The sequence below is a fragment of the Pleurodeles waltl genome, chromosome 9 (assembly GCF_031143425.1).
Source record: "Pleurodeles waltl isolate 20211129_DDA chromosome 9, aPleWal1.hap1.20221129, whole genome shotgun sequence".
NCBI lineage: Eukaryota > Metazoa > Chordata > Amphibia > Caudata > Salamandridae > Pleurodeles > Pleurodeles waltl.
In genome coordinates, this window is record NC_090448.1 from 591,965,042 (window position 1) to 592,037,130 (window position 72,089).

The following is a 72,089-nucleotide window of genomic DNA, read 5'->3' on the forward strand; positions in this document are numbered from 1 at the left end:
GGGTGTTCCCCCGTTAGGGGAGCTGAAAAAATGGCAGAAGGAAATCTACGAGATTTTCTTGGGCCATTTTGTTTCAGCACTTTTAATGCCCACTCATAGCAGGCGTTAAAAGGGGGCATACCATTATTTAGAATGTGCCCCTATGTACTCTGCAGGAGTAGTGCCAACATTTTTGTGCAACTCCTGCAGAGTACATCAATAGCCTCACAAAAAATTATGCTATTGTCCCCTACCCTGTGTCATAGTGTGCCGTATTTTAAATATGGTGCACACACGGCGGCGGGAGGGAGGGCGCTAAGGGGTGCAAGGCCTTAAATATGCCCCTAAATGCTTTACACACTGGTCTCCAAAGTTAAACCTGTCTGCTTGTGGGCCAACCTACCAAGAGTTGAGTAAGAGTTATTTTATTGAGACCTTGACTGGACCTTATTTGTGATTGTGGTGTCATTACTAAGTGCAGGTACCTACCTGCCATTACTAATAAACCACTTTCCAACAGTTGCTATGTATGCATGCTTATGGTGAGCATTTTACAACTCGCAGTTTTTCCAATCAGTATTAATTTGTAAATGAGTCACAAAATATATGATGTTGATGTTCTGATGTTTTCACATTGTAGTCCACCAGTACACTCAATTAGTTTACTCATTAGTCTTACTCATCATTTGAAAGTGTGGTATGTGATATTTATGTCTTGATGTTTTCAAATTAGAGCCCACTAGCTTATGATAAGACTCTTTCTATGTTTCCACACTTTGTGATTTTAGCATTAATCTATGATTTAATTATGCCCTGTGTGGTACTATAATGTTTCATTTTACCCCTACGTCGTTTGCATGGATTCTATCCATCTTATCCATCTTCTTATTTTATAATGCTTTGAATCTCTTTTTTGCAAATCTTCTTATAAAAGATGTATATACAATTCTTCATTCTGATTTAATCCCTTTGGGACTAAAGTATGGAGTATCACGATATATAATCATTCTTTTAGACACAAGATCTGGTTCCTATTTTCACCTCTTTCCAGTTTTTCCACTTGATCAATTGTGCAGAATAATATTTGTTCAAATCACTTTGATGTAGCTTCTTGATATGTTTGGCCACAGCATTACTTCTGTCTATATATGTTGTTGCTCTTATGTATTCAGGAATTTGTTTACTAATTTGACAAGTTGTACTTCCAACATATTTTAATTTGAGTGGGCATTCCACTACATATGTTACAAATGTACTCTAACATGTAATGTGTTGTTTGATGCTTCGCTTCTGGACCTTACCTGTAAGAAATTCTTGCCTATTTTTAGCACTTTTACAGACTTTGCATTTTTTACATTTCCAATTCTCTTTCTTCAAACTAACATTATGGTTTACCAATTAATCATTTTAGTTTTATGCCCTTCTGAATGTTATGCATGGATGGTCTCCTATTTCACTGGCAGTCATTGGATCCAATTTCAAGAAGCCCAATGTTTTTTAAGTATTTCTTGAAGCTTATTCGTCTCTGCTGAGAATGTAGACATCAGTCCGATTCGTCTTAGTTCAGATTACTTGTCTTCCCCTAGTAATATTTGATTTCTGTTTTTAGATTTTACTTTTTGAAGATTGGCTTTGAAAACTCTTTTGTGGTATTTCCGTAATTGAAAATGTTTACTCCAGACCGTAGTTCTCAAATTCATCTTCTTGCGAAAAATGTCTCTTGATTCTCAGGAAGACCCCATAAGGGAAACTCCACTTTAAATAGGTTTGATGTAAACTGTATGCATGTAGAAATTAATTGACGGCCATCAATTTCCTGTGTAGCATTGTGTGAATCATGTTGCCACATATGTAGATTTCTGTGTCTAGGAATGTAACCCTGGAATCACTTGTTTCCTATGTGAATTTCTATTTTGCTGACTTTTTATTGAGAATAGTGGAGTACATTGCAAATTCCTCTCCAGTCCCATCCCAGATGAGAAAGAGATCATCTATGAACCTCATCCACATTATGATATTTTAATTGCAAATTCATAATTTTTCAGGATCCATGCCACTTGTTGCTCCCACCAGCCCACTGTCAGCTTCACAGAGCTTGGCAAAAAAGAAAATCCCCCTCTTATTTGTTTGATCACCTGTTTGGTAAATTAAAACATGTGGTTATTTAGACACATTTCAATCATTTCTATTAACATTTGATTGTGTTGGAACAAATGGATGCTTCTCTTTTTCAAGAAATATTCACAAGCCTGAAGTCCTATAGTATCCTCTATGCTTGTGCTATATGAAATTGCAGCATCCATGTTTGCTGATTTATATGTTGATTGCCATGGTATTCCTTGTAAATGTTGTAATATATCCCCTATATCCTTTAAATAGGAACTAAGGCCCTTTTCTAAGGGAGCCAGAAATTGAACAATATAGTTGGACACTGGTTTCAATAATGATGCTTTTGCAGATGCTATGAGGCAGATTTAAGAGCCCCTAGAGCCTCCTTGCACTACATTAGAGTCATTTTGTTTTACTCTAATGTGGCCCAATGAGGCTAAAATCACAGTTCCAAATTTACAAAGTGGCACAATGCATGCATTTCACCACTTTGGCACCCTTTGCGCTATATTATGCCTGCACCAGACATATTGCATGCAAAGGGGGCGTTCTCCATTAGGGGGGATGACTAAATGGTGCAAAGAAATCCAAAAGATTTCTTTGCATCATTTTTTTTTGGACACTTTTAATGCCTGCTCTGAACAGGCGTTGAAAGGAAGCACACCATTGTTTACAATTGGCCTCAACAGGCTTTGCAGGATTAGCGTCAACATTTTTTACACTAATCCTGCAAAGCTCCAAAATAGCACCAAAAAGTCTGATGCTAGTTCCCTAACTACCGCCATGGTGCGCTGTATATTAAATATGGCGCACACATGTGGCATTAGGGGGATGCTAAGGTGCGCAAGAAAAGTGTTGCTGCACTAGGTGCAGCACCATCTTTCTTAAATCAGGGCCTATGGGTCTTCCCAGTGGATTTCTTTGTGGAACTTAGAAAGGAAGTAAATCATTTGTGCCACTGGATGTTCTATTGTCATGTATTTTTGTCCACCTATTTCAATTAGATTTAATTCCATCAATTTCAGTTGAAGTTCATGCTTCAATTGTTGGATAGCGTTGTCTTGTCCAACAATTGGTGATTTCTAATTCCTTTTATTCAAGATTATGATGTTCCCTTCTTTATCCGCAGCTCTGATTTCAATTATTTGACCTTTCTGTGACACCACCAATGCATCTTTATCTTATTTGTTTAGATTATGTTTGAGACGCGTTCTTTGTAAATTCTGTAGGCCATGAATCACAACTTCATGAAATAGATCACTTTCATTACCTTGTGGAAAGTTAGGATATAAGTATAATTTGTTTTTTTTTTCACTTAGACCTGCTACATGTCGAGTTATAACCCCATCTATTGATGGCACATCTTTTGCCTGGTTTACTTTCTCCAAGGTGTTTAGTGTAATCACAGTAAATCTGTCTTCTACTGTAAGTTCAAAAGCTGTTTTTTCTGTCTGTATGTTATCCTTATTTATGTTTCTTTTTTCAGTGAAAATCTTTTCCAAATTTATTTAGTGCACATATTTGTATACATCAATTCTAATTTGAGTACTACTTATGTGTGATGTAGGGCTGAAATTCAACCATGCTCTAAGTAGTGCAGTTCCTGAATCTGGCAGTGTTCTACTTGATACATTTATCATATTCAGTTCTTGAGTAATATGTTCCATTAATTGTTCTCACCATTTTTTGTACCTTTGGGTTCAAACTCCTGGTCTTTCTGGATCCTTTTCCCTTCTTGCTTTACCTTGCTTTTGGTGTTTTGTGTTTTTTTTCCCATTGTTGTTGTTGGAGTGAGAGACACATTTTGTGTCCATGTCTGATTGAATTTGATTCATTGTGCATTTTGTAATCCATGTCTGATTGAATTTGATTCATTACGATATGATTTTATTATTGGTTGGTCTAGTAGATCTTTTTCCATAACGTATTAAGGGGGTCATTCCGACCCCGGCGGTCAAGGACTGCCGGGGCCGGGGATGCGGGAGCACCGCCAACAGGCTGGCGGTGCCCCGCAGGGCATTCTGACCGCGGCGGTTTGGCCGCGGTCAGACCAGGAAAACCGGCGGTCTCCCGCTGGTTTTCCGCTGCCCTGGGAATCCCCCATGGCGGCGCAGCTTGCTGCGTCGCCATGGGGGATTCCGACCCCCTCACCGCCATCCTGTTCCTGGCGGTTCGCCCGCCAGGAACAGGATGGCGGTGAGGGGTGTCGTGGGGCCCCTGTGGGCCCCTGCAGTGCCCATGCCAATGGCATGGGCACTGCAGGGGCCCCCGTAAGAGGGCCCCACTTTGAATTCCAGTGTCTGCTTTGCAGACACTGGAATTCGCGACGGGTGCCACTGCACCCGTCGCACATCCTCCACTCCGCCGGCTCCATTCGGAGCCAGCTTCCTCGTGGGGAGGGGTTTCCCGCTGGGCTGGCGGGCAGCCTTCTGGCGGTCGCCCGCCAGCCCAGCGGGAAAGCCAGAATGGCCTCCGCGGTCTTTCGACCGCGGAGCGGCCATATGGCGGCTCCCTCAGGCGGGGTCAGAATGACCCCCTAAATCTCTTGGCAAAGGTGAAGTTTCTATTCTCCTCATAACCCTTCTTCTCCCTCTGAAATGTAGTTTTCTTTGCTTTACTTCTTCTTCATGTTTCTTTATTCTTTTAATGATGTCTACCTTTAACCCCTTCGCTGCCAGGCCTTTTCCCCCTCCTGTGCCGGGCCTTTTTTTGCCTATTTGGGGCAGTTCGCGCTTAGGCCCTCATAACTTTTTGTCCACATAAGCTAACCAAGCCAAATTTGCGTCCTTTTTTTCCAACATCCTATGGATTCTAGAGGTACCCAGACTTTGTGGGTTCCCTTGAAGGAGGCCAAGAAATTGGCCAAAATACAGTGAAAATTTCGTTTTTTTCAAAAAAATTGGAAAAAGTGGCTTCAGAAGAAGGCTTGTGGTTTTTCCCCTGAAAATGGCATCAACAAAGGGTTTGCGGTGCTAAACTCAGCAGCTTCCCAGCTTTCAGGAACAGGCAGACTTGAATCAGAAAACCCAATTTTTCAACCCAATTTTGGCATTTTACTGGGGCATACCCCATTTGTGCAATTTTTTGTGCTTTCAGCCTCCTTCCAGTCAGTGACAGGAATGGTCATGAAACCAATGCTGGATCCCAGAAACCTAAACATTTCTGAAAAGTAGACAAAATTCTGAATTCAGCAAGGGGTCATTTGTGTAGATCCTACAAGGGTTTCCTACAGAAAATAACAGCTGAAAAAGAAAAATATTGAAATTGAGGTGAAAAAACCATCAATTTTTCTCTACGTTTTACTCTGTAACTTTTCCCTGCAATGTCAGATTATCGAAAGCAATATACTGTTACGTCTGCTGGACTCCTCTGGTTGCGGGGATATATAGGGCTTGTAGGTTCATCAAGAACCCGAGGAACCCAGAGCCAATAAATGAGCTGCACCCTGCAGTGCGTTTTCATTCTATACCGGGTATACAGCAATTCATTTGCTGAAATATAAGGAGTAAAAAATTGCTATCAAGAAAACCTTTGCATTTCCAAAAAGGGCACAAGATAAGGTGTTGAGGAGCAGTGGTTATTTGCACATCTCTGAATTCCGGGGTGACCATAGTAGCACGTGAATTACAGGGAATTTCTCAAATAGATGTCTTTTTTACACACACTCCTATATTTGGAAGGAAAAAATGTAGAGAAAGACAAGGGGCAATAGTACTTGTTTTGCTAATCTATGTTCCCCCAAGTCTCCCGATAAAAATGGTACCTCACTTGTGTGGGTAGGCCTAGCACCCGCGACAGGATATGCCCCAAAACACAACATGGACACATCACAGAAAACAGAGCTGTTTTTAGCAAAGTGACTACCTGTAGATTTTGGCCTCTAGCTCAGCCGCCACCTAGGGAAACCTACCAAACCTGTGCATTTCTGAAAACTAGAGACCTAGGGGAATCCAAGGAGGGGTGACTTGTGTGGCTCGGACCAGGTTCTGTTACCCAGAATCCTTTGCAAACCTCAAAATTTGGCTAAAAAAACACATGCTCCTCACATTTCTGTGGCAGAAAGTTATGGAATCTGAGAGGAGCCACAAATTTCCTTCCACCCAGCGTTCCCCCACGTCTCCCGATAAAAATGATACCTCACTTGTGTGGGTAGGCCTAGCACCCGCGACAGGATATGCCCCAAAACACAACGTGGACACATCACAGAAAACAGAGCTGTTTTTAGCAAAGTGACTACCTGTAGATTTTGGCCTCTAGCTCAGCCGCCACCTAGGGAAACCTACCAAACCTGTGCATTTCTGAAAACTAGAGACCTAGGGAAATCCAAGGAGGGGTGACTTGTGTGGCTCGGACCAGGTTCTGTTACCCAGAATCCTTTGCAAACCTCAAAATTTGGCTAAAAAAACACATGTTCCTCACATTTCTGTGGCAGAAAGTTCTGGAATCTGAGAGGAGCCACAAATTTCCTTCCACCCAGCGTTCCCCCACGTCTCCCGATAAAAATGATACCTCACTTGTGTGGGTAGGCCTAGCGCCCGCGACAGGATATACCCCAAAACACAACGTGGACATATCACAGAAAACAGAGCTGTTTTTAGCAAAGTGACTACCTGTAGATTTTGGCCTCTAGCTCAGCCGCCACCTAGGGAAACCTACCAAACCTGTGCATTTCTGAAAACTAGAGACCTAGGGGAATCCAAGGAGGGGTGACTTGCGGGGCTCGGACCAGGTTCTGTTACCCAGAATCCTTTGCAAACCTCAAAATTTCGCTAAAAAAACACATGTTCCTCACATTTCTGTGGCAGAAAGTTCTGGAATCTGAGAGGAGCCACAAATTTCCTTCCACCCAGCGTTCCCCCACGTCTCCCGATAAAAATGATACCTCACTTGTGTGGGTAGGCCTAGCGCCCGCGACAGGATATGCCCCAAAACACAACGTGGACATATCACAGAAAACAGAGCTGTTTTTAGCAAAGTGACTACCTGTAGATTTTGGCCTCTAGCTCAGCCGCCACCTAGGGAAACCTACCAAACCTGTGCATTTCTGAAAACTAGAGACCTAGGGGAATCCAAGGAGGGGTGACTTGCGGGGCTCGGACCAGGTTCTGTTACCCAGAATCCTTTGCAAACCTCAAAATTTGGCTAAAAAAACACATGTTCCTCACATTTCTGTGGCAGAAAGTTCTGGAATCTGAGAGGAGCCACAAATTTCCTTCCACCCAGCGTTCCCCCATGTCTCCCGATAAAAATGATACCTCACTTGTGTGGGTAGGCCTAGCGCCCGCGACAGGATATGCCCCAAAACACAACGTGGACATATCACAGAAAACAGAGCTGTTTTTAGCAAAGTGACTACCTGTAGATTTTGGCCTCTAGCTCAGCCGCCACCTAGGGAAACCTACCAAACCTGTGCATTTCTGAAAACTAGAGACCTAGGGGAATCCAAGGAGGGGTGACTTGCGGGGCTCGGACCAGGTTCTGTTACCCAGAATCCTTTGCAAATCTCAAAATTTGGCTAAAAAAACACATGTTCCTCACATTTCTGTGGCAGAAAGTTCTGGAATCTGAGAGGAGCCACAAATTTCCTTCCACCCAGCATTCCCCCACGTCTTCCGATAAAAATGATACCTCACTTGTGTGGGTAGGCCTAGCGCCCGCGACAGGATATGCCCCAAAACACAACGTGGACATATCACAGAAAACAGAGCTGTTTTTAGCAAAGTGACTACCTGTAGATTTTGGCCTCTAGCTCAGCCGCCACCTAGGGAAACCTACCAAACCTGTGCATTTCTGAAAACTAGAGACCTAGGGGAATCCAAGGAGGGGTGACTTGCGGGGCTCGGACCAGGTTCTGTTACCCAGAATCCTTTGCAAATCTCAAAATTTGGCTAAAAAAACACATGTTCCTCACATTTCTGTGGCAGAAAGTTCTGGAATCTGAGAGGAGCCACAAATTTCCTTCCACCCAGCGTTCCCCCACATCTCCCGATAAAAATGATACCTCACTTGTGTGGGTAGGCCTAGCGCCCGCGACAGGATATGCCCCAAAACACAACGTGGACATATCACAGAAAACAGAACTGTTTTTAGCAAAGTGACTACCTGTAGATTTTGGCCTCTAGCTCAGCCGCCACCTAGGGAAACCTACCAAACCTGTACATTTCTGAAAACTAGAGACCTAGGGGAATCCAAGGAGGGGTGACTTGTGTGGCTCAGACCAGGTTCTGTTACCCAGAATCCTTTGCAAACCTCAAAATTTGGCTAAAAAAACACATGTTCCTCACATTTCTGTGGCAGAAAGTTCTGGAATCTGAGAGGAGCCACAAATTTCCTTCCACCCAGCGTTCCCCCACGTCTCCCGATAAAAATGATACCTCACTTGTGTGGGTAGGCCTAGCGCCCGCGACAGGATATGCCCCAAAACACAACATGGACACATCACAGAAAACAGAGCTGTTTTTAGCAAAGTGACTACCTGTAGATTTTGGCCTCTAGCTCAGCCGCCACCTAGGGAAACCTACCAAACCTGTGCATTTCTGAAAACTAGAGACCTAGGGGAATCCAAGGAGGGGTGACTTGTGTGGCTCGGACCAGGTTCTGTTACCCAGAATCCTTTGCAAATCTCAAAATTTGGCTAAAAAAACACATGTTCCTCACATTTCTGTGGCAGAAAGTTCTGGAATCTGAGAGGAGCCACAAATTTCCTTCCACCCAGCGTTCCCCCACGTCTCCCGATAAAAATGATACCTCACTTGTGTGGGTAGGCCTAGCGCCCGCGACAGGATATGCCCCAAAACACAACGTGGACATATCACAGAAAACAGAGCTGTTTTTAGCAAAGTGACTACCTGTAGATTTTGGCCTCTAGCTCAGCCGCCACCTAGGGAAACCTACCAAACCTGTGCATTTCTGAAAACTAGAGACCTAGGGGAATCCAAGGAGGGGTGACTTGCGGGGCTCGGACCAGGTTCTGTTACCCAGAATCCTTTGCAAATCTCAAAATTTGGCTAAAAAAACACATGTTCCTCACATTTCTGTGGCAGAAAGTTATGGAATCTGAGAGGAGCCACAAATTTCCTTCCACCCAGCGTTCCCCCACGTCTCTCGATAAAAATGATACCTCACTTGTGTGGGTAGGCCTAGCGCCCGCGACAGGATATGCCCCAAAACACAACGTGGACATATCACAGAAAACATAGCTGTTTTTAGCAAAGTGACTACCTGTAGATTTTGGCCTCTAGCTCAGCCGGCACCTAGGGAAACCTACCAAACCTGTACATTTCTGAAAACTAGAGACCTAGGGGAATCCAAGGAGGGGTGACTTGTGTGGCTCGGACCAGGTTCTGTTACCCAGAATCCTTTGCAAACCTCAAAATTTGGCTAAAAAAACACATGTTCCTCACATTTCTGTGGCAGAAAGTTCTGGAATCTGAGAGGAGCCACAAATTTCCTTCCACCCAGCGTTCCCCCACGTCTCCCGATACAAATGATACCTCACTTGTGTGGGTAGGCCTAGCGCCCGCGACAGGATATGCCCCAAAACACAACGTGGACATATCACAGAAAACAGAGCTGTTTTTAGCAAAGTGACTACCTGTAGATTTTGGCCTCTAGCTCAGCCGGCACCTAGGGAAACCTACCAAACCTGTACATTTCTGAAAACTAGAGACCTAGGGGAATCCAAGGAGGGGTGACTTGTGTGGCTCGGACCAGGTTCTGTTACCCAGAATCCTTTGCAAACCTCAAAATTTGGCTAAAAAAACACATGTTCCTCACATTTCTGTGGCAGAAAGTTCTGGAATCTGAGAGGAGCCACAAATTTCCTTCCACCCAGCGTTCCCCCACGTCTCCCGATAAAAATGATACCTCACTTGTGTGGGTAGGCCTAGCGCCCGCGACAGGATATGCCCCAAAACACAACGTGGACACATCACAGAAAACAGAGCTGTTTTTAGCAAAGTGACTACCTGGAGATTTTGGCCTCTAGCTCAGCCGCCACCTAGGGAAACCTACCAAACCTGTACATTTCTGAAAACTAGAGACCTAGGGGAATCCAAGGAGGGGTGACTTGTGTGGCTCGGACCAGGTTCTGTTACCCAGAATCCTTTGCAAACCTCAAAATTTGGCTAAAAAAACACATGTCCCTCACATTTCTGTGGCAGAAAGTTCTGGAATCTGAGAGGAGCTACAAATTTCCTTCCACCCAGCGTTCCCCCAAGTCTCCCGATAAAAATGATACCTCACTTGCGTGGGTAGGCCTAGCGCCCGCGACAGGAAACACCCCAAAGCGCAACGTGGACACATCCTAAATTTTGGAAAAAAACAGAGGTGTTTTTTGCAAAGTGCCTACCTGTAGATTTTGGCCTCTAGCTCAGCCGGCACCTAGGGAAACCTACCAAACCTGTGCATTTCTGAAAACTAGAGACCTAGGGGAATCCAAGGAGGGGTGACTTGCGGGGCTCGGACCAGGTTCTGTTACCCAGAATCCTTTGCAAACCTCAAAATTTGGCTAAAAATACACATGTTACTCACATTTCTGTGGCAGAAAGTTCTGGAATCTGAGAGGAGCCACAAATTTCCTTCTACCCAGCGTTCCCACAAGTCTCCCGATAAAAATGATACCTCACTTGCGTGGGTAGGCCTAGCGCCGGCGACAGGAAACACCCCAAAGCGCAACGTGGACACATCCTAAATTTTGGAAAAAAACAGAGGTGTTTTTTGCGAAGTGCCTACCTGTAGATTTTGGCCTCAAGCTCAGCCGGCACCTAGGGAAACCTACCAAACCTGTGCATTTCTGAAAACTAGAGACCTAGGGGAATCCAAGGAGGGGTGACTTGCGGGGCTCGGACCAGGTTCTGTTACCCAGAATCCTTTGCAAACCTCAAAATTTGGCTAAAAAAACACATGTCCCTCACATTTCTGTGGCAGAAAGTTCTGGAATCTGAGAGGAGCTACAAATTTCCTTCCACCCAGCGTTCCCCCAAGTCTCCCGATAAAAATGATACCTCACTTGCGTGGGTAGGCCTAGCGCCGGCAACAGGAAACACCCCAAAGCGCAACGTGGACACATCCTAAATTTTGGAAAAAAACAGAGGTGTTTTTTGCGAAGTGCCTACCTGTAGATTTTGGCCTCTAGCTCAGCCGGCACCTAGGGAAACCTACCAAACCTGTGCATTTCTGAAAACTAGAGACCTAGGGGAATCCAAGGAGGGGTGACTTGCGGGGCTCGGACCAGGTTCTGTTACCCAGAATCCTTTGCAAACCTCAAAATTTGGCTAAAAATACACATGTTACTCACATTTCTGTGGCAGAAAGTTCTGGAATCTGAGAGGAGCCACAAATTTCCTTCTACCCAGCGTTCCCCCAAGTCTCCCGATAAAAATGATACCTCACTTGTGTGGGTAGGACTAGCGCCCACGAAAGGAAAGGGCCCAAAACACAACGTGGACACATCACATTTTTTTATAAAAAGCAGTGCCTACCTGTGGATTTTGGCCTGTAGCTCAGCCGACACCTGAGGAAACCTAGCAAACCAGTGCATTTTTGAAAACTAGAAACCCAGGGGAATCCAAGATGGGGTGACTTGCGGGGCTCTGACCAGGTTATGTTACCCAGAATCCTTTGCAAACATCAAAATTTGGCCCAAAAAACACTTTTTCCTCTCATTTCGGTGACAGAAAGTTCTGGAATCTGAGAGGAGCCACAAATTTCCTTCCACCCAGCGTTCCCCTAAGTCTCTCGATAAAAATGGTACATCACTTCTGTGGGTAGGCCTAGCGCCCACAAAAGGAAATGGCCCAAAACACAACGTGGACACAACATATTTTTTCACAGAAAACAGAGGTGTTTTTTGCAAGGTGCCTACCTGTGGTGTTTGGCCTGTAGCTCAGCCGGCCCCAGGGGGGGGGGGGCAGAAATGCCCTAAAATAAATTTGCCCCCCAACCCCCACCCTCCCCCGCCGGGAGTGACCCTTGCCTACGGGGTCGCTCCCCCTGCGTGACATTGGCACCAAAAAACAAATCCCCGGTGCCTAGTGGTTTCTGCCCCCTTGGGGGCAGGTTGACCTAAACTCAGCCAATCTGCCCCCAAGGGGGGCAGAAATGGCCTAAATACAATTTGTCCCCCAGGGGAGCGACTTTTGCCTGATGGGTCGCTCCCCATCTCTAAAAAAAAAAAACAAAGAAAAAAAAGAAAAATTCCCCTGGCGCCTAGAGGTTTCTGCCCCCCCCCCCCGGGGGCAGTTCGGCCTAATAATAGGCCGATCTGTCCCCCGGGGGGGCAGAAATGGCCTAAAATAAATTTGCCCCCCCAACCCCCATCCCCCCCCCGGGAGCGACCCTTGCCTACGGGTCGCTTCCCCTGCGTGACATTGGCGCCAAAAAACAAATCCCCGGTGCCTAGTGGTTTCTGCCCCCTTGGGGGCAGATTGACCTAAAATTGGCCAATCTGCCCCCAGGGGGGCAGAAATGGTCTAAATACAATTTGCCCCCCCAGGGGAGCGACCCTTGCCTGATGGGTCGCTCCCCATCTCTAAAAAAAGAAACAACAAAAAAAAAAACACACAAAAAAAAAATTGCCCTGGTGCCTAGAGTGTTCTGCCCCCCCCCGGGGGGCAGTTCGGCCTAATAATAGGCCGATCTGTCCCCCGGGGGGGCAGAAATGGCCTAAAATAAATTTGCCCCCCCAACCCCCACCCCCCCCCGGGAGCGACCCTTGCCTACGGGGTCGCTCCCCCTGCGTGACATTGGCGCTAAAAAACAAATCCCCGGTGCCTAGTGGTTTCTGCCCCCTTGGGGGCAGATTGACCTAAAATTGGCCAATCTGCCCCCAGGGGGGCAGAAATGGTCTAAATACAATTTGCCCCCCCAGGGGAGCGACCCTTGCCTGATGGGTCGCTCCCCATCTCTAAAAAAAGAAACAACAAAAAAAAAAAACACAAAAAAAAAATTGCCCTGGCGCCTAGAGTGTTCTGCCCCCCCCCGGGGGCAGTTCGGCCTAATAATAGGCCGATCTGTCCCCCGGGGGGGCAGAAATGGCCTAAAATAAATTTGCCCCCCCAACCCCCACCCCCCCCCCGGGAGCGACCCTTGCCTACGGGGTCGCTCCCCCTGCGTGACATTGGCGCCAAAAAACAAATCCCCGGTGCCTTGTGGTTTCTGCCCCCTTGGGGGCAGATTGACCTAAAATTGGCCAATCTGCCCCCAGGGGGGCAGAAATGGTCTAAATACAATTTGCCCCCCCAGGGGAGCGACCCTTGCCGGATGGGTCGCTCCCCATCTCTAAAAAAAGAAACAACAAAAAAAAAAACACAAAAAAAAAATTGCCCTGGCGCCTAGAGTGTTCCGCCCCCCCCCCGGGGGCAGTTCGGCCTAATAATAGGCCGATCTGTCCCCCGGGGGGGCAGAAATGGCCTAAAATAAATTTGCCCCCCCAACCTCCACCCCCCCCCCGGGAGCGACCCTTGCCTACGGGGTCGCTCCCCCTGCGTGACATTGGCACCAAAAAACAAATCCCCGGTGCCTAGTGGTTTCTGCCCCCTAGGGGGCAGATTGACCTAAAATTGGCCAATCTGCCCCCAGGGGGGCAGAAATGGTCTAAATACAATTTGCCCCCCCCCAGGGGAGCGACCCTTGCCTGATGGGTCGCTCCCCATCTCTAAAAAAAGAAACAACAAAAAAAAAACACAAAAAAAAAATTGCCCTGGCGCCTAGAGTGTTCTGCCCCCCCCCCGGGGGCAGTTCGGCCTAAAAATAGGCCGATCTGTCCCCCGGGGGGGCAGAAATGGCCTAAAATAAATTTGCCCCCCCAACCCCCACCCCCCCCCCCCGGGAGCGACCCTTGCCTACGGGGTCGCTCCCCCTGCGTGACATTGGCGCCAAAAAACAAATCCCCGGTGCCTTGTGGTTTCTGCCCCCTTGGGGGCAGATTGACCTAAAATTGGCCAATCTGCCCCCAGGGGGGCAGAAATGGTCTAAATACAATTTGCCCCCCCAGGGGAGCGACCCTTGCCTGATGGGTCGCTCCCCATCTCTAAAAAAAGAAACAACAAAAAAAAAACACACAAAAAAAAAATTGCCCTGGCGCCTAGAGTGTTCTGCCCCCCCCCCGGGGGCAGTTCAGCCTAATAATAGGCCGATCTGTCCCCCGGGGGGGCAGAAATGGCCTAAAATAAATTTGCCCCCCCAACCCCCACCGCCCCCCCGGGAGCGACCCTTGCCTACGGGGTCGCTCCCCCTGCGTGACATTGGCGCCAAAAAACAAATCCCCGGTGCCTAGTGGTTTCTGCCCCCTTGGGGGCAGATTGACCTAAAATTGGCCAATCTGCCCCCAGGGGGGCAGAAATGGTCTAAATACAATTTGCCCCCCCAGGGGAGCGACCCTTGCCTGATGGGTCGCTCCCCATCTCTAAAAAAAGAAACAACAAAAAAAAAAAACACAAAAAAAAATTGCCCTGGCGCCTAGAGTGTTCTGCCCCCCCCCGGGGGCAGTTCGGCCTAATAATAGGGCGATCTGTCCCCCGGGGGGGCAGAAATGGCCTAAAATAAATTTGCCCCCCCCAACCTCCACCCCCCCCCGGGAGCGACCCTTGCCTACGGGGTCGCTCCCCCTGCGTGACATTGGCGCCAAAAAACAAATCCCCGGTGCCTAGTGGTTTCTGCCCCCTAGGGGGCAGATTGACCTAAAATTGGCCAATCTGCCCCCAGGGGGGCAGAAATGGTCTAAATACAATTTGCCCCCCCAGGGGAGCGACCCTTGCCTGATGGGTCGCTCCCCATCTCTAAAAAAAGAAACAACAAAAAAAAAAAACACAAAAAAAAAATTGCCCTGGCGCCTAGAGTGTTCTGCCCCCCCCCCCGGGGGCAGTTCGGCCTAAAAATAGGCCGATCTGTCCCCCGGGGGGGCAGAAATGGCCTAAAATAAATTTGCCCCCCCAACCCCTACACCCCCCCCCGGGAGCGACCCTTGCCTACGGGGTCGCTCCCCCTGCGTGACATTGGCGCCAAAAAACAAATCCCCGGTGCCTTGTGGTTTCTGCCCCCTTGGGGGCAGATTGACCCAAAATTGGCCAATCTGCCCCCAGGGGGGCAGAAATGGTCTAAATACAATTTGCCCCCCCAGGGGAGCGACCCTTGCCTGATGGGTCGCTCCCCATCTCTAAAAAAAGAAACAACAAAAAAAAAAAACACACAAAAAAAAATTGCCCTGGCGCCTAGAGTGTTCTGCCCCCCCCCCCGGGGGCAGTTCGGCCTAATAATAGGCCGATCTGTCCCCCGGGGGGGCAGAAATGGCCTAAAATAAATTTGCCCCCCCAACTCCCACACCCCCCCCCAGGGAGCGACCCTTGCCTACGGGGTCGCTCCCCCTGCGTGACATTGGCGCCAAAAAACAAATCCCCGGTGCCTAGTGGTTTCTTCCCCCTAGGGGGCAGATTGACCTAAAATTGGTCAATCTGCCCCCAGGGGGGCAGAAATGGTCTAAATACAATTTGCCCCCCCCAGGGGAGCGACCCTTGCCTGATGGGTCGCTCCCCATCTCTAAAAAAAGAAACAACAAAAAAAAAAAACACAAAAAAAAAAATTGCCCTGGCGCCTAGAGTTTTCTGCCCCCCCCCCCCGGGGGCAGTTCGGCCTAATAATAGGCCGATCTGTCCCCCGGGGGGGCAGAAATGGCCTAAAATAAATTTGCCCCCCCAACCCCAACCCCCACACCCCCCCCCCGGAGCGACCCTTGCCTACGGGGTCGCTCCCCCTGCGTGACATTGGCGCCAAAAAACAAATCCCCGGTGCCTAGTGGTTTCTGCCCCCTAGGGGGCAGATTGACCTAAAATTGGCCAATCTGCCCCCAGGGGGGCAGAAATGGTCTAAATACAATTTGCCCCCCCAGGGGAGCGACCCTTGCCTGATGGGTCGCTCCCCATCTCTAAAAAAAGAAACAACAAAAAAAAAAAACACAAAAAAAAATTTGCCCTGGCGCCTAGAGTGTTCTGCCCCCCCCCCGGGGCAGTTCTTCCTAAAAATAGGCCGATCTGTCCCCCGGGGGGGCAGAAATGGCCTAAAATAAATTTGCCCCCCCAACCGGCACACCCCCCCCCCGGAGCGACCCTTGCCTACGGGGTCGCTCCCCCTGCGTGACATTGGCGCCAAAAAACAAATCCCCGGTGCCTTGTGGTTTCTGCCCCCTTGGGGGCAGATTGACCTAAAATTGGCCAATCTGCCCCCAGGGGGGCAGAAATGGTCTAAATACAATTTGCCCCCCAGGGGAGCGACCCTTGCCTGATGGGTCGCTCCCCATCTCTAAAAAAAAAAAAAAGAAAAAAAAAAAAAAACACAAAAAAAAAATTTGCCCTGGCGCCTAGAGGTTTCTTCCCCCCCTGGGGGCAGATCGGCCTAATAATAGGCCGATCTGCCCCCAGGGGGGGCAGAAAAGGCCTTCCCAAAAAATTGCCCCCCCTGGGAGCGACCCTTGCCAAAGGGGTCGCTTTGTTGCGTGACATTCGCGCGCAAAAACAAACTCCCTGGTGTCTAATGGTTTCTGCCCCCCTTGGGGGCAGATTGGCCTTATCAAAATAGGCCAATCTGCCCCCAAGGGGGGCAGAAATGGCCTAAATATATATTGCCCCGTAGGGGAGCGACCCTTGCCTAAGGGATCGCTCCCCACCTAAAAAAAAAGAATTCATCACAAAAAAAAAAAAAAAAAAAATGGTCCCTGGTGCCTAGAGGTTTCTGCCCCCCTGGGGGCAGATCGGCCTAATAATAGGCCAATCTGCCCCCAGGGGGGGCAGAAAAGGCCTTCCTAAAAAAATGCCCCCCTGGGAGCGACCCTTGCCCAAGGGGTCGCTCCCTTTTGCCAATTTCAAGAAAAAAAAAAAAATCCCTGGTGTCTAGTGGGGTTTCAAAAGCAATCCAGCTTTTGAAACCTGTGAGAGACTTCAAAGGGAAGGAAATACATTTCCTTCCCTTTGAAGCCTCTCGGGGCCTCCCCCATGGGATTGAAAAAGAAATGCAAAAGCATTTCTTTTTCAATCGCGCTGGAAGCTCTGCTTCCAGCGCGATGGGGGAGACCCTGTGACTAATCAGCGCGCGCTCGCGCGCTGACGTCACAGGGGGGGTTGGGGGGGGTCGGGGGTGGGAGGGGAAGGGCTTCCCCTTCCATCCCTGACTTGGGGGGGTGGGGGGGAACCCCACAGAGGGAGCGAGAGCGCTCCCTCTGGGCTGTGTGCCGAGGACGTAGTGGTTACGTCCTCGGCACAGCAGCACTGTGCCGCAGGACGTAACCACTACGTCCGTGGCACAGAAGGGGTTAATTTCTTCTGTTTTTGATAAGTTCTGGACTTTCTATTTTAGATTCTCTAGTTTGTGTTCCAAATCCCTTAATTGCTATTGAATTGTTTTAGTGCTACTTCTGTATGTTTCATCAGAACTGTCACAAGTCCCAGAGAGGAATTCACAAAATACTATCTCAACTCTTGGAGGAGTTCACCTCTTGTGTCATGGTGACTTGGCACCAAAGATATTTGCAATACCCATGGCACTCTCTGCACGTCCACGTGAGGGTTGAAACTTTCCTCCATGTATTTATTTGTTTTTGTGAGAGTTTCTCTTATTCTCTTCATTTTGGAACAAAACACTTGTTCTGTTTCACTTCACGTGTATCATTTTTTTAACTCTATTTTCTTCATACAATTCTCTCCAATCCTTGGTGTTCCACGGACCCTCTTAAACAGCCATGTCACATTCGTCAAAATCGGTACTCTCACCTTTCCTTAACTACTAGGCTTCAATCTAGTGACAGTGAACCTCTGGTGGCAGCATCCCGATTGCCCTACTGCTCAGCGGAGAGGGGCTTCTCATCTGTCCTCTGTGTTGCTGACAGCGGCAGACTAAGTCCATACTCTGTATAGCCTCTAATATGGTCCACATGATGCTGGGAGTTTTTGGCACTCCTTACCGATAGTGGTGCGGCTCAAATGACTGGACCACACCATTACAATTGTAACATAAAGAGTAGCAGTCACGAGTGGGGATTATTTCGTTTTATTGGCAGAAATTTGGCAAACAAATCCTTGTTCATAGCCAACTTTCTTCCAAGAACATTAATAATTAACTACATTGCTCTGCCCCCTGCACTCTTGCTCCCTCAAGTTCACCACAAAGAACATACACAAATCACACAAAAAATTAAAATTAATATTTGTGTCTGACACCTAGCCACGCCCTTAACTTGCTTATTTTGAGTGTAAAATGTGATTTATGTGTAATATTACAATGAGTATTTCCTTACCCTAGCATGGATGTTTGGTTAGACAGCAGCCTGCCTGGAATCCTTAAATGAAGTGGAGTGATGACATCTTCTCCTTTAATTGGGATGAGTGGTCTCAGTGGATGAAGGAGAAAGAAGACAGTGGTGCAGGCTACTGACAGAGATCAAATTTTGCTAATACATCAATGGCATAGACGTTAGCATATGCTGACTTACAAGCCTTCATTTAAAAGCCTAACAGACAAAATCAATGTAAAAATGTGCATATTTGAATGATGTTGGGCAATGTGGCCTCAATTCGTATTTGACATCACATTTTAATATGAAGATATTGTGCATTTATATGTTAGTGAATTACTGACATGAATTAATGTTGAAAGTATTATTTTTAACAGAGACAGTAGAAATTGTGTATATTATGAGTAGTAAATTATCATGAATTAATACTAGTACGTATATTGAGTTAAATGGAATTGTATTAACATAAGTTAGATGTGTACAGAAAAATAAATGCACATTTAAAACTGTTTTAAGATGTCGAAAATAATCTTTGCAGTAAAATAATTTGCTTTGTATATATGATTGAATCGTAAGGTGTGCAATAGGATTTATGTTTATTAATTGTATTAATGTACATTTATGCTTTCTTAGCTGGACTAGGCCTGGAGATTCAATCTTGCAGTGAAAGAGGAAAATTACTTGCTTATTCTGTTCCCTCTGACCTGAATGTTTCCCTAGTTTGCTGACTGAAGTTGAATGTCCTATTGTATTGAAGATGAAGAACATGCTTCAGTCTTAATTATGTAACAAAATTTGTGCTAGCTGTCCAAAAGGTCATGAAGCTTTAATACATTGAGTGTGAGAGTCGTTTAGCTCACCCTGTGTATCTTGAGAAGGAATTTTGAAGTAACAAACAACTGGAAAATGTAATATTTTGGCAGAACTCTATGAAATCATTGAAATGACTAAGGGGGTCATTCCAACCTTGGCGGTCGGTGTTAAAGCAGCGGCTAAACCGCCAACAGTCTGGCGGTAAAAAAAATGGAATTCCGACCCTGGCGGAAACCGCCAACAGAGACCGCCACTTCAACACACCGCCCGTCACGGCGGGACAAACAAACAGCGCGGCGGTCACCGCCAACAGACAGGCGAGAGTCAATGTACCGCCCACCCCATCACAACCTACCAATCCGCCACCTTTTCCGGGGCGGTAGCCCCGCCGATAAAAACACGGCAGAAACAGCCATTTCGAACGGAAAACGCTCACCTCCATACACCCCACGAGGAATCTGGACAGCATGGAACCCGAACTCCACATCCTCCCAGCGATTGTCTACTCTACCAGGAGCACGAACGCCGTCGCAGAAGACTACGGTGAGTACTGCACCTACGACACAGGGGAGGGGGAGGAAAAAAATTACGGGGACACACAAACGTGACACACCCACCCCCACCCTCACCCACTACAACACACACATCAATGCATAGCAACAACTCAGAGTTACACCCCCCAAACCCCCCGGAAGAATGCAAAGACAAAAGGAAATGATTCTAAACATTGGAATATATTGTATCACTGGCTTAAAAATATATCACACATCTAAAACCTTTATATACATAAATTTTAAAGTCCGGTCATTGTAGCAGGCATTGTCCGTGGACCACTGGGCCCAAATCACATGGGCAAAGCCCACACAGGATACCTGACTCCAACGGAGAGAACACTGCAGGGGCATCAGATAGCAAAACTACAGGCACCTCAGGGGGAAAGGAAGGGGGGGCACCTCAGCCAGATGAGTCCACGACGCCAGGTCCACGAGGAGCCTCCATGGCCACTGTTCAATCCTGGGGAGTGCAAAGCCACAGTCTCTCAAGTCTCTACAGTGGGTGGGTTGCCCACTGTCACCTCCTGGGGAGTGCAAAGCCACAGTCTCTCAAGTCTCTACAGTGGGTGGGTTGCCCACTGGTACATCCTGGGGAGTGCAAAGCCACAGTCTCTCAAGTCTCTACAGTGGGTGGCTTGCCCACTGTGCCATCCTGGGGAGTGCAAAGCCACAGTCTCTCAAGTCTCTACAGTGGGTGGGTTGCCCACTGTGCCATCCTGGGGAGTGCAAAGCCACAGTCTCTCAAGTCTCTACAGTGGGTGGCTTGGCCACTGGTACATCCTGGGGAGTGCAAAGCCACAGTCTCACAAGTGGATAACAGTCTCCACTGGTTCTGGAGGGGGACTGGTGGCCAGAGTGCTTCGTGGAGCCTTGCCCGACACAGAGGCGGGCCTGCCCCTTCCGCCAATGGGCCAGCGGTGCTTGAGACATCGGTGCCCAGTTCAGCGGTGCTTGAGACGGCGGTGCCCTGTTCAGCGGTGCTTGAGATGAAGGGCCCAGTTCAGCGGTGCTTGAGATGAAGGGCCCAGTTCAGCGGTGCTTGAGACGGCGGTGCCCTGTTCAGCGGTGCTTGAGACGGCGGTGCCCAGTTCAGCGGTGCTTGAGACGGCGGTGCCCTGTTCAGCGGTGCTTGAGACGGCGGTGCCCAGTTCAGAGGTGCTTGAGACGGCGGTGCCCAGTTCAGCGGTGCTTGAGACGGCGGTGCCCTGTTCAGCGGTGCTTGAGACGGCGGTGCCCAGTTCAGCGGTGCTTTAGACGGCGGTGCCCTGTTCAGCGGTGCTTGAGATGAAGGGCCCAGTTCAGCAGTGCTTCAGACGGCGGTGCCCTGTTCAGCGGTGCTTGAGACGGCGGTGCCCAGTTCAGCGGTGCTTGAGACGGCAGTGCCCTGTTCAGCGGTGCTTGAGATGAAGGGCCCAGTTCAGCGGTGCTTGAGATGAAGGGCCCAGTTCAGCGGTGCTTGAGACGGCGGTGCCCTGTTCAGCGGTGCTTGAGATGAAGGGCCCAGTTCAGCGGTGCTTGAGATGAAGGACCCAGTTCAGCGGTGCTTGAGATGAAGGGCCCAGTTCAGCGGTGCTTGAGACGGCGGTGCCCTGTTCAGCGGTGCTTGAGATGAAGGGCCCAGTTCAGCGGTGCTTGAGATGAAGGGCCCAGTTCAGTGGTGCTTGAGATGAAGGGCCCAGTTCAGCAGTGCTTGAGATGAAGGACCCAGTTCAGCGGTGCTTGAGATGAAGGGCCCAGTTCAGCGGTGCTTGAGACGGCGGTGCCCTGTTCAGTGGTGCTTGAGATGAAGGGCCCAGTTCAGCAGTGCTTGAGACGGCGGTGCCCTGTTCAGTGGTGCTTGAGATGGCGGTGCCCTGTTCAGCGGTGCATCGGATGAGTGTCCACCTCAGCGGATCCAGCCATGGCATGGAGGTCATTCGCCACCTGACCTGTGGCTGGCAGTGCCTTCCTTCCCGTCTGTCGTGTGGCTGGCGGGGCCCTCCTGGGCTGCAGTACCGGGCATGTGGGTGTCCTCCTGCCCACCTGGGATGGGGCAGGCGGGGCCCTCCTGGCCAGCTGGGCTGCTGGCGGACTTGTCGGGCGTGCTGACCTTCCCAGCCTTCCCTGTTTCCCTGTGGCCCTTCCCCACCTTTGGCGGTGTGCCAGGTGGCACCACACTTCCTGCCGGAGCCATGGTAGGGATTTTGGTCCCTGGTGTCTTCGGCCTCTTGCACCGGCCACTGACAATCTTCGGATGTTTTACCGGGGGTGGGCTGGCTGTGCCTTGGCTCCTTACTGAACTGGCTGCCCTTGAGGGTGGGGGACTCCACAGTCCATTGCACACTGTCATTACAGGTCCCGCTTTTGTGGTGGCTGAGGTGCTGACTGGAGTCCTATGAGATGGACGGGGTGGGGGAGTTGTTGGAAAGAGGTCAAGTTTGGAAAGGAAAACCAATTTAGGAACAGAGGGACGGGTAGGTGTAGTGGGTATGGGAGTGGAGGAAGAGGTTGTGGTTGTAGGAGTCTTCAGTCTGGTGTCTTTGGGTGCAGGTGCTTGGGCTGGATGCTGTCGTGAGGTAGATGCCTGTTGGGTGGGTGGCTGCCTGCGTTTGTGTAGCTTGGAAGAGGGGGTCACAGACACAGTGGGAGAGGACACAGGGGACGTGTAAATGGTAGTGGGGTGGTGACTGCACGTGTGCAGGGGTTCTGGTGGGTGTGCTGGTGATGGACGTAGTGGCTGAAGATGTTGTGCATGCAGGTGTGAGTGGAGACGTGACAGGGAGGGAGGAGGGAGACGAGGAGGAAGGGGACACAGTGGAGGCAGTGGGTGTTGGTATGTCTGTATGTGGATGTTGCTTGTGTGAATGCTTGTGTGATGTGTGGTTCTTATGTCTGGATGAGCTTCCCTTGGGTGTTGAGGTGTGTGCAGGCTGGTCTGATGGTGTGTCTGGGATAGGCAGAGGTACAGGTGATAGGGTATGGGTGGAGGAAGTTGGAGGGGGGAGGCTAGAGACAGGGACAATTGCTGCCATCAGTGCTGAGGCCAGAGTGTTGAACGATCGCTGATGGGCAGCCTGACCAGAATGAATGCCCTCCAGGTATGCATTACTCTGGTGCACCTCCCTTTCTACACCCTGGATGGCATTCAAAAGGGTAGACTGCCCAACAATGAGCGTCCTCAGGAGGTCAATGACCTCCTCACTGAGGGCAGCAGGGGTGACAGGGGCAGGGCCTGGGGTGCCTGGGGCGAAGGAGATGCCCACCTTCCTGGGTGAGCGGGCACGGGGCAAACGCTGAGGGGCTGCTGGGAGGGCGTTGCTGGTGCGCTGGGTGGCGGCTGTACCTGTTGGTGCGGGGGGCACGGATGTTGCCGCCACCACAAGGGAGCTCCCTTCAGAGGACGAGTCCGTGTCACTAATGTCTGCACGAGTCCCCGCTGTGGAGCTCCCCTCGCCCTCCGTCCCACTGGTGTATTCGGAATCCGTTGCATGGCCCTCCAGGGCCATGTGGGATGCAGCTCCCTCGTGCTCTGATGCCACTTCTCCTCCGCCTGATGATGCTAATGCACACATGAACAGGAAGACCACAAAAAAGGGGGGGGGAAATAAAGACATGTTGAGTGCATGCATTGGCGACACCGTTGGTGGAGAGGACAGACACAGAAGCCCCCTGCACTACGCCGCGCACTTGGGGTCCACTAATCAATCCGTGGGACATGGCCTACAAGCCTATGGACGACAACTGCACACATAGATGACACAGGGCCATGGATAACTGTACTTGGCACTCTACAGAGGTGGGGGGCGGGGGCACAGGGCCATGCCTTACGGAGGGGCCTAGCCTACAGAATTCGCCCTGGCCTTGGGATACCCACAGCCCTCCTCCCCCACCCAGACACCTCCACTGCGCGCAAAGTCAGCAGAATGAGGTTGTAATCACCCCCTTGTGTCTGCTGTGATGTCCTCACGCGCCCATCCAAATCGGGGTAGGCCACCGGCTGGATCCGGGACATCAGGGGGGTCAAAGTACGACTGGCACCCCTCCCACGTTGGGAGGCCATCCCCAGCTGAGCCCCTGCCGTCTTCCTGCTCCAGCGTCGGATGTCCTCCCATCTCTTCCGGCAGTGGGTGCCCCGTCTGTGGTGGACCCCCAGGGCCCGGACGTCCTTGGCAATGGCACGCCAAATGTCTATCTTCTGGTGGGCGCTGACCTATGTGAAATGTACAGGGGGAGAAAAAGAGTCATCACCTTCTGCACCCTCAATGTGAGTGGCCCCCCATCCCTACCCTTGCCATGTGGCCCATCCTGTCATCCGTCGTCTGATGCATGCCTCATTCGCTCCCCTCCCCACCATCTTTCATCCACCCCACTCAACACAGGCATTGGCCACAAAGCATGGTCCCAGTGTACTTACCTGTTGGTCTGGAGGACCATAGAGTAGCGCATACTGGGGGAGGACCCCATCCACGAGTTTCTCCAATTCCTGATCAGTGAAGGCAGGGGCCCTTTCCCCGGTCGCATGAGCCATTGTCTCTTCCAGACCGAGGTCACAGCAGCACTTGCAGTGTAGGTCCTCTCCTGTCGAAGATCAGGTATCGAGTGATTAAGCTGATAGAAAATGGCGGTCACGCCCGCGGCGGTGCGTACCGTGGCGGCGCGTACCGCGGTGGTGCGTACCGCGACCGCCGGCACCATCGTCATTGGCTCCTGAGACCCATAGGGTTCAATGTTAATCAATGCTGCTTTGCGCCGTGGTCTTCGACCGCCTACTGCCACGGTGTGCCACGCCAGCGCATTGACCTCACATCCCATTGTCACACTTCACAGGTCAGGCAGCCGCCATTTCAAGGGCCCACATGGCTTACTTTTAACTGCGTCACACATACCTAGGCCTTGCATCAACACTCCTACAAACCATTCAATGCATTGGGAATTGTGTTTTGTGTAAACTGTGGTTACGTACCTGTGGGCTGATTGACTCTGTGCTTGCTGTTGTCCTACATAGGCACCGTCCGCTGGGACATGCGAGGAGATGGAGGAATCTTCCCGTGTACAGACCGCTGGTAGACCTGTCGACAATGGAGGAAAGACATGTCATACTGACATACAGGCTTGACCGAGCCACTATTCAGGAACTGTGTGCCCAGCTGGAGCCAGACCTGATGTCACCCATCCGCCAACCCACAGGGATCCCACCTCTAGTGCAGGTGCTGTCAGTACTCCATTTCTTTGCAAGTGGGTCATTTCAAACAACAGTGGCCATATCATCAGGGATGTCCCAGCCTATGTTTTCCAAGGTGTTGTCCAGAGTGTTGTCTGCCCTTCTGAAATACATGCAGAGCTACATTGTTTTCCCTGAGGTGGAGGATTTGCCTACAGTGAAAGGTGATTTCTATGCCCTTGGACATATCCCCAACATCATAGGTGCCATTGATGGGACCCATGTGGCTTTAGTACCCCCCAGCAGGAGTGAACAAGTGTACAGAAACAGAAAGAGTTATCATTCGATGAATGTACAGATGGTGTGTTTGGCAGACCAGTACATCTCCCATGTTAATGCCAAGTTCCCTGGCTCTGTGCATGACGCCTACATCATGCGGAATAGCAGCATCCCTTACGTGATGGGTCAACTCCAGAGGCACCGTGTGTGGCTAATAGGTGACTCTGGTTACCCCAACCTGTCATGGCTACTGACCCCAGTGAGGAATCCCCGGACAAGGGCAGAGGAACGGTACAATGAGGCCCATGGGAGAACTAGGAGGGTGATCGAGCGGACCTTCGGCCTTCTGAAGGCCAGGTTCAGGTGCCTCCATATGACAGGTGGATCCCTATTGTACTCACCAAAGAAGGTGTGCCAGATCATCGTGGTCTGCTGTATGCTTCACAACCTGGCTTTGCGACGCCAGGTGCCTTTACTGCAGGAGGATGGTCCAGATGGTGGTGTTGTAGCAGCTGTGGAGCCTGTGGAGAGTGAAGAAGAGGAAGCCAAAGAGGACGACATAGACAACAGGAACACAGTAATACAGCAGTATTTTCAATGACACACAGGTAAGAGTCCAACTCGTCATATTACATATACTTAACCCCTACAACCTCTCTACTGTCTGACCTTTTCCCTCTGTGTATGGTAACTGAGTTGTGACTTTCCCTTCCAATTTCTGAGATGTGGGCCATACTGCGTGACATCTGCTTTGTTTCCCCATAGACTACAGCTGTGTGACAGTGGCATGTTGGCATCACAATGTAAATATGCATTTTGGGACGGTAATGTCTAATACATTAGTACAAAATCACAGCCAGACTCCTGCTTGTTTTGTCGAATAACTGTTTATTTCAGTGTCCTATATTGGTGGGTGGTTGCAAGTCGGTGAGGGGTGATGGTGGAGGATTGTCCATGGCAGAGTCCAGACTATTAGTCTCACAGGTGCAATGTCCAAATGCCTGTGGAAAGTGGAGCATGGGCAGTATAAGAATGGACAGGGTGTCAATGTGGGACAGTGGGATGACAATCAGGGAGGTATCCTTTCCTGGCGGGGGTCTTGGCATCTTACTCTGTCTTCTTCCTGGATCTCAGGGCCCGCTTGCGGGGTGGTTCTCCTTCTGCAGGGGCTGGGGGGCTGGTGGCCTGTTGGTCCTGTGGCGGGGCCTCCTGTCCACTAGCGCCAGCGGAGGTGGTAGGCAGTTCTTGGTCCATGCTAGTGTCAGGGGCCCTTTGTCCTGCCACATTGTCCCGCAATGTGGTGACTACCTGATTCAGAGCCCCTACAATGGTGGCCAGGGCGGAACTGATGTTTCGTAGTTCCTCCCTGAACCCCAAATACTGTTCCTCCTGCAGAAGCTGGATCTCCTGAAACCTGGCCAGGACCGTCGCCATCGTCTCCTGGGAGTGGTGGTAGGCTCCCATGATGGAGGAGAGGGCCTTGTGGAGAGTGGGTTCCCTGGGCCTGTCCCCCCCCTGTCGCACAGCAGCCCTCCCAGTTCCCCTGTTTCCCTGTGCCTCTGCCCCTGGACCGTGTGCCCACTACCACTGCCCCCAGGTCCCTGTTGTTGTTGGGGTGGTGGGTTAACCTGGGTGCCCTGTAGTGGTGGACACACCGCTGATTGACGTGTCCTGGGGACTGAGGGATGGGCCCGCTGGGTGGGTGCTGTGCTGGTGTTGCCCGAGGGGGGAAGGTCTGCTATGGGCTGTGGCTGTCTGAGGGGAACCGACTGTCCCGAGGTCCCCGATGGGCCGGGCTGGTCATCTAGATCCAGGTCGACAGAGGTGCTGTCCTCACTGTGGGCCTCTTCTGGGGGTGGAGTGGACATTTGTGGACCCTCCTGCGCGGTGACGTGGCGTTCGGGTCCTGCAGGGGTATAAAAGTATGGTTATTGCATTTGTGTGTGCCATAGCGTGTAATGGGTGGGTGCCCTTGTACCCCAGTGCTGGCATTCCCGTGTGGGGGCTTTTGTGACGGTGATTTGGTGGGGGATGGGTATGTGCAGTGGGCATGCTTTGGTGATGGGTGTCCATGCTTTGTGGTTGCATGCAGGGCTTGGGGTTTGGATGGGTGGGCTGTGATGTGGAGACATTTGCAAGGAGCAGGATTTGATGGGGTGAGGGTGAGGGTGGGGGTATGAGTTGGCATGCTGGTGGGGTGGGGGGGATGAAGTAGTGTAGATGAGACTTACCAGAGTCCATTCCTCCAGATACTCCTGCGAGGCCCTCAGGATGCAGGATCGCCATGACCTGCTCCTCCCATGTTGTAAATTCTGGGGGAGGAGGTGGTGGTCCGCCGCCAGTCCGCTGCACCGCGATGTTGTGCCTGGATACCATTGAACGCACCTTCCCCTGTAGGTCGTTCCACCGCTTCCTGATGTCGTCCCTATTTCTTGGGTGTTGTCCCACAGCGTTGACCCTATCGACTATTCTGCTCCATAGCTCCATCTTCCTGGCAATGGTGGTGTGCTGCACCTGTGTCCTGAAGAGCTGTGGCTCTACCCGTACAATTTCCTCCACCATGACCCTGAGTTCATCCTCGGAGAACCTGGGGTGTCTTTGCGGTGCCATGGGGTGGTGTGGGTGATGTGTGGGGTGGATTGTGTGGTGATGTGTATTGGTGTGTTGTGTGAAGTGCGTGGAAATATTGCTGGGTGAAAGTTAAAGGCGCGTCTGGGTGCTCAGTTCTCTTTTTCTCAGTGCGTGGTCCCGATTCTGTAGAAGTGGGAGTTTGTGGGTGATGTGGGTGTGTGTTGTATATTGTGTTGGGTGTGTGGGAGTGGTGTTTGTATGTGTATCAGGTGTGTGTTTTTCGATTTGTCCAATGTGGATGTGTTTTGTAAATGTGTGTGTATTTTGAGCGCGGCGGTGTGTACCGCCAATGGATTACCGCGGTTGAAAGACCGCCGCTTGGATTCGTGGGTTGTGATAGTGTGGGCGTATTTCTGTTGGCGTGACGGTGGAGGTTTGGTCATCGCCAGTTTCTCTCTGGCCTTTGGTGTGGCGGACTTTTGTGGATGTCTGTATTTTGGCGGTTTGCCTGTTGTGGGTCAGAATGACCGTGGCGGTTTACCGCGGCCGCGGCGGTATGTTGGCGGTCTTCTGACAGCGGTAAGCGGCTTTTACCGCCAAGGTTGGAATGACCACCTAAATGTTTTCTCTGATAAAATCCAGAGTAGTTGCAAGCTGGATGGTGTCAGTGGTTACCAATGAATGCTGAATTTTGTGTGGAAGAAGAGCCCACCAGAAGGACCTATTGAAAGGCCCATTGACATTCCTAATTAGTGATAGACTTTGAAACTTAAAATCAGTTTGTTGAGTTAGTCAGCCTGTCAAATCAGTCTGTTTAGTAGTCTGCCAGAGTCAGTCTAGTTAACCCCTGCTTTGAGTCTGTTGCTGTCACCTCCTGTCCCTGTCCAAGTCTTCTGATGCATTTCATCTTAGTCAAAATTGCCCCACTTGCTTATGCTGTTCAGTACTAATATGTCAGAATCATTTCTGACCTGCTGACCTGACCTATGTGCAGCCCGTGTTATGCACTGTCTTGATGCTGTTGTCTACTGATATTGTGAGAAGGTAAAAAGTCTGCTTGGTGAAACTTTCCTGTCTGTTGTCTAATGAGGAGAGGTATAACTAAATGTGGTTTACTGTTTCCTTCTCAGCTTAGATAATTACACCAGCTTATTTCTATAGAGAGTGTCCATAGTTAGATAATTTTTCCAAATTATTTTTGTTTTTTCCCTTTTTGCTTTTGCTCGCATGTTTTAGCCCATTCCAACACATGCAAGTCTGAATTTGTGTTAGAGATAAGGATGTACCAGAACTGAAATTGTATTTTGATGATTTACTGATGTCACCATCATTTGCTTTGAAGTCTGAAATTAATGTGCATATTGTCATTTTGATGATGTATGTCATTCTTCAGTGTTGAGCAGCATTGATGTTTAGTAGGTTAAATCTTTTTAGACATTTTGGTCAACCTATGGTTTTCATGTATGCTTATAATTTAGTTTTGCCCACCATATATGCTACATTGATTTTGGAATTGTAATAAAGCTTTGAAACTTTATTCGGTTTGGAATTTGATTCAGAGTTTAAATTGTTCATGGTGTCCAGAATTATGTTATTGGTCTGTGTTGAATGGATCTGAGTACTACACTCCTTACTGAATTTAAAGTTCCAGTCAACTTCTGATGGTTGGATAAGGTATGGTGTCTACCTACACACTTATGGTTTCTGAACCCGAAGCGGGAGGAAGTCCTCCCCATGCACGCCAGCAATACAACTGAATGATTCCCTCAATGTCATCTCGCTCCAAGTGAACATTTTTCTCAAAAGCAGCCTTTGTCCCTGTAAGTGACAAGGGCTGATTTGAAATAAAATATACAGAAGGAATGTGAACTTTGGGATGGTGGTCTGCTGGCCCTAGCCAACCTTAATCCCTTTCACAGGCATTTACACAAGGTGCAAAATTAATCCCACCTCATTCATCTTCATAAATCAGGAGGGTATCCAAATTCTGGTGAATGTACATTTTGCTGTGATTGATTAGTGCATCCGGTCCATGGCAAAATGAAGCTCGGTTTGCAGCCCCTTTGGACTCCAACACATTTTGGTTTGCAGATCGAATTTATGATTTAATTGCATACATATCATAACCAAGTCATTTACTTCTAGATTAAAATTACTTTGCAAATCATCTCATTCTCTGTCATTTTACTGTAAGTAATACAATGAAAAAATAAATACTAAGATAAGGATGCTATTCGGGTGAAGGAACAGGTTGAAGGGATTACGGGTGAAGGGACAAATATGTGAGGGCAAAGGATTTGACAGTGAAAATTCTCAGAGTAAAGGGTAACAAGTGATCATTTTAAGGGTTAATGGTGAAAGATAACAGGTTAGGTGTGAAGCTTGATAGGTAACAGGACTAATGGTGAAGGGCCTAAGGATGATGGGTTAAGGGGTGATCGGTGAAAGGTGTATTGTGTAGAGTTAAAGGGTAAGGATGGTGGGGTTTAGATGTGAAGGGCTTAGAAGTGAAGAGTTTAGGCATGAAGGATTTAAGGGTGGTGGGTCAAGGGTGGAGGGCTGAAAGATTTAGTGGTGAGCAGCAAACAGTTTAAGTGTGACGCTTTTAAGATTAATGGTGAAAGTTAAAGGGTACATGGGTATAGATTGAAGGATTTTGAGGTGAAGAAGAGTTAAGGGGTAATTGGTGAAGAAGTTAGTGGGCAAAGGGTTTAGAATGAATTATAAATGATTTGGAGTGAAAGGTTGAGGAGTGAAGGGTGAAAGGTTTTAGACTAAATGATTTATGAACTGAGATAGGGAATATTGGGACATAAGAGGGTGGACTCTAGTATAAGTGGTTTAAGATTCAGGTGGTGGTGTGACATTCTTCTTGGGTGCTGAGGTCATCAGCATCAACATGTTTTGTGGAGCAGATTTTCAAATACAATTCAGAGTCATCTAAGTAAAACCGATATGAGATTTGTATCTACTGAGGCTGGCAGGTGTTGGCTCCATTTTGAGATTGAAAACAAGAGAGGGGAGAATAGAGCTGGAACCCTAAGCAACTCTTTAGGACTTTGAATAAAAAAGGAAGATTAGGGACTGCTAGGAAATTATTTGGATCTATTGGGTCTGCCCTGACTCCTTCCCTTTTTGCAGGCATCATCAATTTTGGCCAACTCCTTCAGCATGTTATGCCTTTTTAGCAAGGCAGGCTTGAGCACTGGTAGCACCCAGTGTGACAATCTTTTTTAGGCCCCTCACTCCCCATGACCTCCTCTTTGGATTCCCTCACAACCACCTGGCAAGCGTGCCCCTCATCCCTCCATAGCCCCTCTCTCACATACTTTTCAGTTGTTTTAAAGTGCTGGTAAAGGCTGACCTTACTAATCCGCTAAGCTATCCGCATAAAAAGAGATCTATTCTTTGCAACAGGCATATTAACCCTCTGTGCCACCTTATGGTGAATCAAAACTGCCACTAGACAAATCTCAGATCTCTCTGCCTAGCAGAAACATTAAACAGAAGAGTTATTTTCACATTGTATTGCTGCCTGAAAGCTGGAAGTAAAGAAACTCTGTATCAGGTATTTTTAAATCGTATGTTATTGCTAAACACAGGATTCTCCCATCCTCCAAATAAGGTCAGTTCCCCCCTCCAGGTCAGCACCCAGTGTGACCACACCAGTCGCACCAACCTAAAACCAGCCCTGACTATTGGGATGGGGTTTCAGTTTAAGAAATCAGGGCAGGATTTTTATGAATGTTTAGTGATCCTGCTTGCTCAAGACATACTTTTCCTGAGACTCAACAGAACAGCAATAACCCCTGGGACTGGCATGTAATCTTGTGGGAGGAGCACACGCTGATCATCTGAAGCTGTGAGTCTACATATGAGCTGCAGTTTTTTAGGATTGAGCCTGTGTCACATGCGCTTGCGCATGCGTTTTGCTTGCAAGACGCTTTAGTAGCTAGAAAAGGGATCGGAGCCCCACACATGTCACGTCAGTGTCTTTCATTGGTTCGTGGGCTTGCCTGTTAAATTCTGCTTGCTTTCATTAGTGGAAGGCATGCATACGTCTTGCCTTTTCCGTTGGTTAGCCCTCCTCGAGCGCAGCGACCAAGTACTGAAAACAAGAGAGGCTCCCTGTTTTCCGCCCGGTTTGTGGACTACTTTTTATCTTTTTTCGCAGCGTGATCTCGCTTGGGAGAAGTCGAGCACTTTCCATGACATTGACCCTGTTACATAATTAATTGCACTTTTGACGATTACGTAGATAATTACACTTTTGCCAATAGGTTTCACTATGAGTGAACTATAACAGCGCAATCGCGCTCTTTTTCTCCATTTCATGAGACAAGAAAAGTCAGGTTGGAAGTTTACAACTCCTAATAGCTCTAACTAGTTTTTGAAAGTGCTGCTTTCTCTTTAAGTTGCAGTGATACTCCGAACTAAAATATATTATAATAAAAGCATTCAGGAGCAAAACAAGGGCTGGGAACATACATTTCAGATAAAATGCTTAGAGCAGAAACCTCTTGAACATGTTAACGTTCTTCTGGTTTAAACCTTTACTTGAATACTTTAGCAAACAAACTGTTCATATTAAGAAATTTTGACAATATTCCTTCCGATACGTGGAATGTCATGTTGCAGTAGGAAGCCGGTCTGTCCTATTCCAGGACGATTTTTTTTTTTTAGAGCAAATAATATAATTTTCCCATAGATTTATGGAAACACCATAGTTTCACGTTGGGAAATTGACGTTTATAAAACTATTCCACTATTTGTACAGTGTACTAAAAACACCTCATCGTCTCGTTATGTTTTGTCTCTCCTAAAACAAAAAATATTCACTGCCCCGAAAAAAGTCTCTAAAATACGTAGCTGATGCAGGGAGCTAGGAAAATGTATTTTCATAGACTGGTCATTCTTCATACCATGTTTTGTCACCTTTATATTACACGTCTTTAAAAAATTTTGAGCTGCCGCTTCCTAGGAAATCTCACAATCCGTCCTCAGACGGCCAGGCTTAGATGGCTTTTACAGGTGCCATCAAAGAACTGTTGCAGGAGTCACTTCAATATTACAGTTTCGTACAGCAGACAAATTACTGGCTAAGACTCAGACCGCTATAATGATAACTCAAATATCCGCTTAAATATACATTTCAAAATGCAGCTTCAGCTTTTCAGGTCATGAAAATAAACAATTTATTATCAAATACAAGCTTTTTATTTTGAAAAAGTATATTTTTTATTTTTTAGTACATGTTTAGGTCTCAAACATCAGGTTGTCACTTTATCAAGTGCTCACATGTGCTACTGCCAACCAAGGATAGATTCCATTGTTGACCACAGTATCCCATAAATTACCACAATTATGAACGCTAATAGGATACAAGCTATGGGAAATCATCACGGCACTGGTACCCACCAAGAATTTTGTCCGTTCTGCTTTTTGTATTGTGTGGGCATACACATCCCACAAGCACATACGCTCATCTGTACCTTTATAGGTTTCGGGACTGGGGGTAGGGGTGGCAGTGTCTTTTATATAATGTTGGTAATTATCATCATTTGTGTGACATCCTAAACCCCCTCTTTAATTTCTGCCTTCTTTTACTGAATCTGTTTTTGTGAGTCAAAGGACTCTGCACTTTTTAGGTGAAGCGCATAAGTGCTTTGACCTTTTTTTAAGTATTATTGTGGGCTTTTAACCATGCCCACCGCATGGCCATCACTTTCATTTCTTCATGGGCTTGCCTTTTAAAAATCCTTTATCACTGGAAAATGCTTTAAGTTTGTCCCTCCTTGGCTTGGTTTTGTTACAGCCTTTCATACTGCGCTTGTTACATGGATAATTGCACAATTGCTGATACATTTGACTGCAAGCAAACTTTTTTCTTTTTGTGTCTCTCCTTCGCGCTCATGCTCATGGCGGTAATGGCACTTTGAGTCTGCTCCCTTATGTCAACTGTTTTACTTTTCATTTTCAATCACGTGGCAAGGACAGTCCAGTTAGGAATTTACAACACTATTAGCTCTAACTTCTGCAAATGCGAGACCCATTGCATTGTAAATGCTTGTTAAGACATTATAGTCTGGAACTGTCAGTAACCACTCTCTGTGTAGGGCCTGTCTGACCATTTATTACGTTGTAAATTTCCCCAGTGGACTGAAGCCACAGAGGCCGTTTTTTTTTTAAGTTCGAAGGTCGCCTGTTTTTCCATCTCAGTGCAATTTATGGCAGCTGACACAACTGTTGAAGAAAAAGGGAGAGAGAGTGATAGAGAGAAAGACCTGAAACAAAGAGACAAAAAAAAAGGCAAGACGAGAGTCGGGGCTGGTTTGAAAATTTTGGGCAGTGCTGCGTTTGGTTCCCAGTGGTCTCTGGATACAAAAGACTGACAACATGGCCTTTCACAAACCCTTTAAAGTTGTGAGAGTTAACTTATTTTTAGTGGCTGGGGTTCTCTCTCCGGGGACCCGTCATTAAGCACCTGCCCATGCCAAACATCTCTAGAAAGTCATCAGCCCTACCGAATCTCCCAATTCCACAATTTTGTTAATGTATCAATAAATGTGTATCTAGATATGCAGCGTTATTTATAAAATCCAAACAAAGCTAGGAGCATCAAAACATTGAGAATAGGCAAGTAGAATAAAAGGGGGTGAATGATGTTCTATGGATTTTATACTAGTGTACTGTGCTCCAATTTTCTGAAAAGATATATTGCAGGGATGCTGTTATTTTTCTGTATTAAAACTAATGCGATGCAGTGATTCTCAGATAGGCAAATTTTCCTTTCGTATGGTATTTAGCATGGGTTAGCACCAGCTACTATCGTAAATTCTCATTTATTTAAATACTAAAACAAAGAAAAGGATGAGGAGGTACTGTTGGAATTTTTACATAGTAATACGCATTAATACGAATCTTCCTTCCCTTTCCAATTATTTCCAAATAGAGGGACTTATTCACAAGCCCCTCTGCACTCCTATACCGTCACTTTTATTGATGGTCCAGCAGCACACACTGCAGGGCCATATCTACAAGGCCACGTAACACCACCCTGCGTGACTTTTCATGGCCTTGTAGATATGTACTGAGTCAACCCTGCAACAGGGAGGCGTGCCATGGGCATTACAGTGGGTGCTCCCACGTAACACCCATGACATTTGACACATTCCCAGATTTATGAGATTTCATAAACCTGGGAATGCATTTAAAGCCCATGTCTCCTCACAAAGAAGTATAAGGGAAGCACAATTAGGAGAAATACCTTTATTTTCCGTTGTTGTTCCTTTTTCTACGTGTGCTGCATTCTGCAGCACACATAGAAAGAGGAAAACAACTCTCATGATGGTTTTTGTGCAGGAAGGTAACCCATCCTGCACAAAACCAATCATACTTGCAATGCAGGCACTCTTGCACCACGGTGCAAGGGTGCCTGCGTTGGCGCATGGGAGCCCATTGCGCGTCAACGGAGGGGGAAACACAGGAATTCTCCCTATCTCGTAGATACAGCACATTCCTGCCCCTTCCTTTTGACACAGGGCAACACAGCAAGATTCCTTCTGGCACTGCCCTGCAGCAAAACCCCGTAAGTGAGGCCCAGAGTGCTTTGCCATATATCACTGGGGTGCTTGGTGATGTACATCGGAGTCTTTCTAGGAGGATCTCCATTTCATGATCCAAACTTCGAGAGGGCCTCAAAGAGCAGGATTAAAGGCTGAATATCTTATTTTCTTGGGAAACCAGGTGTTTGAGAGGTGGGCCCACCTCAGTTCTGTAGACATTTCTTTAATGTATCATACCATACCAGACCCTAAAATAATAATTTACAGTTTCTCTTCAAAACTTCCCAGGGAACTGATTGCTTTTTGGCTCATATAAATGGATAATATGTGGGGGTGTTCTCTCTTGTGAAGGGAGTCTCATCCATGCATTTGTATACTGTGTTTGGCTAGTATTAAAACATTTTGGAGGGCTGCCTCTAGCTAAAGTCAAAGGCTGAATGAAGTCTTGAATTCAACAATAGCACGAACTTTACAAATAATGATTTCTTTGCAGCACTCATAACACTTTGGGGAAAATGTGTGTTATGTTTAGATTTTCCTCCTGGCAAGCTTTTATATTTCTCTCATTTCCTGCTGCGGTTCCAAAATGTAAACATGCGCTTCATGACAGGCATGCGTTCTATGGAAAGCTTTACTAATGCAGATTTTCCCAGAGGTCTCTACCCATTTGCATGCGGTGTGTTCTTTGCTCCAATACATAAGTCTGTCATGAATAGCGTTTCCATCAAGGAAATAGAGATGATTTTCTGCGTTGTATCTGCATCAGTAATTATATGAGTGGGTTTGTACGAGTTCAATAAGCCAACCCTAGAGAATCTTTATGTGCTGAAAACTAATGTTTGTAGACCAATATGCCCGCAAAAGTCAGCTTTTTAGCCTCGGGTATACACGGGCTCCCTCTAAATATATAATCACCAGCATCAATCCAGCGTGTGCTCCCCCTCAGCAATGTAATCTGGAAAAATCTCGGGAAGTGTTCAAATGCATTGCTTGTTTCCTATGTAGCAACATCCCATTAAAAACTCACTCCTCAAAAAAGTGAAATAATAATGTGAAGATACCGTTCGCTTTGATTCGAATCCACGAGAGAACTAACCCACTAAATGGAGACTCAACAATAGGCCCATATTTATACTTTTTTTGCACCACATTTGCGTCATTTTTTAACGCAAAAGCAGCGCAAACTTACAAAATACAACTGCAGCGCTAAAAAAGTATAAATATAGGCCATAGTGGCGTTAATGCCGTGACTGTTTTCCACAAGTCTGACACTTTTAAGTGCCCGTCACTGCAAAAAAATGAAGGTCCTGATTTATACCTTTTTTAGCGTCGCATTTGCGTATTTTTTTGATGTAAAATTGGCGCAAACGTACAAAATTCAATTATATTTTGTAAGTTTGCGCCGCCTTTGCGTAAAAAAATGACGCAAATGAGGCACTAAAAAGTGTAAATCAGACACTAAATGTTGGATCACAAAAGCAGGTTTGGCTTAATACAGTCAGGATGAGGCAAGTAATAGCAGCTACCTTAGCTGGTGCTGTGTGTTAAAATGACTCAAATTTTTTCAAAGATATGTTTCTCCGGAATATATGGCAATATTTTGGGCCAGGTTTGCGAAAAACACTGTTGCAAATTGGAGCAAAATTTTTATTTGAATTGTAGTTGTTATGGCCAAGCGCAAAGCGCTCCGTCCTATTCTGTAATCTCTCTTGGGGCTTCCAACCATGCCCATGTCACATCAGTCACTTACATTGGTTCGTGGGCTTGTCTTTTAAAATCCGCTTGCTTTCATTTGTGAAAGACATGCACACCTCATGCCTTTTCCGGTGTATAGCCCACCTACGCAGCACCAGTAAACTACTAAAAACATGCAAGGCTCGATGTTTTAAGCATGGTGTTCAGACTACTTTATCTGATTGTTTTCCACGCAGCACGATCGTGCCGGGGTTTACACAGCGCAGTCCTGCTCGGTTTTCCGTTTTCAATTTCAGCACCATCGCGCTGCATTTCACATAGCGCAATCACGCTGTGTTTTTACTTTCTCAAGGTCAGTCAGTCAGTCATAAATTCTTTATTCGGTCTCAAAGGACCATAAAAGACAAACATCCATTTCTATTCCCTTCAATATAGAATCATCTTATAATCAACTATATATTTGAGCACAATTATATTCCCTAGTTCCATCCTCAGTACATCAATAAAATTTTAAAAACACAGTATTTCACATAATAAAAACAATAAAACATCTAAAACCTACTTGTACAATTAATAATCTAACAGATGTTCCCTACTATAACTTTATTCAGGTCGATCGTGTTAATTGATAGTGTAATTTAGGGTGGCCAATTATTCATGTCACTGATACACCCAGAGACTTTCTTACGGTAATTATTGAGCTTAAAACTTTGCTAAAGTACCACATATTTCAATAGAGGGTAACATCTGAAGATAAAAATATGCTGGACGGCACTGTCGCATGTGGGTAGATCTAAGAAAAGGTATTAGAAAATGCTTTCTCTGTTTTTTCATAAAATTTACAAAAGAGAACCACATGGATTGTACTTTGTAGTGACTCTGAATCACAAGTGCAAACCCTCAGAGTTGTCCTCCAATCATTCATGGTCAGAAAAGTTAAAGAACGATGAAACGTATCCAGTCTTAACCTAGTAAGAACAAAACGATGTTGTGGTTTTATTACATTTACCAGGTAAGGCTGCATGCCCTCCGTGGTCAAAATCAATTGGTTAGACAAACACTATAGGGGTCATTACAACATTGGCAGTAAATGCCACTTACCGCCATGCAGAAGACTGCCAACACACCGCCGCGGCCGCTGAATTCCGCCACAGCTATTATGACCCACAGCTCGGAATCCGCCAAAATTTAGACACCCACACAAGTCCGCCACACCAAAGGGCAGTGATAAACTGGCGAAAACAAAACCTCCACCGTCACGCCAACAGGAATACACCCACACTATCACGACCCACGAATCCACGTGGCAGTCTTTCAACCGCAGTATTCCATTGGCGGTTCACACCGTCACGCTCAAAATACACACACTCTTACAAAATACATCCACATTGGACAAATGGAAATACACACACCTGATACACATACACACACCACTCCCACACATTCATTACAATATAAAACACACACCCACATCACCCACAAACCCCTACAACAAAAATTGAGAAAGAAGGCCAGAGAGAGACACCACCAGAAACAACACTAGCATCCACAGGCACTCAACACCATCACTCACACAACATCCACGTACCTCACACAACACACCCCTAAATATCACCCCACACATCACAACACACACCACCCCACACATCACCCACACCACCCCATGGCACCGCAAAGACACCCCAGGTTTTCTGAGGAGGAGCTCATGGTCATGGTGGAAGAAATCATCCGGGTAGAGCCACAGCTATTCGGATCACAGGTGCAGCACACCACCATAGCTAGGAAGATGGAGCTATGGCGTAGAATCATGAACAGGGTCAACGCAGTGGGACAGCACCCAAGAACACGGAATGACATCAGGAAGAGGTGGAACGACCTACGGGGGAAGGTGCGTTCCGTGGTCTCAAGACACCAGATTGCAGTTCAGAGGACTGGCGGCAGACCCCCGCTTCCTCCCCCAGAACTAACAACATGGGAGGAGCAAGTCTTGATTATACTGCATCCTGAGGGCCTCGCAGGAGTAGCTGGAGGAATGGACTCTGGTAAGTCAAATCTTAACTACTTCATCCCCCACCCTACCTGCATGCTATCACATACCCTCGCCCTCACCCCCATCACTCCAACTCCTCACACATGTCCCACTATCACAAACCACACATGCCAAACCCAAGCCCTGCATGCAACACCAAAGCATAGACACCCATCAGTAAGGCATGGCCACTGCACATACCCATACACCCCCCTAAACCATTATCACACAAGGTCCCACACAAGAATGCAGCCACTGGGGTACAGGGTCACCCACCTATTGCACACCATGGCACATACAGATGCAATAATCATGCCTTTACACCCCTGCAGGACCCCTACCCAACGTCAATGGACATGAGGGTCCAGTCATGTCCACTCCACCCACAGAATAGGCCCACAGTGATTACAGTAGCTCTGTCCAACTGGATCTAGATGACCAGCCCGGCCCATCTGGGACCTCGGGTCAGTTGGTTCCCCTCACACTGGCACAGGCCACTACAGAGCTTCCCCCCTCTGGAAACACCAGCACAGCACCCACCCAGCGGGCCCATACCTCTGTCCCCAGTACATGTCAAGCAGCAGTGTGTCCACCACTACAGGGAACCCAGGCTAGCCCACCACCCCAACAACACCAGGGACCTGAGGGCAGTGGTAGTGGGCACACGGTTCAGGGGACAGAGGCCCAGGAACACAGGGGAACTGGGAGGGCTGTTGTGCGACAGGGGGAGGACAGGCCCAGGGAACCCACTCTCCATGAGGCCCTCTCCAACATCATGGGAGCCTACCACCATTCCCAGGAGACAATGGCAATGGAACTGGCCAGGTTTCAGGAGACCCAGCGGCTGCCGGGGGAACAGTATTTGGGGTTCAGAGAGGAACTCAAATCCATCAACACCACCCTGGGCACCATTGTAGGGGTGCTGAAGGAACTCGTCAACACCAGGAGGGACACTGTGGCACAACAAGGGGCCCCTGACACTAGCCTGGATGATGAACTGCTCACCACCTCTGCCGGCGCTAGTGGACAGGAGGCACCGTCACAGGACCACGACACCAGTACCCCACCCCCTGCAGATGGAGAACCACCTCGCAAACGGTCCCTGAGATCTAGGACAAAGACAGAGAACAATGCGAAGACCCCCACCAACAAATGAGACCACCATGAATGTCATCCTTCTGTCCCACTTTGTCAGCCTGTCAATACTCAAACTACCCTAGCTCCACTTCCTATGCCCCTTTGGACAATGCACCTGTGAGACTAATAGACTGGACTCTGCCATGGTTTTTCTCCACCATCACCCCTGACCATTTTACAACCCCCTCCACTATTTTGCACTTAAATAAACACCCTTAAATCACAAAACAATCTGGAGTCAATCTGTGCTTTCGAAAATGTGTATTTGCAATACCTGTGGGAAAATGCCATATCCAATGTATTGTCAACATACCTATGTCACACAGCTCTAGTCCAAGCGTAAACAAAGCAGATGTCACACAGTGGGACCCACATCTGTGAAATTGAAAGGGAAAGTGTCAAATCAGGGTCCATACACTGGGTGAAAGTGACAGACAGATGAGAGGTAGAAGAATTAAATCAGATGTAGCAGGCAGTGTTGTCTTCTTACCTGTGACTCTCTGGAAGTATTGATGAATCACTGTGTTCCTGTTGTCTATGTCCTCTTCTTCTGCTTCCTCGTCTTCACTGTCCACAGGCTCCACAGCTGCCACAACACCTCCATCTGGACCATCCTCCTGCATAAAAGGCACCTGTCCTCTCAAAGCCAAGTTGTGAAGCATACAGCAGGCCACGATGATCTGGCACACCTTCTTTGGTGAGTAGAATAGGGAACCACCTGTCATATGGAGGCACCTGAACCTGGCCTTCAGGAGGCCGAAGGTCCTTTCTATAACACTCCTAGTTGCCCATGGGCCTCATTGTAGCGTTCCTTTGTCCTTGTCCTGGAATTCCTCACTGGGGTCAGTAGCCATGACAGGTTGGGGTAGCCAGAGTCACCTGCAAATGTCGAGGACAACTGTTAGACACACACTAACTCTTAGGGACATACCCAGACACCTAGTCACACTGTATTGGGTCCATTGCCTCACCTAATAGCCACACACAGTGCCTCTGGAGTTGCCCCATCACAAAAGGGATGCTGGTATTCTGCAGAATGTAAGCATTATGCACTGAGCCAGGAAACTTGGCGTTCACCTGGGAGATGTACTACTCGGCCAAACACACTATCTGAACATTCATCGAATGGTAACTCTTCCGGTTTCTGTACACCTGCTCACTCCTGCGGGGGGACCAATGCCACATGTGTCCCATCAATGGCACCTATGATGTTGAGGATATGTCCCAGGGCATAGAAGTCACCTTTCACTGTAGGAAAATCCTCCACCTGAGGGAACACGATGTAGCTGCGCATGTGTTTCAGCAGGGCATACAACACTCTGGACAACACTTTGGAGAACATAGGCTGGGACATCCCTGATGCAATGGCCACTGTTGTTTGAAAAGACCCACTTGCCAGGAAATGGAGTACTGACATCAGGTCTGGCTCCAACTGGGCACACAGTTCCCGGATTGTGGTACGATCAAGTCTGTATGTGACAATTACATGTCACTACTCCATTGTCGACAGGTCCACCAGCGGTCTGTACACCGGAAGATGCCGCCATCTCCTCACCTGCACCAGTGGACGTGCTCTATGGAGGAGAACAGCGAGCAGAGAGTGAACCAACAATGAGGTACGTAAACACAACTTTATTCCATAATTTTGTAAATCGATATATGCCTGTATTAGTGTTTATGCAAGGCCTAGATATGTGTGACGCAGTCAAAATTAATGCCATGTGGCCCCCTGAAATGGCATCTGCCTGACCTGTAAAGTGGGTCAAGGGGATATGATGTAACTGCGCTGGCGTTGTACACCTTCGCAGTAGGCAGTCGAAGACCGCAGCGCAATCCTGCATTGGTTAACATTGGACCGTATGGGTTCCCGGGAGCCAATGGCGATGTATGCCGGCGGTGACGGTACGCACCGCTGCGGACGTCACCGCCATTTTCTGTCTGTTCACTCACTTGATACCTGATCTTCGACAGGAGAGGACCTACACTGCAAGTGCTGCTGTGACCTGAGTCTGGAAGAGACAATGGCTCATGTGTATGGGGAAAGGGCCCCTACCTTCAGCACGGAGGAGTTGGACAAACTAGTGGATGGGGTCCTCCTCTAGTACACGCTACTGAAAGGTCCTCCAGACAAACAGGTAAGTACACTGTGAGCATGCCGAATGGGCAATGCCTGTGTGGAGTGGTGTGGATGAAAGATAGGGGGGGAGAATGAGGCGTGCATGAAACGACGGTGAGTGCATGTGCGTCATGCCAAGGGTAGGGATGCAGGCCAATGACTGTGACGGTGCGGACGGTTATATCTTCTCCCCTTCCCCTGTACTATTTGTGTAGGTCAGCGCCCACCAGAAGAAGGATATTTGGTGTGCCATCACCAAGGAAGTCCGGACCCTGGAGGTCCACCACAGACGGAGCACCCAGTGCCGTAAAAGATGGGAGGATGCCGCTGGAGCAGAAGATGGCGGAGGCCCAGCTGGGGATGGCCTCCCAACGTGGGAGGGGTGCCTGTTGCACATGACCCTCCAGATGTTCCGGATCCTGGTGGTTGCGTATCCGGATTTGGATGGGTGCTTGAGGGCATCACAGCAGCCACAACGGGGTGAGTACACTCTCATTCTGCTGATTCAGCGTGCATTGTAGGTGTCTTGGTGGGGGAGGTGGGCTGTGGGTTCCCCTAGGCCAGGGCGAATTTAGTAGGCAAGGTCCCTTCTTAAGGCAGGCCATGTGGCACCCCACCCCACCTGTGTTCAGAGGCAACTACACCTAGTCAGGCTCCTGTGACTTCTATGTGTGCAGCAATCGGGCATAGGCATGGTACCCCATGTCCCTGTGATTAATTAGGGAACTCAAAGTGCACAGCGTAGTGCAGGGGGCTTCTGTGTCTGTAGTGTCTGCCAACGGTAGCGGTATTGCATGCACTGAGCATGTCTTTCTTCAGTCTCCCCCCCTTTTTGTGGTCTCCCTGTTCTTGTGTGCATTAGCGTCATCAGGCGGAGGAGCAGTGGCACCAGAGCAGGAGGGAGCTGCATCCCACATGGCCCTGGAGGGTGACACAACGGAGTCAGAAGCCAACAGTGGGACGGAGGGTGAGGGGAGCTCCACAGCGGGGACAGGAGCTGAAACCAGCAACACGGTCTCCTCCTCTGATGGGAGCTCCCTTGCGGTGACGGGCCCCTCTGTGCCCCCGCTTCTACAGGTACATCCACCACCCCCCCTACCAGCACCGCCCTCCCAGCAGCCCCTCAGTGTGTGCCCCGTGGCCGTTCACCCAGGAGGGTGGGCATCTCCTTCACCCCAGGCACCTCAGCCCCTGCACCTGTCAGCCCTGCTGCCCTCAGTGAGGAGGCAATTGACCTCCTCAGGTCCCTCACTGTTGGCCACTCTACCATTTTGAATGCCATCCAGGGTGTACAGAGGCAGTTGCAACAGACCAATGCATACCTGGAGGGCATTCAAATGTGGTAAGGCAGCGCACCAGCGAGCTTTTCAGACCATGGCCTCAGCACTGATGGTAGCCATTGTCCCTGTATCCAGCCTCCCCCTTCCAACTTCCTCCACCCAGACCCAAACACCTGTACCTTAGCCTATCCCAAGCACACCATCAGACCAGCATGCACACACCTCAACACACAAGGGAAGCTCAGGCAAACATAAGCACCACACATCCCACAGTCACTCACACAAGAATCATACCCATGCAGACATAGCAACATCCACTGCCTCCACTGTGTCCCCCTCCTCCTCGTCTCCCTCCTCCCTCCCAGTCTCGTCTCCACTCACACCTGCATGCACTACATCTTCAGCCACTACCTCCATCACCGGCACACCCACCACCACACCCTGCTCACTTGCACTCACCACACCCACTACCATTCACACATCCCCTGTGTCCTCTCCCAGTGTATCTGTGAGCCCACCTCCCAAGGTACACAAATGCAGCCAGACACCCACCCATCAGCCATCCACCTCACAACAGCCTCCAGCCCATGCACCTTCACCCAAAGTCAGCAAACGTACACCTCCTACAACCACTACCTCTTCCTACGCTCCCAAACCCACTCCATCTACCCGTCCCAGTGTGTCCAAAAAACTTTTCCTGTCCAACCTTGACCTCTTCCCCTCACCTCCACCACCCCTTCAGTCCCCCAGGGCCCGCCTTTCCAGGTCCCAACCCAGGAGCTCAGCCACAACATCTGCGGGAACGGTGGTGGCAGTAGTAACCGGCTTCTGGAGTGCGCCAGGCAGCAGGGTAGCCAGTGTGCCAAGGAGCCAGACCACGGACAGTCCCCCACCTCAAAAGCACAAAAAGTTGGCCACTGCCCGGCGGGAGACAGGCAAAACATCTATCACGAAAGCCTCTCCCAGGAGTACAGTTGGGAGAGGGATGACAGCTGCACCACCATCCAAGGTGGGGAAGGGGCACAGAAAAACAGGCAAGTCGCCGAAAACCTGCATGGCGGACAAGACCGCCACCAGCACCGCTGAACATGACACTGCCGCCACAAGCACCGCTGCCAAGGACACCACCGCCACCAGCACAGCTGCCAAGGACACTGCTGCCACCAGCACCGCTGAACAGGACACCGCCGCCACCAGCACCGCTGCCAAGGACACCGCTGCCACCAGCACCGCTAAACAGGCAGCCGCCGCCACAAGCACTGCTGCCTGGGACACCGCCGCCACCAGCACCGCTGAACAGGACACCGCCGCCACCAGCACCACAGGCCAATGAGCGCCAAAAGCTCTGACGCTACTGAGGCCGCCACGAGCAGGATGAAGCACTCCGGGCACCAAGACCCCTCCAGAACCAGTGGAGAAAGGCATCCACTACCTCAGTCCTTGGCAGGATGAAGCTCTCTGGGCACCAAGCCCCCTCCAGAAGCAGTGGAGACTGTTATCCACTTGTGAGAGTGTGGATTTGCACTCCCCAGGATGCAGCAGTAGGAAAACCACCCACTGTAAAGACTTGTGAGACTGTGGCTTTGCACTCCCCAGGATGCAGCAGTGGGCAAACCACCCACTGTAAAGACTTGAGAGACTGTGGCTTTGCACTCCCCATGATGCAGCAGTGGGCAAACCACCCACTGTAAAGACTTGTGAGATTGTGGCTTTGCACTCCCCAGGATGCAGCAGTAGGCAAAACACCCACTGTAAAGACTTGTGAGACTGTGGCTTTGCACTCCCCAGGATGCAGCAGTGGGCAAACCACCCACTGTAAAGACTTGTGAGACTGTGGTTTTGCACTCCCCAGGATGCAGCAGTGGGCAACCCACCCACTTGAGAGACTTGTGAGACTGTGGCTTTGTACTCCACAGGAAGCAGCAGTGGGCAAACCACCCACTGGAAAGACTTGTGAGACTGTGGCTTTGCACTCCCCAGGATCCATCAATGGGCATGGAGCCCCCTCATGGATCTGGCATCATGCACTCATCCGGGTGAGGTGCCCCCCCTTCCCTTCCCCCTGAGGTGCCTGTTGTATTTCTATCTGATGCCCCTGCAGTGTTCTCTCCTTTTTTTATCGGGTATTGAGTGTGGGCCTCGCCCATGCATTTTGGGCCCAGTGGTCCACGGACTTTAATGGTGGAATACCTTGGACTTGTATTCTTGGTGTATATATTTGCTTATAGTGTAAATATATATATATATATATTTTTGATTACTGTATTTTAATAGATTACAAACGTTCAACTCATTTCCTTTTGTCCTTGCATTCTTCCAGGGGGGGTTAGGGGTTGTAAATGTGATGTATCAACATGTCCTTGTGTTGTAGTGGGTGAGGGTGGGGGTGGGAGTGTTGCGTGTGTGTGTGTGTCACTCTTTTTTCCCTCCCCCTCCCCTATGTCATAGGTGGAGTACTCACCGTGGTCTTCGCCGCCTTCTTTGATGTTCCTGGTAGAGGAGCAGGAAGACAAAGGCTGGGAGTATCTGGAGCTCGGGTTCCATGGCGTCGTGATTCCTCGTGGGGTGTGTAGATGTGAGCGTTTTCCCTTCCAAGTCCTGTTTCCACCGTGTTTTTGTTTGCAGTGAATCTGCCCTGGAAAAGGTGGCGGATTAGACTTTTGTAATACAGTGGGCGGAACCTTGTCTTCCGCCTGTCTGTTGGCGGCTACTGCCGCAGTGTTTGTTTGTGCCGCCGTGGCGGTCGGAGCATTAAAGTGGCTGTCTACGTTGGCGGTTTCCACCACGGTTGTAATTCCATTTTTTTTACCGCCGTCCTGTTGGGGGTTTTACTGCTGCTTTAACACTGACCGCCAGGGTTGTAATGACCAGCTATGTTTTTTTGCCTCTACTGTCCACCTCACATCTTCTAAGTACTTCAAAGACAGGGTCCTGAGATCTTTTCTGCTTACTGTCTTCAACGATTCTGGATTTGCATAGTATTCTTTATGGCCCATGTTTTCAAAAAAGGTTTTAATGTATCTCAGCCAAGGGACTCTTAAAGAAAAAGCCAATGCCATACAAGCCTGTAAAACTGCCCTATTTAGGCCAGTGTATTCTGAGGTCCAAATGTTCTGCCACAACAATATAGGCTGTATCTTTTCTTGATCCACAAGAAAATGAGCCCCAAGTTCTGCATGAGTAACGAATGATGAAGTACCGTTTGGTGCCAAAAGTAGATATCTCAAAAAATCATTTTCCACAGTTTGGATTGGGTTACAGTTGGTATAACCCCATACACCTGCTCCATAAGTGGCGGTCAGGATACATTTAGCTCTATAGACTTTTAGCATGTTCTGTGGGGTGACTGACCCTAACTTCTTGGAAAATAGCTTCAGGGCTGTTGTCGTCTTTATAGTCTGTAATTTCTTGGTTTTTACACATTGAGCCCAAGAACCTTGTTTATCAAACATTATGCCCAAATAAGAAAATGTTGAAGTGAAGTAAATCTTTCCGCCTTGCATGACAATATCCTGAGTCTTAATTAGCTTCCTACAGCATTTCATTGTATAGGTTTTAGAGCGGGTGACAGTAAGGCCCAAATCTGCCATGTATGTTACACAAGTTGTTAAAAGGCTTTGCAGGGCTAAAGGGGTGCAGGCCATAAGGACAGCATCATCTGCATAGAGTAAGGCCGGGATCGGACGATGGCCTATTTGGGGGAGATCTTTATATTTACTTATTAGTTCTAATTCCAGCTTATTTATGTAGATTGAGAATAAGAATGGGGCTAGTACACAGCCTTAGCGTACACCCCTGTGTATACTAAAAGGCCTAGTACATTCCCCTCTTATACCATATCTCACTCTCGCTCTACTCCCTTAATACAGTTCCCGTATAAATTGTATTATTGATGGTTCTACCCCTATGCCACTTAGAATTTCCCATAGTTTCTCATAGACTACACAATACAATTCTGAAGACAGGTCTATGAAGGCCAAGAACAAATTGCCTTCCCTAATCTTTGTGTATTTTCCAATTATAATACTTAAATGTAATCCCTGTCCCACGGTGCCTATTCCTGTGCGAAAACCATATTGTAATTCAGATAAGATGTTGTTTTCCTCATCCCAGCCTAGTAATCTATTCAAGATGATTCTCCCAGCTATTTTAGCTAATGTGTCTAGTAGTGAGATGGGTCTATAACAGGCTGGGTTAAGATGATCACCTTTTTTATATATGGGGACAATGATAGAATCTAACCATGATGGTAAAGGTCCTTGCATGCAACAAGCCCTCAGTACCTGAGTCAACAAGGGGCCCCATAAGTGTATGTTTGCCTTATATAGACTTACAGGGACACCATCAGGGCCTGGGGCTTTTCCAGCTTTACTTGCGTTAATTGCTTCTACTACTTCCTCCAGACTGAACTGGGGTGTAATAGTCATAAATGGGTTCTTTTGAATGGTGTAACTCTTTAGTGAATCAGATAGTACTGTGTCAGGAATCAGGCCATATGTATTGGAGAAGTAACCAATCCAATCCCCATCCGTTATGGCAATTTCCATTCTAGGACCTTGTCTAGGCCCTGACATAGGGGTATTTTTTTTTTTCTAGAAAAGGATGTTATCATTCATAAGACTAGCTTTATGTAGGGATTCCCAGGTATTATCTTTCAGGGTGGTTTTCTTTTTCTTGATGGCCGCCCTATATTCCTGCCTCCGGGTACGTATCTCAGTCAAGCATCTTGTTGGAGCGTTTAACACTCTTTTTTAATCTCTTATGTGCTTTGGTACAATCAGAGTCAAACCAGCCTATTTTTCCCCTTCACCCAGACTTTCCCCTTTTATTAGTAAGAGCTTCTGTCACACCTCACTTTATCAAGGAGAAGGCATTTAGACATTTTAATGGATCTATATCATCACTGAGGCAAACCGCAAAATCTTGCGTATGTTCATAAATTAGCTGCTTCAGAAGGTCCTTTGGGTCTATTTGGGACCATGGTAGAGAATACCCGTTACGTGAGGCTAATTCAATGTAATTTACCAGACAATATTGTCCTGCTGGGGGAGGGTAGGAGATGTTAGTGAGATCTTTAAACTCTGTGGGAAGTGATCACTTATTGCAAAATCGTGAAGTTGATATTTGGAGAGATGATGTGCAAAATGAGTAGACATTAGAACGTAATCAATCACTGTATCTGCACCCCTGCAGTTAAATGTTGGCTTAAACTGTGGTTCATCAAAGTACATTTAGTTTATAAAAGACAAGTTACATTTGTACGCCAACCTCGGCCCGGTATCTTCTCAGAGGGTTCCTTTCACAGATGGACGTTGAAATCACCACCCCACAAGATAAAACTTTCTCTCCTGGATTTTATACAAATTCTCTATAGTTTCTCTCACAGTTGTATTAAAATGGTGGAGATCTCACCCATAGGTACATTGTTGTAAAAATTGATGACCACTAATTGGGTCTTCTGATCTGGGTAAGTCACTATCACTTGATAGTAGACATTAGAGGTTTCCATGTCTAAAACTGTTAGGGAAAGCTTATTTGAAATGTATGTACATAAACCCCCTTTTGGCTGACCATGTCCTGAGGGTACTGCTGGTGTGTGGTATGTTTTATATCCATTTATGTGACTAGGATTTAAAAGCCAAGTTTCCTGAAAACGTAGAAAAGGAAATTCTTCAATAAAGTTCATCCATTCCTCTTTTTTAAGCTTATTACTTAGGCCTGCCACATTCCAGTAAAGTACAACTATTTCCATGTTCTGTTGAGTCTGTCCCTAAACGTTGTTTATAATCGGCGGGGTATGTCACTATGGGGGTCATTACAACCCTGGCGGACGGTGTTAAAGCGGCAGTAAGACCGCCAACGGGCTGGCGGTCTTTTTTTTTAGTATTATGACCATGGCGGTTACCGCCATGGTCATCCGCCGCTTCACTGTTCCGCCCGCCAGGGTGGAGATGACCGCTGTGCTGGAGACCTGGGTCTCCAGCCCGGCGGCCGTCACAATACCACCGCCGGTATTTTGACCCGGCTTACCGCCGTGGATTTCCAGCGGTAGGAACCGCCATGAAATCCATGGCGGTAAGCACTATCAGTGCCAGGGAATTCCTTCCCTGGCACTGATAGGGGTCTACCCACACCCCACCCCCACCCGACTCCCTCCCCTACACCCCCCACCACCCCTGCAACCCCCAAAGGTGGCAGGACCCCCCTCCCCATCCCGACCCCCAACATTACCTTCCACATACACTCCCTACACGCACGCAGGCACCACCAACACACATACACGCACACACACCGACATACATGCCAACATCCACACACACAGTCAGACACGCACACCCACATTCAAACATACACGCACACATCCATACAGACATACCTACAGACATACACGCACTCATTCCCATAACACGCAACACCACCGCAAGCGAACACGCACTCACACACCCCCTCTACATACACAGACGCACACCCCATGCACCCACACAACACACAACACCCCCCTACCCCCCTCCCCTAACTGACGATCGACTTACCTGTTCCGTCCATCCTCCGGGACGGGACAGGAGCCATGGGGGCAGCTCCACCGACACCACACCGCCAACAGAACACCGCCGCGCCGAATCTCAGGACGTGATTCACTGGGCGGTGTTCTGTTGGCGTGGCGGTGGAGGTGGTGCAACCTCCACTTCTCCGCCTCCCGCCAGTATGGCCGTCAGAAAAATGCCGGAGGGCAGCCAACAGTCATAATACGCCGAGCAGCAAACCGCCACTACTGGCGGTCTTCCGCACGGCAGTCCCTCGACCGCCGAGGTTGTAATGACCCCCTATGTACTGTACAGGTTAAAGACCTAGGCAAGTCTCCCTGCTTTGTCTGCCCCGTTTCTACGTTCTTTTCTGCTACCATCTCCATGGGTAGCTCTGTCATCTCCCTACTGAGTCAATCTAAGTCTTCTAGTGTTGAAAGAGTTTGAAATCTATTACAGGAGAAAATGGGGTCAGCACTCAGTAAATCTGCAGAGTGGGCTGGCTGAATGCTGTTGGAGATTTCCTCTGCAAAACTTTGGTAAAAGTGGCCCAGTGGTAACAGTGAGATGCCATGTTGAGCAACATGCCTTGCTCCAAGTTCGCATATAACTCTCTCTACCGCCACTTGGCTGCTCCGCGGTCAAAAGACCGCGGGGCCATTCAGACTTTCCTGCTGGGCCGGCGGGCGCCCGCCAAGGGAGCGCCCGCCGGCCCAGCGGGAAAGGCCCTGCAACACAGAAGCCTGCTCCGAATGGAGCCGGCGGTGTTGCAGGGGTGTGCACCCGTGGCGATTTTCTATGCAGACAGTGAAAATCATGCTGGGGCCCTGTTAGGGGGCCCCATGACACCCGTTCCCGCCATCCTGTTCCTGGCGGTAAAAACCGCCAGAAACAGGCTGGCGGGAAGGGGGTCGGAATCCCCATGGCGGCGCTGCTTGCAGCGCCGCCATGGAGGTTCTGCCCAGCCAGGGGAAATCAGGCGGGAAACCGCCGGATCCCCTTTTCTGACCGCGGCTTTACCACCGCGGTCAGAATGGGCAGGAAAGCACCGCCAGCCTGTTGGCGGTGCTTTCCGTCGTTCACGGCCCTTGCGGGTTTTACCGCCAGGGTCGGAATTACCCCCACAGTCTCCATCCAGTGATTTGCGGCTGTTGCCTTTCCATTTAATTCTCCTGACCATTTTTATGTTGTCAAAAAGGGGCCTCACCATTCTGGGATCTAGGTGCAATGCTATCCAGTAAAGGGACTTATTTCTTAAAGCTGTCCATGTTTCCCAATACTTGGTGACCGGGGGGGACATTATCCAGGACCACTACATATGGTGTCGCCTCCGGGGGAAGATGTAAAAAAATCACCTGGTATGTTAGGGGGCTCTGGTGTTTTCCTTCTTATGTGTTCCTTCCTGATGGAATTTGTGACAACCCGAGTTGTCCTGTCTAAAGACGATGCACTATTCAAAACCTTTACATGTGATTGTCTTGTCGTTGCTGCAATTATTAGAAATTGTGGACTAGTCGTAGAATTTAGGGTCAAATGTGATGCCATAGGAACTTTTCTGGTTTGAGTTACAGATTGTGAATTACTCGTAAAGTTTGATGTTAAAGGTGGTACCTTAGGTGACTTTCCAGAGGGACTTATATCCACGGGCTGTAAAGACTTCATAAGTACTAAACCTGCCTCTAAATTGCTCTCTGACTTCAAGGCGTTTATTGATTCATGAATGTTATCGAGGAGGTTTAGGGTTGTATCAGCTGGTTTCTTTGGAGTTTTCCTCCGGATTACTTTTTTTTGTGGTTATCTTCCAGGCATTTTTACTAATTCTTTCTTTTAAAGTTGTTATTAGAGGTATTATCTACCCTCCAAATCGTAGGTTTCCTTGGGCACTTAAGTGATGGTAGAGAATCATCCAGGACAGAAATTGTGTCCGAGATTTTTTTAATACACCCATTTGTATCGTTTTTACTTTCCTGGTTCTCAGCTACCTCTATCCTAATAGGTCTCTCAATATTATTGCTATCAGCCTGTGTCTCTGGGTTCCTTAACGGAAATGTAATACAATCGTCCGAAGTCAGCAATTTTTCTTCAACACTGGAGATTTGCTTATCTATCACCCCATTGCTCCTGATATATATTTTAATATAGAGGTACTATCTTTTACATTTGGGGTAGGATTTAGCATTGAGTGCTTTCTTTTACCCATGGTTATAATGGCTCAAAATATACCTTCTTAAGGGAAAAATATAACTTCTATATAGAGACTATAAACTTCTCCTTTGTATAAATTAGTAAACAAAAGTATGCAGAATGGTTTGCCAAAGAGCCGAACCCCACAGGTATTATTTCACAATTCCCAACCCCCAGTTAGTACCTAATTACTTCAGTTGTAAATACACAATTTCTGTAAAAAAAACATCTTTACAACTCAACCTTGTCCAACAAGTTAGATAATATAATGTATAAAGAACAATCTCACTTTTAAATCCTGATCCTCTCTACAGGATCCCATTACCTTCTGTAATTGTTGTTAGTTGTTGGGGGGGGTGGCCCTGCCCGGCCTCCTTCGGGCTACGACGGGCGCGGACGGGCCCACCCTTTGCCCGGGCTTAGCCAGGGCTTGTCCAGCGATGCGGGGGCCTACGGCGCTTTTATCGCGCTGGGTCAATTGTCTGGCCCCTCCCCCTGGCCTCCACCAACACTCCTGGGACTTGGACTCCCGCAATAAACACAGTGCAGCGTCCCACGATGTGGGGGGCCTTCGGCGCTTTTATCGCGCTGGGTCAATTGGCTGACCCCACCCCCTGGCCTCCTCCATCACTCCTGGGACTTGGAGTCCCTCGATAAACATAGTGCAGCATCCCGTGATGGGGGGGGCCTATGGTGCTTTTATCGCACTGGGTCAATTGGCTGACCCGCCCCCTGGCCTTCTCCAGCACTCCTGGGACTTGGAGTCCCTCAATAAACACAGTGCAGCATCCCGCGATGCGGGGGGCCTACGGCGCTTTTATCGCGCTGGGTCAATTGGCTGGTCCCGCTCCCTGGCCTCCTCCAACACTCCTGGGACTTGGAGAACCTCGATAACCACAGTGCAGCGTCCCTTTCTCAAGGTATTTGGGAGATGTTGTGGGGGGAGCTGATGCTTCATCCGAAAAACATAAAGTAGGAGTTAAGAATGTTTACTCTGCACTATATTACAGGAGTTGGAACATGGGTTAACTGCTCCTTGCACCAGAGCAAAGTTTTAAAAATGCTCAATAATGCATTTAAAAAATTTGGTAAACAGCATGTCTAACGTGCCCACTTCAATGTCCTGTTACCCACTTCGTATGCAGCGTTATATTGCTTGGGAACTCACAAAGTTTGTTTGTAAATGTGTTTGAAACACAGCTCTGAATGAAAATAAAAATGTTTCTTCTATACAGTGCGTGATCGCGCTGCATTTTACATAGCAGGATTGCGCTCTGTTTTTACTTTCTCAAGGTATTTGGGAGATTTTGTGAGAGGAGCTGATGCTTCATCCGAAAAACATAAAGTAAGAGTTAAGAATGTTTACTCTGCACTATATTACAGGACTTGGAACACAGGTTAACTGCTCCTTGCATCAGAGCAAAGTTTTAAACATGCATCAATAATGCATTAAACAAATTTGGTAAACAGCATGTCTAATGCGCCCACCTCAATGTCCTGTTGCTCACTTCGTATGCAGCATTATATTGCTTTGGAACTCACAAAAGTTTTTTGTAAACGCTTTTGAAACACAGCTCTGAATGAAAATAAAAATGTTTCTTCGATACAGCATGGTGTTTCTTAGGAATTATTACTTATTTCCCAATTTGTCCTTATGCTTCAAACATTGCTAAAGATGGTGTCTATAGATGCACGCTATGCTTCAAAATGTTTAACGTTGTTCAGAAAATAAGGATTGGTTTTCTTGGGAATGTTTATCTCTTTCCCAATCTTTCTGTAGTTTCAAACATCGCTCAAGGTTTACTCCAAAAATGCGAGCTATGCTTCAAAATATTTAGCATTGCTCAAAAATTAAGGCCTGGTGTCTCTCGGGAATATTTACTTGCTTCCCAATCTTCCTCTAGTTTCAAACATCGCAAAAGGCTCGTCCAAAGATGCATGAAATGTTCAAAAGGTTTAACACTGCGCAGAAAATAAGGCTGTGATGTTTGTGGAAAAGGGGATTTGTTGGGCTCTCTAACGGTATTCAGCCAAGCGGTTGTTTTTTCCCAGGCATCTAACATGTACGTTGCAAGAAACATTCAAGAATGCACCAGATACAGGTCATGTCTAGCTGCAAGCAAATTATTTTTTCACAGGCATTAAACATTTAGGCACAAGACACATTCCAAACTGCCCGATATGTGGCTCAGATCTTGGAGGCTCTGGCAAAGTGTTGAAAGATCTTAAATCTCCTTTTACTGTCCGACACAGATGGGGGCTGACAACTGGGAAGCTTCCAGCAACAGATTGAAAACATCATAAAACGGGCCTTTAGGTCGAGCATAGGCTTATCTCCAGGAAGCGCCCCCCTAGTTGCTTTCGATGCAAGGACAGGAAGGCAGAATTACAGTCCCAGTAAAATAATAGCCTTGGCTTTTCAAAGGGAAAGCAGGGGCTAATCCTTTCAAATCACACAAGCGCACTTAACGTGTACACGCATGTTAGGTCGAGCATAGCAGCGCGCATGCACTGCTTTTCTTATGTGTTGGTGTGTATCTTGGCTTTTAACAACGCCTGCCTCATGTCCATCACTATCACTGGTTTGTGGGCTTGCCTTTCATAAATGATGACATTGGTAAATGGTTTACGTTCGTCCCTTCTTGGGGAGGTTTTATTACCGCCTTGGCTATCGCCCCTGTTACATGGCTAACTGCACTTTTGTCTATAAGTTTGACTGCGAGCGAACTTTTTCCTTTTCTGTCTCTCCTTATCACTGATGCTCACGGCGGCCGTGGTGCTGTGAATCGGCTCGCTTATGTGAAACTGTTTTACTTTTGATTTTCAAGTTATGTGGCATATAACGCTAATAGCTCTAACTCGAGCAAATGCGAGGCACATTGCATTGCAAATGCTTGTTTTGCTTTGCAATGTCACCTGAAAGTAAAGCAAAGCAACCTGTTTCACTGCTTTGCATTGCGTAGCATTCAAGGTGGGTTCTGTGGTGGTACGTGGATGTTGCCATAGCTAAACACAATCTATAAAAAAATAAAAAGGTTGACTACTAAAAAAGTAAAAAACTGGGATTTGCATAAAAAAACAATGCCGTTTTGAATTGACATTGTCCAGGAGAAGTGCTTTTATTTCTCCCATCTCTTCCGGCTTTGTATGTGTGCTGAACTAGAGGGTCGCAGTGGCCCATAGGTCAATCAGGCAGTGCTAGGCATCTGACAGCCAGTGTTTAGGCCATTCTTTTGGCTGATTGTAGGCCTGTTTTATGGCCTGCTGTGTTGGGTTTTACTGCTGATTATCCCACATTAAAGCAAACAAGGCCTGCAGCATATTCAAATCCATGTTGTCTCCCATACCATGCAAAACACTTATAGAGAAGGTGTTTACAAGTTCAAAACTGCCCCAATTTGCAAACATGGGCTACCCAATTCACTAATGGGAGCTACGTTTACTTTGATGCCTTGGCCTATGTTCTATCCCAGTCCAACCCTGCTGCACCATAGAGCACACATACAAAGTAGGACTAATTTAGTCTAAGTATATAGACTATCATTTGTATTGGAATGGTATCCTTGCAATAAAACATCTATGGTAGACAACAGGCACACACCCTTGCACTAAGGTGCAAGGGTATGTGCATGGCACTGGAAGCCTGACTGTGCCCCAGCATTGGAGAGGGAGCAGGCTAGCAGTATATCTCTGTGGGTAAGGCACTGTCCTACTCTCTTCCGCTCACACAACGCAATTCAGCAACTTTGAATGCTGCTGCACAACCAGAGATGGGCCCTGCTTAAAGTTTATGGCACAGACCCCAGAAAAGTTTCTGTCTTAGTGAGATAGGAGGCTGATAAAAGGACATTGATATATAGTGTGAACTGATAACATGAACAGCAATGGAAGTGGAACACTGGTAATACGCACAAGTTATGGGAAGGGAAAGCCACAGAAAAGAGGAAAGGGATAGAAAGTAAGTCTGTGACCAAAAGGGACACAAAGCAAGGTGTGGTGGGCAAGGTCTCAGAAAAAAGGGAGGGAAATATAGTGTGCGAAACAAAAGGAATAGGTGACAGCAGAGCCTGCCAGTGCTTCAGTAGTGCCCTGGGCAGAAAGAGATGAGCTGTCATCGCTAGTACTGGTGAATACAATAGGGAAGCAGTCCCTTTCACGGGTCAGTCCCTGACTGAGTACATCAAAGCAAGGACTTGCCTCTGAACACACATCTCTGCTCCTCCCCAGGTCACCTGAATCACCCAAAACTTAGCTCCAGCAGACTGGTTGCAGGTTGCTTGTTGGAGAGTGAAGGGTGTGTTGATGTGTGGGGACAGGAGATCGATGGGCACAGTAGGGGGCTAATAAAATGCGAAAACAGCTACTGCAGCACATTAAAACGTTTATGAAGCACTTTAAACAAAATCACTGGAGAAAAGGTGTGCTGTTTGCAGAACCTTAAGGCAGGCAGTTCTTTTTGCCCCTCTAAAGGTTGATGCCCTAAGTCTAGCTTGCCCATGCCAAAAGCCGTCTCGGAATAAGCTCTTTGACGAGATCAACATTTGCTATGAATGTGAACTACAGCTTTTCTTAAAATGTAAGCCGATGTTCCAGGTAAGCTAAAGAATGGGTTAGAAAAACATGACTCACTAAATTGGTAAAATCATGCTGTCCTAAGAGTAATTCACTAATTTATGACAGGGAAAATTCACAAGCTGTGAGAAGTTACCAGGCTGATGCAGATTATTTAGTTACTCAGGAGCTGCAGAGAGACCGTAGAGCTGAACATTTTCTAAAGAAAACCAAGGGAAGTCACATAGTGACACTGGTTCAGTGTTCAGGGATGACTGGGAACCAAAATCACCATTGGCAAACATTTTCGAAATCAGCCCTGTATAGCATCATGCAAGCGAGCATAAAGTGTAAGCTTGTCCCCTTCAAGGGAGGTAGGGAGGGGAAAAAGTACTTCCCTTGAATATTTTTTAATGAATTTGAAAGGTATTCTTTACAGTCCAGTTTTCAAATATATTGACCAAAACTCCACACAGGTGACATACAATTTTCTGAAGGAGAACCAATTAAGGGGCATATTTAAAAAATAATGATGCATCAGTCTAGCACCAACGCTGGCACCCCTGCACCATGGTACAAGGGTGCCAGCATTACAGGGATGATTGTTTATGTGCAGGAATACTTTCCTGCACATAAACAATCTTTAATGGTGTTTTCTTCCATAGAAAGAGGAAAAAACGAGGAGGCATGGTAATCTGATGAATTCCCAGCCTTGCAAAGCTGGAAATGCATCAGATTCCATGGGTGTTGCGTGGGAACACTGACAGCAACAGCAACACCCATGGAATGCTGCTTTGACGCACAGTAATACATAAAAGGGGACCATAGTTACAAGACCATGAAAAGCCACATATGATGGCTTTGCATGGCCTTGTAAATATGGCCCGGCACACTGTGTCAACAAAGCATTAAAAAAAGTGACGCTCCCGTGGCACTAGGGGCTTGTAAATATGCCCCTAAATAGCACCAAACTTAAAGGTTTAAAAAGGGACAATTTTCCTCAAAAGTCCTAAAGAAAACAGGTCACTGGGTTAATATTATTGGATGCTTAATAAATATGTGTGCCACAAGAGGTACAGTGCTTATGTGACAGAGTGTTTGCATGAAATTAATGTAAATTTAAAATCCTAGGGGACTCCAGAGCATGTGAGGAGGACTACCGCTCCCAACATACTACCGGGCCCCCAGGAGGCAGGTTCTGTTTGATCATCTGGTACTGCTGCTGGGAAGGCACGTGTACTTGTCCCGCAGTGTGGGATGCCAGAGTGCAAGAGGAGGAATACCACTCCCAACATTCTACAGCGCATCCAGGAGGTGGATCCTGTTTGATCAACTGTTGCTGCTGCTTGGAAGGCGCTATAAAGTGCATGGACTTGTCCCGCAGTGCTGGACCGCGCAGGCTGCACCTGGGCCAAGCCCGGGCCAAGGGCAGGCCCGTGCGCTCACGTCAGAGCTCACGTCAGAGCCAGGAAGAGGTGGCACAGGGCCACCCCCTTGGTTCTTCTTCCCAGCAGTTACATTCTTTTACCATTACCAACTATTACCAAATGCTTGTTTTGATTCCAGTACCCAGGTAGGAGCTTTTTCGAGCAGCTTTGTTTCTGCCTTTCTTTCAGAGGGCGTCTGGGGATGCAAGGTGGCTGTCTCCACTCTTATGGGGTTCTGGAACTAAATCTGAGTTCTGGTCAACTTGGTAGGGGGCCGTTGATATTTGTACCATACATTGTGCTTTCTGCATTTTCGGGCCTCGATTGGTGGTGACCCTGTTAATTCCCACCTTATTTCGGTATGTCTGAACCCTTTAATGAGTCTAAAATCACTGTGCATTTGTAAGGGGAGGTAGCACCGTGCTGTTTGAGGACTTATTTGTACTGAACTGTCCACATTATGGGTAAAAGGAAAGGAATTGGGGGACAGGACACCCCCCCCTTGATAATAATCGACCAAGTGGATCAACTTTGCATTCATGTTTAACTAGGGCAGTTAGTGTAGTTTCCAAGGAGATCGAATTGGCAAAGCGGCAGCTCTTCCAGGACTTTGACATGATTTCAAGTAGGCTGGCACTTTCTCCTGCTGTCCAACCCTGTGACCCAGCTTCTTTGCTTTTATTTAATGAATCAGCCTTGCCAGCTAATTGCATCGGGGTGTTCACTGAGGTCCAGCCCCCGTCTGCAATTCTCTTCACTCTTCGACTTCAATGTTACGCTCCCCTGCATTACAAGCCCTGTAAAAAGTGCAAAAGGAAAGCTAACATCGGGAACAATGTTCGGTTCGGCAGCAGGAGTAGGTTAGGCAGTGGTATGAACAAGGTGGCATCCTCATCTGCACAGCAGTCCAGTGTTTTAAACCTTATTGACTGACACAGTGTTTTGAAGCTGTTCGAATCTCCGATGCACAAATGCCTACTTCCCTTGACTGAATGGCTAAATTCCTTGGAACTTCTGATCAGACAGGGGGCTGTATACGGAATATCACATGGTCCCTTGAAACTTTCTATTGATGGCCACCCGTCCTTTATAGAAGCAAACACTGCCACGGGCACAGCTTCTCTGGGATGCAATAGGGGTGGTCGGCCTAGTCAGCCAGACGGAGTTACAGGGGTCCCACTGTCCAGTTGTTTTGTGGGGGAGGCATTAGGGATAGGGTTTTGGGGGACAGTGAGCAGGTTGATAAGCAATCCACATCAGGGCAGATTGAGCACAGTCAGAGTGGGAATTGTCAAAGCAGAGGATGAGAGGTGCGGACGCTACCCCGATTGGATCTTACTCCAGCTTGTTCTCCTTATGTCGCTGTTCTTTGGGGAGTTCCTCCCTCTAGGTTTCCTACAGAACAAACTACCCTTACAGTTACTCTTAAAAACCTTGCCTGTCATTGGTTGTCCCGTAGTACTGATTTCCACATCTCTGAGTATGATGATGTATTGCTAGTCCGGGGGGTGGGTTGGATTGGTCCTAGTCTCAAAACAATAAATGGTGATTGGTTTGTCATCAATCGTAGGAGCCCGGGCCTACTGCAGCAGCTATTAACAAGTGTAAAATGGGGTATTTTTGGGAAATCAAGTTTATCTCTAGTTCCCTTGGGGGCTTTTTATAAGTCCCCTCAATTGAGACAGCCCCCATGGCCACTACTCTGTGTAGACAATCATTCCTTCCCACCAATAGCTTTTCGGTGTTATCAGATTTGGATCGCCAAGACTGACATTATCCAGTTAATGCTGGTTCTAGTGCCCTTTTAGATGTCCATTCAGCTGGGGCTGGGTCAGTGGGTGATCCACATATTGCCCACCTTCAGATCTTGGGGGCTTGTATTTCTCCAGTGGTGATGGGGCCTTTTGCTCCTGCTGGGCTGTTGTCCCTCCCTGATTCTCTCCACCCTGCTGTAGCATTAGACTTTAATGCTCCTGTAATAACTACTCCTTCTGCTGGCTGCCTGAACTATACCACTTTGCTATGTTGAATGTGGTGGGCTTGTCTTCAAAGCTTTCATGCCCTTTTTGGGGTACGTTTATCAATAGGTCTGATGTATGTGCCTTCCAAGAAACCTGGGCAAAGTTTGTTAGTTTTTCAGTGGCTGCTACCTCTTCTAGTAAAGGGAGGCCCTCAGGGGGCCTTTTGGTTAAGACCTCATTGTGCTGTAGGTTGGAGGAGATTAAAATATCAAGCCTCAATATTCAATGCGGAGTCCTCACCTTTCCCTCTGGTGAGGTGTACCACTTATCAAACTTTTATTGTAGAAATGGGGGTGACGCAGTGGGCTGCAGGGTATTAATATTCTTAGTGGGCACTTGTAAAACATCCCCCCAATATTTTCAAAATAATTGGTGGTGACTTTGTACGAAAGTACCATCTTTCTTGGCATGTTACCCCCAATTTCTGCCTGTTTGTCAGTGTATTTTACTGTCTCACTGGGATCCTGCTAGCCAGGACCCCAGTGCTCATAGTTTGTGGCCTATATATGTTGTCAGTGTGATTTGACTGTGTCACTGGAGTTCTGCTAACCAGAACTCCAGTGCTTATGCTCTCTCCGTGTATCAAATTTGTCACTATAGTTTAGTGACTTCATATACCAATTCTAATTGGCACAATGGTTCCCCCTTAAAAGTCCACAGTATATGGTACCTAGGTACGCAGGGCATTTGGGTTCCAGGAGATTTTTATGGGCAGCAGCATTTCTTTTGTCACCCATAAGGAGCTCATACAAACACTCCTTCAGGACTGCCATTGCAGCCTGAGTTAATTAGTGCACACACTATTTCACAGCCATTTTCACTGCACCAGGTAACTTATAAGTCACCCATATGTCTAAACTTCAGTTACTGAAGGCTAGGTGCAAAGTTTCTGTGTGTGAGGGCACCCTTATACTAGCAAAGGTGCCCTCACTTTGTCCAGGCCCAAATTCCCAGACTTTGTGAGTGTGGGGACACCATTATAAGTGTGCACTACATATATGTCAATACATGTATGCAGCTTCACAATGGTAACTCCGAATATGGCCATGTGAGGTATCTAAGACTGTGAAACTGAACCCCCAATCAAAATCTGGTATTGGGAGCAATTCTATGCACCCTGGGGGCACCACCATGGACCCCAAGTACTGCCAAACCAGCTCTCTGAGGTTTCCACTGCAGCCCCAGCTGCTGCCACCTCACCGACAGGTTTCTGCCCTCCAGGGGATTGAGCAGCTCAATCCCAGGAAGGTATAACAATGCATTTCCTTTGGGAGGGGGGTGTTACACCCCCTCCCATTGGAAATAGGTGTTACAGGCATGGGAGGGGTAGCCTCCCAGAGCCTCTGAAAATGCTTTGAAGGGCACAAACACTGCCCTCCTTGCATAATCCTGTCTACACCAGTTCAGGGACCCCCAGTCCCTGCTCTGGCATGACACTGGACGAAGAAAAGGGGAGTGACCACTCCCCTGTCAATCACCACCCAGGGGTGGTGCCCAGAGCTCCTCCATAGTGTCCCTGGCATTAGCCATCTTGGATTCCAAGGTGGATTTCAAGGTGTGGGGACTCCCTGGGAGCATCTAAGTAGCCAGTGCCAGCAGGTGACGTCAGAGACCCCTCCTGATAGGTGCATACCTGGGTAGGTAGCCAATCCCTATCTCAGGGCTATTTAGGGTCTCTCCTCTGGGTGTTTCCTCAGATTTGGTTTGCAATACTCCACCAGGACTCCTCTGAATCCTCTACCTCTGACCATTGGAGCAACCGCAGACTGCTGCAGGAACTGCTCTAACTGCAATAAAGTATCCAGGAAGTCTACTGTGACCTGCAAGTTCAGCTCCAGCCAGCAACTGCAACGTTTCCAGGTGTTGCATGATCTGAGGACTGCCTGACTTCATCCTGCACCAGAAGAACTGATGGAGTCACTTCCCTGCTTCAGCAGGCACCTCTCTGCAATGACGACTGGTACTCTGGGACTCATCTCCTGTCAGAGAGCATGATCCCTGGAACACAGATGGTGGACTGAAGTGATCCTGATTGTCCAAAGGTCCAGCTGTCCAAATTTGGTGGAGGTAAAGGCTTGCCTCCCCGTGCCTGACGCACCCCTGTGCATTGTGTCCTCTGCAGCTCTTAGGGTTCTGTGCACGTCTTCCAAAAGTCCTTCGTGCACAGCATAGCCCAGGTCCCCTGCACTCTCTCCAGTGATGCACACCTCTCTGAGTTGTTCTCCAGCGGCGTGGGATCCTTCTGTGTATTGCTGTGATGACTGCACTTTGCAACTCCTTTGTTCCCGTGTCCAGGGACTCCCGTGGGTGCTGCCTGGTCTTCTGAAGGCTCTCTGAAGTGCTGAGAGCCCCCTCTGTCTCCTCTGATGAGTTGAGAGTCCCGGGTCCCTCCTGGCTCCGGGCAGCTCCTCTTTGACACAAAAGTATTCTTGTGTGAACCAAGGCTTGTTGTCGGAATCCAGTGACGCAAACAGCCTGCATCCAACGACTCAACGTGGGACATCTCTTGCACCAAGCAGAAACCCGCAGCTATCTTCTTTGGTGAATTTCTGTACTTTTTTTCCAACCGGAGAATCCACTTTTGCACCTTCTTCCAGGTGGGTAGGGGCTCCTGTTCTTCCTGGACTCTTTATCGACTTCTGGACTTGGTCTCCTCTCTCCACAGGTCTTCAGTTCCAGGAATCCATCATTGGTTGCTTGCAGTCTTGCTTGGTTCTGGCATAAACCCTCATCACGCCTTGTAATATGTTCTGAGGAAACTTGCTGTACTTTACTCCTGTTTTCCTGGGCTCTGGGGTGGGGTACATTACTTACCTTTGGTGTTCTCTTACACTCCAGCACCCCTCTACACACTTCACTTGCCGTAGGGGGGAATCCGACTTTCGCATTCCACTGTTATAGTATATGGTTTGTGTTGCCCCAGACCCTTTGCAATCTATTGTGTTTTTCACTGTTTGCACTATTCTATGACTGTTTACTTACCTTTATTTTTGGTAACACTGAGTATTGTCTTTTAATGTGTATAGGTACTGTGTGACTATAGTGGTATTGCAAGAGCTTTGCATGTCTCCTAATTCAACCTTGGCTGCTCTGCTACAGCTACCACTAGACAGCCTAAGCTGCTAGAACACTGCCTACATTTCACTAATAAGGGATAACTGGACCTGGTATAAGATGTAAGTACATTAGGTACCCACTGCAAGCCAGGCCAGCCTCCTACAAGACTACAATTTCAAATTAAAACCATTACCAGACTTAAGGATGACTTTAATAATGATGAAGACACTGTTTGGGGTATTTCAGGAATCTCAATTCCCTTGGTAAAAAATGTTACCCTAACAGCCCTGCTGTTAAATGGCTTTACCATGATTAACAGACTCCGGGCATGCAATGAGCACTCCAAATCCAACAAGGGGGGGGGGGAATCATACGTTTAACAGATTACATCGCACCAGCTTAATAGACTATATTTTATTGGACATTAGGCTGTGCCCTTTAATGGTGGATATTGAGGTTATCCCAAGGCAGGGTAGTGACCACTACGCACCGTGTCTATCCCTGTTGCCGTTGGGAGTTTGTCTTAGTAAGGCTCCCAATCAGGCCCTTTATAGGAGGTGAATCCCTATTAATAATAAGCAAGGGGTGAAATGCAGCAGTGTGGGTGAGTCTGAAGAAACCGTCAAAAAGATCTTAGAAGTCACACCCTCAGGCCTGTTTAAGGTGGGAGCATTGATAGAGCAAAGTGGTTGTGCAGGCCCTGCACCCTCTATTAGTGACATTCATTGTGCCATGTTTGATCCAGAAGGTCTTTACTTACTAAGGACTTCAGAAGGGCTGTGACTAGTTGTAAGGTAGCTGCATGGTACACAAAGTCTTGCAGGGATGCTAGGTTCATGTTTCTAAGGACAGTCAAAGCTGAGGGAGAGAGCTGCCATTCAAAGGGCCAGGAAATTGTACAAAGATACTATCTCTGTAGCCAAATAGAATTGGGAAGCCAAAAAATGGGCCTCCATGCTGGCAGCTTCAAGACGTAAAGATTTGTGTACATTCTGGTGACTTGTAGCAGGGTGATTTGAGGGGCATCAAGCTGCTCTTGATACAAATACTGCAGGGAAGGCTTGGGTTGATCATTTTTCTTGGTTGGATACTGCGATAGATGTAGTAGAATTGTTTATTCCAACTACAAGCCTGTATGCCCAGGGCATTGAGTGCAGGGGAGCCGTATCTGATGAGGTGGCACCAGCAACAATGATGTCCCCCGCCCTTGTTCACCATCTGGCTGACTCTGTGACAGCTGTTGACCTTCTTTCTTCTCTGGATACAGTTGCCCCTAATAAAGCCTCTGGTTTAGATAAAGTGCCTGGTGATTTGTTTAAATTGCCTAAGGAAATATGATTACCCTTATTTTTTATAATTTTTTTGATGCCCTACTGGCTGGTGCTCCCATTAGGCCTATGTGGGTGGGGCCTGAAATAATCCTGATTTTTAAAAAGGTTTGTAGGTCCTCTCCAGATAATTATAGACCAATTAGCCTTATGGACTCCTCACAAAAGCTGTTCAGCTGAATCCTACTTAATAGATTACAAGATTGGATGTCGGACTCAAATGTCCTCGCTCCGTTTGCAAGCAGGGTTCCAAGGTGGCATTGGAACCATTGATCAGGTCTTTTGACTTCAAATGATGTGTAGGAAGTATGTGACACAGGGGGGGGGCTTTTTGTAATTTTTGTTAATCATCGAGACGCCTTTCACCTTTTAAAAAAATATATCTTATATTGATTTTGCAAGCAAAGATAGCAAAGAGCTTACATCTACCATATAGAACAAACATTATACTTTCCCTGTGCCCTCCCCCCATGTTCGCTTCCAGCATACATGTCATTTTTCAAATATCATAGTTTTTCCGAATAAGAAAACTGATCCTTCACAATTTGTGTTACCTTTATGTAGTAGAGTCTTCGTCTGTGTCAAACTCAGAGATTGCTTGTGAGTTGTCTGAGATCGTGTCACCTGGGTGTTTGAGGCAATCTAACAGTGTGTCCCAGTGTCTTGCCATGTCTCGAGTTCCTCTACCCAGCGCTGCCTCTTGATGTAATATATTTCCCTCTGCCCATTTATCACTTCATTCTGCCACCTCTGAATGTGGGGGCCCCCAACGTCCTTCCAATGAATTGTAATTTCTCTTTTGGCCAGAATCAGTGCTAGGTCAATATATTTACAAGTTGTCTTTTTGGTAGAAGGGTGGGGAAAATCCCCTAATAGTGCTGCTAAAGGGTGACAGCCTCAGTTTCATGTCCGTAACCGCAGCCAAGTTCTTGAATACCTCTTCCCAGTAAGGGACTATTTTCGGACAGTGCCACAACATGTGCTCTAATCCTGCTTCTGTTTCTGGGCAGCGGGGACAACCCCAACTCCGGTAACATACATTTTTGCTATTTTTGGGGGGGGGTAAGATAAGCTCTGTGATAGACATAGAGGTTTATTAATTTAAAGCGAGCAATCCTAGTTGCTGAATATATATGTGGAGTATTCCTGGCCCATCTCTGCTCGTGTATAGGTATCCCCAACTCTGTCTGCCACGTCAACCTGAGTTTGTCCAAAGGAATGGATGTGTCTTTATGCAAGGCCTTGTAAATTGCCAATATCGCACCCCTTTCTCCCCCCTGTGAACAAATAATTTGGCATCCTTTATGTATAGGTGGTTCGTGAAACCACAACCTCCCTGACCTCTGTGTAATCCTAATAATCGCGTTGTATATAAGAAACATTCCGGAAGGGACGTCAAAATGCACCTCAGCTCGGCAAAGGTATGTAATTCCCCATTATGATACAGGTCTCCCAGTACTGTAATATTATATGTAGGTAGTTTCTTAATCCCTGCTAGGGCCCGCTCCCCGGTACATGTATCAGGCCTTCTAGTGGTATTTCCGGAACATATGGGAGTGCCGTGCGTGAGCGCTGCAGACTACGTTCCCAACACACCCGTAAAGTATGCAATTCTTGTGGTAGCCACTGTTGTTTCCCTCTTGGGCTTAGCAGCACGCTCAGGAGAGCGTGAGATGATCCACCTATATTATGTTGTGAGTTCTGTTCCGCTGGTTCTTCACAGAGAGATCTTGCCAGCCATTGCAGCTGACCAGCCCAATAATATATCTCGATGTCTGGTGCGGCCAGCCCCCCTTCTGAGGTGGGTTTTTGAAGAGTGCCCAGTGCCAGTCTGTGCCTGCCCGATCCCCAGATGAAACTAGTCATCATGGAGTTAATGTCCCTGAATACCGACTTTGGAACAACCAGCAAGAGAGTAGAGAAATAGTACAACAATCTGGGCAACATTATCATTTTTAGTAACGCCACTCTCTCCGTGACCGATAGCGGAAGTGTTCCCCAGAACTGTATGTCAGTTCTCAATTTCCTTATTGCCCAATGTATATTCCCCTCTAGTAAGTCTTCTGATTCATGGTATATGTTGACTCCTAGGTAACAAAACGTAGTGGGTGCCCAAAGATCAGCATGTCGTTCGCATATAATGCAATGTGATGTTCTTGCGCTCCCACCGGGAGCCCTTCAAAATAGGTGCCTGATCTTGCCATTCGGGCGAGCGGTTCCGCCGCAATTGCAAAGAGCAAGGGCGACGGGACAACCCTGCCTGGTTCCCCTGCCAATTTGGTATGGATCATTTATAGTCCTGCCCATATGTACTCACGCCGTGGGATTTGTATAGAGCAGCTGCGTCCAACGGATAAAGTCTTGCCCTAGTCCCAATCTCAACAATACCTTCTCCAGGAAATCCCACCTAAAGCTATCAAAAGCCTTTTCAATATCCACTGAAATAATCGCTGCCTGCGGTAAGGTTGGAGATGCAGAGTGCAGTATTGAGACCAATCGTATTATGTTCTGTGCTGTGCTACGCTGGGGACAAACCCAGATTGATCCCTATGGATCAGTGTTGTCATATAGGGCAGAAGACGGGCAGCTAGTATTCGGCTAAGTATCTTATAGTCCATTTTAAGCATGGACAAGGGGCGGTAGGAGCGCACATCCTCCGCCGGCCTGCCAGGTTTTAGAAGTGGCATCATGACAGCTTTGTTTGTGGACTCAGGCACTGATCCCTCCTCCTTCGCCTCTGCGTAGAGGGTGCACAAGTGTGGGGACAAATGTTCCAGGTATACACTATAAAACTCCAAATGGAGTCCGTCAGCCCCTGGAATCTTTCCTCTTGACATATTTTGGACTGCGGCTTTAATATCCGTGTTCGTGATTGGCTCAGCGAGGGCTAGTCTGTCCTCCCCCAGCCGTGGGAGATCAAGTTCATCTAAATCTTTTAATTGGGCGGAGCTCAGAGCCTCCACGGGTGGGCCATATAGGTGGGAATAATAGCTAGTAAACCTCGCATTTATTTCACTCTGCCCATAGAGACGAGAGCCTTCTGCGTCTTCAATCTCTATTACCAAGGTATGAGGTCTCGGTGGAGCCGCAAGCCATGGTAGCAGTGAGCCCACTTTAGCTCTCTCTGATTGCTGCCTAGATAAGTACTTTCTGTAATCAAAATGGCTCAACTTTTCTGTTGCCATTGCAATTTTTTCTTTGACATCAGCGAGAAGAGGGGCCAAGGGTGGGTTATTGGGCCTTTGAAATTCAATGTCTCTAAGGGCATCTTCATGTTTTTGGATATCTAGTTCTAAGGTCCTACGAACCCCTATGTTCTCTGCTATACACTTTCCCCTAATGACCGTTTTGAATGTCTCCCATTCAATCGCTCTGGAGGACGCCGTTCCTGTATTATAAGCAAAAAAGTCCTTTATCGCAATAGATATCGAGTGTTTGAATGCCTCGTCCTCAAGCATTTCTGCTGTGAGACCCCAAGTTGGTATGCTTGGTTTTTCTCTGCGCCAGGCTAGTGACAACAGGAAAATGATATTCCGCTGTTTCTACTATGCTCTGTATCTCAGGGGAGGCAAGGAATGCGTCCAGATGTACATGTAAGTTGTGTTTTGTGGAATGAAAAGAATAATCACGGGCTGTTGGATGAATGTGCCTCCAACTATCACTAAACCTCCACTGTCGCTGCCATTCAGAGAACAGTCTAGCAACTTTAGAAGTTTGGTAACGTGACGGGGGGGGTGCGACCTATCCAATTCAGGGTCTGCAATACAGTTAAAGTCACCCCCTACCAGAGTAGCTTGTGTAAAGTAGGGTCCAAATTCCCGCAAAAGTGTATTAAGAAAAGCTCCCTGTTCTTGGTTTGGTGCATATACGCCCCCTATTGTGCTTTCTCTACCCTCCAGTCTCCCAGCTACTAAGACCTATTGCCCCTCCTTATCCATAATTTTATGCAACTTTTGGAAAGGCACCCCAGGACGAACCCATATTAATACACCTCTTGCAAAGGCTGAGTAAGTTGTCACATATATTTGGCCACGCCATCTCTTCGCGAGGGCCTTAATCTCTTGTTCTAAGAGGTGTGTTTCCTGTATTATGGCTATGTTGACTCCCCTTCTCCTAAGCTGATTGTAAACCTTGTACCTGTTACACATGCTATTCAGACCTCTGATATTCCAGGTAACAATTTTATAATTCAAGGGGGAACCCATAAAGTACAAGAGTGAGAAGTCATGCTGTGTTTACTCCCCCACGACAGCCTGGGACTTATCCTCAAAAATGCATTCCTAGCTTGAAGTACTGCTAATGTCACTGTCCTGGGAGCAGATGTTCTGTAATGCGTATAACTAAAACCCCAATACCCCAACTCCCTTTCCCCAGGACCGGTATCTAAAACTATCCCCGTCCAAACTGTTAAAGCAATAACTAACATTATGTAGGTAGGGCGACACATCAAAGACCGAGAGCCCTCATCCCGGTGTGCCATCGGAGCCCACTCAGGCTGAAACATGTTCCAACAATCTTGTTACACAGCTGCCCCTGTGTCTGCCATGGGTTATTATGTTGTGCAGTCAGAAGATAGAACCCTGGATTTCTGTGGTGAGCCTCTTTGAGTTAACCTCAACCCTCCCCCTCGAGGACCCATGCATCTCTTGTGTAACATCCAGCAATGTACTTTAAAATAAGCTGTTACTGTCCGAATGCTAGGCTATTCTCCAAGACCCTCAACCACCATGTGCATGGTGTTCAAATAAGATCCTCCGAGGATCTCTTGGTTACTTTAGGCATGCTGACGGATGTTTCCTGAGATGAAACAGAAGTACTACCAAAATTGAAGTCATGATCAGAGAGGGCCTCGGAGTACTGAGCTAGAGCAGGATTCCCCTTACTCATAACTGCTGCAACATCCACTGTTTTTCGCATTTCCTGCAATGCATGGTGTTGCGGAGGCACCACGTTGGTTCCTCGCCTGCTGGCTCTGTTGCACCTCCTGTTGGTTGTACTGGGGGTTTCCCGCTGTGGATTGGAGGTTGATGGGGCAAGAGATTTCAACCAATCCCATACCAATTGGGGCGAGGTGAAGAAGTGGGTCTTATCGCAGTAGGATACTCTCAGTTTAGCCGGGAAGAGCATAGCATATTGAATTGAAAGATGCTCTTTGCTTTTGCGTTTCCCTGGTAAAGTCTGGAAATAACATTATCCGGTGGTTTCCCAGCGTTATTTCACCGTTTAGTCTTGCCTGTGCTAGGATAAAATCTCTGTCTTTAAAATGGAGCAGTTTGGCAACAACCGGGTGAGGTCTTGCTCCCAGGGGAGGAGTTCTAGCCGGTACTCTGTGGGCTCTTTCAATGACAAAGAAGAGGGATAAGCCCTCTGGAGCTACTGCTTCCTTTATCCATTTCTCTGGGAAAGTCTCCATATTCGCTGCTCCCTGTTCCACCTTTTCAGGAAGTCCCACCAGTCGGATATTGCTTCTGTGAGCACGATTTTCGGTGTCCTCCACCCTTGTTTCCAGCGATTTTACTCGGGAGGTGAGCCCTATCAGGTCTACGGTGAGGGCTTTTTGGTCTGGGGCCATTTGTTCCAGAGTCCTTTCATTGGAAACCACTCTATCCATTAGCCTGCGATGGTCATCTCTCAGCAGGGAGAGATCCACTGTTAAAGTGTCTATTTTATGTTGAAGGGCCTCTTGGGAGTCTTGGATCGCCTGGAGTATAGTGTCCAGTGTGGTCTCAGGGGTTGCTGCATTGCCGCTTGTTCCGGCGTTAGTAGCTTGCTCAGGTGGTTTAGCAGCACCCATACCCTCCATTTCCTGGCCCTCTCTCCTTTTTGGTTAGCCAATCGCACCAGATACTATCTCCCTCTTTCTTTGGGACAAAAGCGCAGCCGGCTACCGCAGGTTGCTAGTGTTTTATTAATCCAGGGGACAAGTCGACACGCACCAGCTCTTGCTCACTCGAATCTCCAGTAATTTGGGGGAGTATCAACTCATATGGACCAATTCTCCCTTGTTTTTAGTCCTGGGGCCCCTCGCCGCGGAGTGATGCAGCCTTGTAGTTCTACCAGGTTGTGTGCCTGTGATTAACTTCGCCGCAACTTCTCAGGACGGGAACACCACAGCCCACCATGCCACTCTCTTCGGGCTCATGAGAGCCAGGATATCCATGTCCCCTGCGGTGCTCCGCTACACTGAATTACGTGCTGAGGGTCAGTTGCGGCACAATGGGGTCGCACTCACATCCCCCAATCGCTTATTAGTGAGGAGGGGCAGGAGGGTGCATTGCTGACGGCTCCCGCCATCTCTCCCGATCCACAGGAACTGGCATACAGTAACGAAGAGAGCTTCCTGCTCCAATAAGCTCAAGCACGGTCCCTGTTCATCTTTACATCGCCCGTTAGTATTTCTCTGGGATGCTTGGAAGGGGGGTGCGGTCGCTCTTGCAGTACCTGGTTTTAGATTCTTTTCAACCACTTGTTCGTCCGACTCACCTCTGGCTCCGCTCAGTGCAATCAGCGTGGCTTCTTCCTACACTCGATCTGCGGCCGCCATCTTGGCTCGCCCCGGCTTGGGGCTCGAAGATTCCGTGTGGCATCATGGCGCCTCCCCCAGATCTAGCATTAGCAGGTGTCGGCGCCCCAGTCGTTCAGAGCTCCTGGGCACCGCTAAAAACTGTTCTTGGGGCTGCTGTGTCATCAGGATGTTAAGGGCCCATCGACGGCCACCAGGAGCTCCGCGCTAGGCGTGCGGCTTCATCGGTCGCAGGCCACGCCCCCCGAGCCGCCTTTGACCTTGCACCGAAAGAGCCATTATGGAAGGTCTTGGCAGAGATCGGGGTCCCTGCTTGTCTTGTAGATATGATCATCCGATTACATTCGAACACCTATGCGCAGGTCAGGTGTGGACCTCAGGGCAAGCTAACAGAGCCCATCCCTGTTAATCGGGGTGTAAGGCAGGACTGTGTGCTGGGCTCTACCCTTTTCTTACTTTAGATTAATGTTTTAGTTTCCCATTTGATAAAGTGTGAGGGCAAACCTCCATCGTTTGCAGTGTTTGCAATTACTGCATTTCTGTTTGCAGATGACACCCTGGTATTGTCTAGATGACCCATGGGCCTTCAGAAACTTCTAGATGGATTTGGGGTCTTTTGCAGACAGCAGAACCTTGAGTTGTATCTTAACAAAACTAAATATATGGTTTTTAGTCTGAACCTTAATGGGGTAAGGCTTGAACAGGTTTGAGTGTTTGATTATTTTGGGTACTACACTGACAGAGCACTTCGATTTGATACTGCAAGTCCAGAAATGCAAACTTAGGCTAGAACAGTACTGTGGAGATATTTCGAGAGTTCAGAGATCCTTTGCCTTTTATCCCATTTCAAAAGCCCCTGAGATGTATAAGGGGCAGGCGCTTGGAGCTTCTCTGCATGGTGGTGAATTATGGGGTCAACAAAATGTTA